At 46.1% G+C, this 71,661-nt stretch overlaps 1 protein-coding gene and 1 pseudogene across 3 annotated transcripts; both read right to left on the reverse strand.

Annotated features, from left to right (window-relative positions):
- Positions 1-3,311: 3,311 nt before the first annotated feature.
- On the reverse strand, positions 3,312-49,422 carry WT1 (WT1 transcription factor). 3 transcript variants are annotated; one of them, XM_040980304.1, is made up of 10 exons: positions 48,581-49,422; positions 43,322-43,444; positions 42,914-43,016; positions 33,274-33,351; positions 32,258-32,308; positions 13,739-13,835; positions 11,233-11,383; positions 7,574-7,663; positions 6,967-7,050; positions 3,312-4,695 (listed from the first exon to the last, which is right to left on the reverse strand). In XM_040980304.1, exons 1-10 carry the CDS (start codon positions 49,026-49,028, stop codon positions 4,574-4,576), a joined length of 1,347 nt encoding a protein of 448 aa, XP_040836238.1. In that variant the 5' UTR covers positions 49,029-49,422; the 3' UTR covers positions 3,312-4,573. The 3 variants fall into 3 exon arrangements, with proteins under 3 accessions (XP_040836238.1, XP_040836239.1, XP_040836240.1); XM_040980305.1 differs by lacking the exon at positions 48,581-49,422 and adding an exon at positions 45,128-45,137 and having other exon boundaries at positions 4,520-4,695; XM_040980306.1 differs by lacking the exons at positions 32,258-32,308; positions 48,581-49,422 and adding an exon at positions 45,128-45,137 and having other exon boundaries at positions 4,520-4,695; positions 6,958-7,050.
- Positions 49,423-69,414: 19,992 nt separating this feature from the next.
- On the reverse strand, positions 69,415-70,070 carry LOC121156491 (annotated as a pseudogene).
- Between the last annotated feature and the right edge of the window lie 1,591 nt (positions 70,071-71,661).

The following is a 71,661-nucleotide window of genomic DNA, read 5'->3' on the forward strand; positions in this document are numbered from 1 at the left end:
GCAAGAACAAGGCATGCACATGTGGCTGTCTGCCATACTTGCTCTTGCCAGGGAGACTATCACAGAGAATCAGCTGCCTGTGTTTGGAATCTAATCCCTTCTTGGGTGGATTCTGTTAGGCTTGTGCACACAGCTCTTCTGATCACACACATGCACGTCCAATCACAGAAGGATTCCGTGGGCCATCTTCACCAGCAACTGCAAAGGGCTCAAAAGATTCAGTGACAACACTATCAGATACAAATGTCATCATTTACCTTTCAAGCAAGTATTTATTGGTCCTATCCTGTGGGCCCATGCTACTTAAAGGTATTATTCTCAGTTGGCAGGATGGGCATTCCCTGGGAGAAGGTTAGACATATCACTCCTGAACTTCTGAATCTGAGTCTTCCCTATAGCAATGCCCCAGTTGATGTTTATGGGCACTAAGTTCTGATATTCATAACACAGGAAAAAGAGAAAACCCCTTCCTTAATGAGACCACATGATTGTTGAGAAGACAGGATTAATATAGATATGTACAATGGAGCAGCGTTCAGATCTACATCACCAAGCATATTCTTGTAGAAGAGATGGATACAGCCGTTCCACATTAAATCCTGCCATAACCACTTACTTCTCCAGAGTCTCAATTTCCTCATCTGTAGAGTAGGGTTAACTCTTGCCAAGTTCACCTTTCAGTATTGTCCTGAATATCAAGGAAGATGGGAGAGTATTACACCGATACACAGGCAGTAGCCCTCATGTGGAATGCTAGGTGTTGGAGATTGTGGATTTTTTTCAGATTTTGGAATATTTCCCATATATGTATTATTCTTTTGTACATGCTCACATTTATATGCATGAGATATTTTGAGGGGAAACAAATCTAAATGCAAAACTCATTTACATTTCACAGACACTTGAAGGTTATAGTTTTATTATTAGTGCACCTGCACTTTGATGCAACGTGTCAGAGGAAAGCAGGTGTGGAATCTTCCACAGGTAGTGCTGTGCCAATACTCAGCTTTCAGATTTTAGAGCACTTTGAATTTCGGGTGTGTGGCTCAATCTGTATACAGTACACCTCAATGCCATGGACTCTGAGTTCTGAAGAAATGCAGAGATGAGAGGGCTGGGAGTACTGAAATAGGATTACTGAAGGCCTACCAGAGGGGGTAGAAGGGCTGCAAGTCTGACCCATACACAAACCAGGCACTGGAGTGGAGGGGAAAATGCGTATTGTGAGCACTACCCAGAGCAACTTCTAGCTAGGGCCTCAGAGCCTCCATGGACAAACTTGCAACCCCTGTCTCCTGACAGCCAGGGGAAGGTCAACGCTGTGGGTCTCAAAAAGATGCAAAGCAAGCAGATATTGTCCTCTGCGGTGGGATTGGCAAATGCCCAACTGCTGCAGAAGTTAACTCTGGCATGGGGTACAGGCAAACAGCGTCATTTTGCTGAGCTGGTCTGAGAGGAGGTGGTGCTGGAGGGGTAAAGGAAATTAGCAGGTGTTTTCAGAAAGTAAACACATTTCTTGGGTAGCGCTTACAAGCATTTGTTTTCATACTTCCCATGCTCCCTCCCACCCCACTCAGTCCCAACTACCCTTCTGTAATGCTGGACTCTTGTCCCTAATAAACAAAGAAACTGGGAACTTTCAGGTTTGAACCTGTTTAGTTTGCTTCCCAAAGCCCACGACTGCAAGAAGCCCAGCCAGCAGAGAGCGGAAGAATCCTTCCTCTTCCTCATGCTGCTGAAACAATGTGGTCCCGATTTTGTTGTGAGACCTGGTGCTCTCAGACTTGCTTGCTGACGCTGCCCATGCTTGTCCTGAGCTTCTCCAGAGAAAGGCTGTCTCTGGCAGGAAAAGATAAAAACGGCCAATATAAATGAGTCACCACGCTCGCTATAATTAACAGTGATGCAAGAGCCAGATGCAAGAGCCGAGGGGCCTGCAGATTTGGCTTTTTAGGCTGGCTGAACTTGGAGCTGCACTACAGCACATAAGACATTAAGCATGGCTGAGCTTCCGGGACACATTTTGAATGCAGAAATGAAACCCAGAATGCACAGAAGCTCCAAGATAATGCAGATGAGAAGACAACACCAAATGGATCTCCTTATTTACATATATGAAAAACCATGCACCAACATCAGAAAGAGAGCCTATGGCTTCTCACTCAACTTTCCTGCAAATTCTTTTTTTTTTTAATTTTAAGAGTTATTTTTATTGGAAAGGCAGATTTACACATAGAAAAAGAGACAGACAGATCATCCATCTGCTGGTTCATTCCTTAAGTGGCAGCAACGGCTGGAGCAGAGCTGATCCAAAGCCAGGAGCCAGGAGCTTCTTCTGGGTCTCCCATACAGGTGCAGAGTCCCAAGGCCTTGAGCCATCCTCTACTGCTTTCCCAGGCCACAAGCAGGAAGCTGGATGGGGAATGGACCAGCTGGAACACAAACCAGCATCCATATGCGATCCTGGTACATGCAAGTTGAGGCTTTTAGCTTCTAGGCTGGGCCATTTCCTGCAAATTCTAAACGGTTTCCCACCTGCCAAACTGACTGACAGCAAGTACAGCTGTCAGTTTAGCTGTCCTGCGTGCAGTCCCTGCCCTCCTGATCCCAGTGATATACCTGTGAACTTCCAGAAAGACTTATCACTAGCAGCTTTCCATACTCTTACGTTGATCTGGAATAAGAAGTGTGGAAAAGTGGCCTGATTAAAATAAGCCCTAGAGGCAAGTTAGGACAACAATTAGACAAGCACATGCAGTGGTGGGTGTTCAGTGCAGTGATTAAGACACAGCTTGTGACGTTGACATATTGTATTAGCATGCCTGGGTGTGAGCCCCAGGCTCCACTCCTGGCTCCAGTTGCCCGCTAACTGCATATCCTGGAAAGCAGCAAGTGATGCTTCAAGGATTTAGATCCCTGCCATCCACAGAGGAGATCCAGATTAAGTTCCAGACTCCTGGCTTTGGCCTAGCTAACTCTAGCTGTGACAAGCATCTGGAGAGAGACCCAGGAAATGGGAGATGGGAACTTTTCTTTGCTTTTATTGGTTTGTCTCTTACATAATTTTTTTAAGAAATTATGAATCCTAAATACAATCCCACCATATCACAAGCGCAATCATTATGCTGCAAGGGAAGGCAGAACTCTGCTGCTTCTAGCATAGGTATTTCTCTCCTGTGGTTCGACAGACAGAAATGAATCCTGGCCATGACCCGAACAGGCCTCAGGCACAGCCATCATTGTTGGCAGCATCTTCTCCCCCATCTAAAATAGGCTGAACCAGTCTTGCAGTTTGAACAGAATCTCAGCACTTTCATTTTAAACAGACTTTAATTGAGAGCAAAGTGAAAATGCAGGTTACAGTTCTTAGTATTATCATCAATACATTATAAGATCAACACCCAAACAGTGATGCATCTAATAATTATACATTTCCTAATTTTAGTTGTCAAAGAGCAAATCATCAGATATATACATTTACACAAAATGATTTCAAGCAATAGTAAATAATAAACTCCCTCCCTTAACACACACACACACACACACACACACACACACACACACACACACTCAATCACCCTTAAACAATGGATTTCCTCACTACTAAGTCCCATTTTTTTCACATATTCTTGTAGATCCAAAGTGATTTAAGTTACTTAAGAACAGTCTTATCAGCAGAGATTCTGGTGTTTAACTTTTACAACTGGAAGCCATTTAACCAGTGCGCTCTGCACACTCAAGGGACATCACGGATAACGAAAATGAACTCCACTTCCTGTGTGTGAGCGGAGAGGTCACCATCGCTAAAGATGCACACGATTACAACTCAGCTAAGTCAATCACACAAACCCAAAATCTCCCATCTTCAAATCTAAATTTCTTAAGAGCATGATACGAAGGTTAACAACAGACTCACTGGATGGTAAGAGTCTTTCAGACTTCTGTACAGAGGTACTGGTTAGTGTGGAGCCTCTCTTCAACTGTTTGAAATATATGAGTCTTAAAAGTTGCCTGGTAGAACTATATCCTGGCCTCCAGGTTAGCAGCCTGTCTGACCCCTAGACTGCTGGGCGGAGACTCACCCCCAATGCCTTACTCTCTGATTTATTTCTTGCTGTTGCTGTTAGTAAATGGAAACCATGACAAAAGTTTACATTAGCAGAACACATATGCATGCCTTGGCCTATAAATATTCCATGATGGAAAATGGCACAATAACTCCATTCCTAGGGAAAACCAGCGTAAAAGGAGAAGGGGAGGGTGGAGTGACATGATCAACAATGGCTCTTCTTACATGGGAAAATCCAGACCGAATGGCGATGGATATTTGAACTATCAGATACCATTAGCTGCCTCTCCATGGCCTGCGAGTCAACCGAAAGCTAGCAGAGCAGAGACCAGCTCCTCCGAGCAAACCTGGCAGGGTCCAGTCGTGCAGGTATAACTTGTCTTGGAAGCTGAACGAAGCTCAACTGCCACATCTTTATTAGAGAGGTGAGGCGAGGAGGAATTTGAAAGTAGTTCCCACAGTGTGCCCTGTGTGGGACACACCACTGTCCCCGGGTTGGACCCTTCAAAGTGCCAGCTGCAGTTTAGTCATGTTTCTCTGATGCATGTTGTGATGGCGGACTAATTCGTCTGACCGGGCAAACTTTTTCTGACAGCTGGGCCACCGACAGCTGAAGGGTTTTTCACCTGTTGACACAATTGCCAGTCAGAGACACCTGCAGCAGAGAGACTGGGTGCAAGTTTAACTATCAAAGGCCCGAGTTCAAGCATCACAAGGCACCCACTCCACACCCCCCATAATTCTTTCCCTCAACTAACCAACTGAGCTCATTTCGTAGGAAACCTGGAAGGACTGCACCTCTGGGGGCTTTAAGGATGAAAATAGCATAAAAACTGTAAGGCACTCTGAACACCCATAGACCTGGGAAATGGAAGAGGAGGAACAAGTCCTTTTCAACTAAATGCCTTTAACTAAGGGGGCGATGGAGCAGAAGCATTTATTTCTGTCTCTGCTACTATGATAGTCTTGAAAACTGGGTAGTTTAAAGTAGAAGGCTGAGTTTCACTAGGCTACCATGACCTTGGGATCATCCTCTAATGATTAATATCGGCTGAGTGCTGTCCAGCAATAGAACTATGTCTAGCTTTGTCCTCTTTGCCTGTGCAGATATTCAGGCTGGGCTGAGCATTTCTGATCAAATCACTAAGAGGAGTATGTATGCTTACTGCATCTTTTAGTTTAAAGTGTTGCTCAGAGCAACACTTTTATGGAAAACTCTGAGATTCAGATTGCTAACGTTTGCCAGAAGATGGAGGCTTCTCTGTCAAAGAGGCTTTCTCAAGTTCATTCCCAGTCTCAATATTGTCAGTGGCAATAACTGGCAGTACTCAGGATTGAACATATACTGAGCCTCCCTTTGCAGGCACCATGCACACATACCCATATTACCTCCTGTGTCCCTTACAACATCCTAGCAAGGGAAGCTGTTTATTAGCCTCACTCCACAGATGAGATTGTACTCCTGAGCTGGAATGTCACATCCCACTCCCCCAGCCCTCACTGCAGCATCAACAGCTACAGCCATGGCTTTCTCATAAGGAAAAATACCACAGAGTTGGTCCCTCCACTCCACCTGCAGCATCTATTCCGAACACTGTTCATGCCACTTTGCTCTCTCTGGGAACTGCTGGTTGGGATGAACACTGAGAACTGTCTCAGGAGGGGTGTTGTCCCAGGCCCAGACTTAGGGCTGCTGGTGACACAGGCATTTCACCCACACCCAGGGCAATGGGGCAGTGATGCAAGGTAGGGTAACTTTGCCACCATATTCTAGTGAGCTCAGGATGAAGTCAGAAAAACAACATTGAAGCACTTGAGGCCCAGGCACCCCTAATCTGTCTTTATGGGGAACCTGTGTGGGTCAAAAAGCTGACACTTCCAACGGCTTATGGTGCCTTGATTTTCTTCACCTCTCACTCACTCACTACTCCTGGCTCTTCCTGATCTGGCTTTTGTCCCACCCCCACCAATGCTGTCCAAGATTGGCTCTTAAGGGACGGATCCCAACCCTTTCTCTTGCTGGTCTCTACTCTTCTTGGGCTGTCAGTGGTATTCATTTGGCCAAACCTAGTCCTTGTTTTGATCCTCCACCCTTCCTGAGGCTGTTGAAAGAACCCAATATCTCTCTCCAACAAATAAGGTGCAGGGATAAGGCGGGCTGAAGTAGGCAGGTTGGGTTTGTTGTTGATTAGCTTTGGATAAGCCACTTAATCACTCTGTGCCAGTCTCCTCACTTCCTAAGTGAGGATAAAACAACATGCCCGCCTGCTCTTCTTACCAGGATGCTGTAAAGATAGAAGATAACCTCCTTCCAGAAGCAGCAAACATACAACAAAGATGGCGCTGTTTTCAATTTGAATCACACCCTGGTGGAGAAGCCAATGTATCTATCGGCTAGTGTATGTGTGTGTATATATGTATATATATAGGTATACTAGTTCCAAAGAAATAATACCCTCCATGCGGATTATTAGTGTAGCAAAAATCAGTGACTGCTCTGAGGCATAAACTTTCCAGGACTTGGCTCTCAATACAGTGTTTTGCACCGTGAGCTTGGCAGAAAAAAGTGTGTGGCTTGCTAGAAATTCTGCTACTCTGTTTACCATATCAGAGTGAGAAGACTATGACACAACAAACTGGGGACAGTAAGGGCCTAGCTTATCTCTTCCTGTTTGTTTTTTCACATCTCTCTCCTGCTCTCTAATATCCACCTCCCCTTCTTTAAAAAATGTTTTTCTTATTGCAAGTCATGCACTGTCCTTTCTCCCATCTGAGTCTAAACAGTAGAATACTTATGCTAGCCCTTTCCAATCTCGCTCCTCACAATCTCAAAAAAACAGTAGTTTAAGAAAATAATGAAAAATAAATGTGAAGAAAAGTTTACGCACTTGTTTTACCTGTATGAGTCCTGGTGTGGGTCTTCAGGTGGTCAGACCGGGAGAACTTTCGCTGACAAGTTTTACACTGGAATGGTTTCACACCTAAATGGACAGAGAAGGTCTAGCCCCTGCCCTAACGAGGTGGGGCAAAGGAAGGCCCACCAGGCTGGCTTCCAGGTGGCTGGAGGAGCCTGGTGTATCCAGCCATACTTGCAACGTCCATGTTGCCCTCAGACTTCCCCCAAAGTTCCAGACCCTGCCAGAACCACCTGATTTACCCTCAAGCACCTCCTTCTGTCTTGGGAACAACTATTGCTTTAACCACAAACCTCCAGCACTACACCAGCTGGAAGGCCTCAGCGGTGTCAGAGACCGAGAAAGTGAATCACAGGCTACCGGCCGGATTCAGCACCCCGTCATCACGTCCTCAGCCCAGTGCTAGCAGGATCTTAGTGTGCTGGGGTTCATGAGAGAAGCATAGGATGATACTTTCTTTTCCTTTCTTCCTAAGAAAAATCTCCCGATTGTGCACAGCTGACCCTCTCTCTACCTCCCTGGTCAAGAGAATCAGTCAACCATAACCCAAGGAAACTTGACGCCAGCAGCGAGAAGTGAGCCCACAAACCTGTGTGTCTCCTTTGGTGTCTTTTGAGCTGGTCTGAACGAGAAAACCTTCTCTCACAGTCCTTGAAGTCACACTGGTATGGCTTCTCACCTTGGGGAAGACACATATTCTATTGGAAAATGATCCTGCATGTGGGGAAGGGTGTCTCACTAAGGGCAATCTCTCTTTGTGAGCCTAAAGGATCCCCAAAATGCCCAAGGTGCTTTGGTGGGTGCTGATCACACCTGTACTTGTGCTCAAGGACAACAGATGTAGAGGAGGAGGCTGCATGAATGAAGATGGTCCCAGGCCCAGTAGCCATCTGAAGCCCAGCAGGGAGGAGGAGAAGGGTTGGGGAGGAGGGGAGTGGGTGAGAAGGGCAGTTTCCTCACATGAAATGGGATCAGTGATCTGACAACCTTAAGGGACTTATGAAGAGACCAGATCCCGCCTATTTCATCCACGTTAGAGGCTCAGCCTGGTGCCTGGCACGGAGAAACTATTAAAAAAAAAAAAAAAAGACAACTAGAGGCTAACAGAATTTTAACTCCCAGGCCGAGTCTGAGATCAGATTCTAGTATGGATGCGCCTTGAGGCCAGCCGTGAAACACAGAATGTGGAACAAGCATTCTGTGTCCTGTGCTTCGAAGATGCAGTGTCCTCTGCTCCTGACTGTAAATGACTCCACGAATTATGAGACACTCAAGTTGTTCCAGCAGCCAAAGCATTGTGGGTGTTTCTGAGATTGCTTTATCCAAGACAAATCAGCAGTAGGATTGCACAGCCACCTGTCTCAGAGTGTAGAAAACCCCACTCCAAAGATCTCAGCCAGATTTTGCAAAGTGAGGCCTAAGAATGCACAGAGAAACTGCAGGCTTCCTCCCACCCTAGGGAGCAAGAGCCCGAGCTGCCAGTCCTGTGAGGCGGAGAGCAAATCACCAAAGGATCCCTCTGTCTTTCCTTTGCAGGTGGTTCCCGACTCCCTCTGCTACTGTCTGGACATGTATGTATTCTTGGGACAGTGGACCTCACCACTCAAACAGCTGGGCTCAGGTGGGTGTCACCCCAATCTCCACACTGCTATTCATCAAAGTCAACCCAAATGCCACTCCATGAGGAGGCCTGCTGAACTTGCTCAGAGTTAAGCCCTTCCTTCCCTCTTGACAATCCATAACATGAAGCTGAAAGGCAGGGAAGGCAAGAGCCTTGCCTTGTCTTATATTTACATCCAGCCCACTGCCTGAGGCTTTAGTTCTGCAAGTTCATGAGAAGCGCAGTCTTTCATTCCATTTTCCACAGAGCTTTTGGAAGTACCTCTTCAAGCTCAGAACAAAATGCTCTTCTCCCAGGCCAACCTCTTCTCCCTGCCTTTTTGCTTCTGCTCAGATCTTATTGCCTCTGCCCAACCTTGCTTGCCTTTGGTCGAGAGCCTGAGCTTCTTCTGCAGTGGGACATTTTCTGGGATCGTTCCAGCTTAGATCAATGTACTCCGAACTCCTCAGCTGCTCATTTCTGACTCAACATATCTTCACGTCCCTGCTCAGTTCCTTTTCATTCAGCTATATCCAGCTATAGCCTAGCTCCAAATTAGATCAGAAAGTCTTGAGGAAGGAAAATTAAGACCTGGGGAATTAAAATGCAGGAACTTGGGGCCCAGCGCAGTAGCCTAGTGACTAAATCCTTGCCTTATATATGCCAGAATTCCCATATGGGTGCTGGTTTGTGTCCCAGCAGCTCTACTTCCCATGCAGCTCCCTGCTTGTGGCCTGGGACAGCAGTCGAGGATGGCTCAAAGCCTTATGACCCTGCACCTGCATGGGAGACCTGGAAGAAGCTCCTGATTAGGACTTGCTTAGCTCTGACCATTGCAGCCACTTGGGGAATGAACCAGTGGATGGAAGTTCATTCTTATTTCCTTCTTTCTGTAGATCTGCCTTTCCAATAAAAATAGACAAACTTAAAAGAATAAAAGGCAGGAGTTTGGTATCTTCTTCCACTCTGCTAAATAGTTCTTTTGCTTCTTGTGTGAAGATTAAATCAAGTAAACCATGATGAGAGCCTGGTTCACAAAAACGTGCTAATTAGGGGGCTGGTGAAGTAGCTCAACAGGCTAATCCTCTGCCTGTAAGCACTGGCATTCCACATGGGTGTCAATTCGTACCTCCGATGCTCTACTTCTGATCCAGCGCCCTGCCTGTGTCCTGCAGAAAGCACTGGAGGACGGCCCAGATCTTTGGGACCCTGCATCCACATGGGAAACATGGACAAAGTTCCTGGCTTCTGATCAGCTCAGCTTTGGCTGCTGCAGTTGTTCAGGGAGTGAACCAGCAGACGAAAGGTCTTTCTCTGTCTCTCCTCTCTCTGTAAATCTGGCTTTCAAATACAATAAAAATCTTAAAAATTTTAATGCTAATTACTCTGGTCTGCAAGGTTATCATGAGTACATGGGAAAATACCACACTCCTTCAGGAACACAGGCTGTAATATTGTTGAAATACTGATTTTTTTTCCTGCAAGGAAGAGTTTCTTAAAGGCTCCAGCTAGTGTCTTCTCTGCCTTCCTGCCACATAATCGCCAATCCCTTACTGAGTGTTAAATGCCTCTCTCCTATTCTATAAACGTGTCACTTCCATATACTGCATCAGCAGCTTCCTGACTCTCTGTTTTAGTCTCAAGATCTAGGATTTACTGAGTACAAACCTGAACTGATGCAAGAACTGCATCCTCCAGTTCACACAATGAACAAGCCAAGCCTAATGGTCTAAAGAGACGTGAATGCAGTTCATGTTTCCCTCCAGCTTCCTAGCACCAAGGTTGGCATTTAAAGTGATCCTAGCAAACACACTGGTCTTACGTTGTGGGAAAACCTGGGCTTCACTGTACCTACAGGGAATCCCTGACCCCACAAGTCCACCTGTTGTCCAGCAGGTCAAGAGGATGTAGCTGTCCACTGGTTGTTCACATTCCAGGTAGCTAACACCAGGCAAGACTAGCCCTCTATTTCTCAGGAGAATCCAGTTTTCCTTGACATATTCATCATCAAAAAATCATCATTTTTCTTAAAGATTGATTAACAAAAATTAAACTACCATTAGTTTTCTGGTCGGCCATTACCAACCTAAGCAGCTAAATTCTTCTTTACATCATCTTTTCTGAAGTTGAGTGTTGACCTTGCCCATCAACCTCTCAAAGTGTTCTCCATATTCCCAGGCTGGCTTCTGTTTCTTTAGAGATGATAACACTCTTCTAGGAACACAATTACGTACTCAGACCTGATGATACAAAGTGCTATTCTAGGGACTTGACATCTACAAGTCCTTCAGTACAGTTTAATTTAACCCAGAATTTTCCACATGGAACAAATGGAGTTCAGAAGGAGGTACTTGCTCAAGGTCTCACCACTTGCTGGTAAACGCAGAAGTCAAATGCAAGTCTCTATAATTTTGTGCAGTTCTCTTTCTGCCACTCTGTTCTGCCCATGGTGAAGATGTGTGCTTATCACGTTACAAAAGATGGCCAATCAGCATGAAAAATGGCCCTTGGCCTCCTCCCATCACCCTGTTCAGACCTTTTCAGCAGTGCCTACTGCCCATCATGGAAGTCAACTGTGTCCTCAGAGGCCTAAGTACCCAACACAGGAATCACTGAACCCTACCCACGGCTGGGTGGCGGGCACTTACCAGTGTGCTTCCGGCTATGCATCTGTAAGTGAGAAAGCTTAAAGTATCTCTTATTGCAGCCCGGGTAAGCACACATGAAGGGGCGTTTCTCACTGGTCTCCGATGTTGACCGGACAAGAGTCGGGGCTACTCCAGGTACACGTCGCACATCCTGTAAGCAGAGGGTAAGAGGAATGGAGGCCTTCAGCCACACATGGACATTCATGTCCATCTGACTGGTTATTATTAATTTAAGCGGTCTGTCCCAAGGGCAAGTAAGCACCAAAATATACCCAAGAAGGAATGGCAGGCACAAGACCTAAAACACTCTACACCTACACTGCCCATGAGAGACATCACCAATGGATAACAGATCAAGGTTTCCAACATCATCGCTGCAGATCACCCAAAATTGGTGCTTGGAATGATGGCTAGGGGTTGTTGACCATCAACTTCTGGGAAAAAAAAAATGCTGGTGCCTGGAAGAATTCCTACTTTATTTTAGCTTCTCTATTTAAGGCAGTAATATCTAATTCCAAAATCTCAAAAGTCTACCATCTCCCACATCCATGCAGATACGACCAACCCCATGACATTTCCACAGGTCTCACATACTGCCTAAGGGCGAAGGTGGGCAGAGAAAGCATTGCCCACTTCTTCCACTCATCCCAGGTGCAACGCCCATGGAAGGGGATATAAAATTGAGCCATAAGTATCAGTCCAAGCTCTGATGAAGGATTTCCTTTGTTAGGGGTGGGATGAGGCAACATTCTGTGAACCGCCGTCTGATTTTTTGACTTCCCTATTTGCGCTCACCCTTGCCTTTACTTCTCACCAGTGGAAGGCCCAGGAAAAGGAGCACACTGCTCTGCCATCACACATCTCTGGGCACAGCCAGGAAAGCACCTCAGAGCTATGTGCCTCGCAGGCCATGTGGAGGTCTGGCCACCTGCTTTAAGATACTGACTGTTTGGGTCAAAGTGGCATGGCTTTCCTCTTGCTGCAGCCACCGAGTCATGTTGTGAAGTCCCAGGTTCAAACCCTGGGGATCTACATGAAGTTCTGCCTGCCCCAGAGGAGTGCTGCAGGGGTGGCTTTCCACCAGGTGGACTGAGTACTCACAAACTTACATCTTTCTAACTTTAAATTCCTCCCCTGCCTTGAAGACTGCTCCCTCCCCAAAACTGTTCAGGCCTCTCTTTTTTTTCCTAAGAAACAGCAGAATACTACAGTTCAAATAGGGGGTACTAATGCCTGACAAGACATGTGCCTGCACCACTAATTCATGCTATTCTGCCTAAGTCATACGTCTCCTATGGGCCTCAGCTTCCCTGTCTGTACACTGGACATAGTAACAGTTCCTACCATATCAGGGTGTACTAAGGATTAACTGAGGGAAGAAAGGCTACATATGGACATTCAGGAAATCTAAATGTATATATAGATATAATGAGTACAACTACCTGACATTCCACAGAAGGACTGGTAGTCTGGGGCGGAGGGGAAGGGAAGGGATGACAGACGAAGTAGGGGTATTTTTAGGGTAGTGAAACTATTCCATATGACATTAGAATATGGGTTGAGTACCTGTGATCCAAAAATCCAAAAGCTGAAATGCACCAAAATCTCACTGCTGAATGCCCGTAAGATGCTAAATGTGGAAAATTCTACCCTCAACTTCAGGTGTGAAAAATTGGTTCCATGCAAAGAATCATTAGAAATATTGGAGAAAATGCCATTCAAGTTGTGTGTGCAGATAAGTTGTATGTAAAACCTAAGAGAATGTTATGTTTAAAACTGGGGCCCATTTCCAAGATAGCTCATTATATATATACACAAATACTACACCAAAATCTGACATTAAAATAAATTAAATAAATCTGAAATACTTCTGATCTTAGACATTTCATATAAAAACTATTCAATGGCATTGTGCATGTATCAGACCGCACACAACTCACTGATAAACCCCAATGTAATCTGTAGGCTTTAGTTAATAACACTGTATCAACATGTACCACACCAACACAGACTTATTTATAATAGAAAGGGGGAAGAGGTGGGATTTTTCTATAAATCTAAATCTAAATCTTTTCTATAGCAGTTTCCATACGAAACTTCATATATTGCCTGGCATATGAGAAATGCCCAGCCATACAGGCAGTTCTGTTACGTAGATTATCAACCCTTGATAAGACAGACTGTGCCTCTGGGCATATTAATGCAGATCAAATTTTAGAGGCCAAAGGGCCAGGTCACAATAGCCCAAATCAGTGAGGCATGTGTGCAGCTGCCCTGGAAAAAGGGGTACTAAGCAACAGGGGATGGGATTATCAGGCAGCAATTCAGAGGAAGAGAAAGCACCTTATCCGACTGACCTAGTGGAAGAGGATGGGTCCCTAATGGCAAAGGAACTTCTGGTTAAGAACGGCCTTGCCAGGGTCCAATGGGCCACCCTAACGATTCCAAGGACAGATGAGTGGGGAGAAGGCGGCAAGGGCCACCTGCAGCTGCCGCACACACTCACCTGGATGCCTCTGAAGACGCCGTGGGTGTGTATTCTGTACTGGGCACCGCAGAGGATGGGGGTGGTGTGGTTGTCACTCTCATACCCTGTGCCGTGGCTGCAAACACAAAGAGGGGACACCAAAGCTCAGGGGCTTTGTGGTTGTAGTTTGGAAATGCTCTTCTATGGTGAGGAGCGAAGAATCTTCTTTAAAGCCCACAGTGTGGAAGTGGTTGGCTTGTTTCTCCCCCTCCAGGGGGCAGGCTTCTGACAAGGCTGAGGCTGCTCCATCCTTGCAAGGATAAAGCACCACCACCAAGAAGCCCTCCCTCTTCTCAGCCCAGGCTCAGTCTATGCCTGGCTCAGAAAAGCCAGCCAAAGCAAAGGTGGCAGGATTCCATCTGCAGCAAGTTGTTTACCATCGGCGGCTGGGCTGACAGCTGTGAATCTCTCAGGAATGAACAGAATGCCTCGAGTTTTCCCATTAAGTGCACTGAAGGTTTGTCAGCACCTCATGAGTCAGTTTTTGCCAGATACCACCAAGGAAGTGATGATACTTCTAAGAAGGTTTGTCACGTCCTCAGAAGTAGGGATTAGAGGTCTGCGGCCCCACTCAGCTTAACCTATACACAGGTCGGTTTTCCAGGTCAATTTAACTCCTTGTAGCCAACCCGGGTCACAGGTGAGTGGGCCCTAGAGGCTCTTCCAACCTACTCATCTCATCTCCTTGTCAGGAACTCAGATCAACCTCAGCTACAAGTGGCAACCTAGGGACGGAGAATGTTGGAAAGAACCAGTTGGTAGAAGGGGAAGACGCCCTTCTCTATGCAGTCTCTCTCCTCCAAGTACAATGCTGACATCTGCCCTGTGGTCATTTTGCTTCCAAATGAGACAGAATGAATGTTCTCATCCACACTGGCAGCACAGTAAGACCCATCCTGAGTCACCGGGAGCACTTATAAAATATCTGCAAAATAGTGCAGCTATTTTGGAAGTATCTGAACAGTCCTCAAAGGTGAGACTTCAAGTTGCCATATGACCCTTAAGTCTCACTCTTAGAGATAATCCCTGGAGAAAAACAGATGTATATGCACACACAAAATCACCTTGTGTACATTCTTCATTAGCAGCACCATTTATAAGAGCCCCAAAGTAAAATCCACCCAAATAACCTCAACTGGTGAACTGCTAAACAAAAACCGGTCAATTCACACACTGAGATATTACTTGGAGTTCTGACACACGCTCCAACACAGATGACACCTTGAAAACAGCATGTTAAGCAAAATGGTCACTTATTGTGTGACTTAGAATTTATGTGAAAATTTAAGAATAACCACATCTATAGGGATAGAAAGAAGACTCCCAGTTGGTTACATAGGGCAAAGGCATTAAGGGGACATAGAGCCCAACTACCAAAAACACCCTTAAGCTGTAATGGTCATCTAACTTAGAATGTCCAGAAGATTGTGACATTTTGTGTTCCACGTGGGCTGTCTGAATATGAACCGTATAAAGCTGCTTCAACAAATCCCCTTTTGCAATGAGTCCCTTGCATTCCCTCCAGGTTTTGGAGCCACAACAGTTGTAACTTAATTCTGGCTGCAAGCATTTGAAGGAGGAACTGCCTTTGTGCTTGAGTCTCTTTGTCCTATACACACGGTGACTCAAATAAGGCCTCTGACAGGATAGGAGAAGTCATCACAGCACCCTGAACCTCTCTGTCTGTATCTTTAGCCTCCTCTACCAAACCCATCAGCTCTCTTCCCTACCTGGAACCACAGGCACCAGTCTATAGCCTCTGCCTTCAAGACAGGACAGTGAAAGTGAAGCAATAAACTGTAATGTCATTCTGATTCTGCAGTGTTCTCCAGTGTGGTAACAAAATAAAAATGTAGATGGGCCTGATCCTTTAGAAAGTGGGTATCAGAAACCCACAGAACCTTTCCAAACTTGACATGATGCTTTTCTTACACAGCCAGAATGGCCTGTGCTATAACACACCAAAAGCTACATATTTTTGTATACAGGTGTCAATAGGTTGGTGCACTTGGGAGTAAGTTCATTTTAAGGTTCTAGACAGAAAGTTCTGTTTGCTGCACTATCAGTTCAACTCTATTGATTTTCTTTATTGTAATAGATTATCACAAATTTTGTGGCTTAAAATATCAGATTTACTATCTTATTGATTCTGGAGATGAGAAGCTTATAATTTCCCAAGCTGAAGTCAAGGCATCAAAAAAGGCATGGTCTCCTGGAGGCTCTAACTGCTCTAACTGGACCGTTTCTGCTCTAACTGGACAGTTTCTTTCCTTGCCATTTTTGTTTCTAGACCTTGCCTGAATTCTTTGGTTCCATCATCACTCCAGCTTCCTCTGCTTTCTTATGACAAGGACATTTGTTATTATATTTAGAGTCTACCAGATAATTCAAGATAACTCCCTCTTATCTTATTATTTTTATTTGAGAGAGGGAAAGAGAGAGACAGCAAGATCTCCTACCTGCTGATTCACTCCCCAAATATCCACAACAGCTGGGGTTTGGATGACACTGAAGGCAGGAGCCAGGAACTCAATCCAGGTCTCACAAGGGTCACAGGAACTCAACCAGCCTGACATCACCTGCTGCCTTTCAGAATTTAGATTAACGAGAAGGTGGGAGTCAAGAGCCAGGGCTAGGTATTAAACCCAGATATCCCAGAAGTGACCTGGGTACCTCCACCACCAGACCAAATGCCTGTCCCCTTAATTTCACATTTTTAATCCACTTTGCTACATAAGGTGGCAATCCATATTCCAGGAGCTAGCATCCAGATACCTCTGAAGGTCGCTATTCAGTCTTTCACATCAAGGGAACAAGATGGATCCCATTTCTTATAAATACACTTCATACAGCTGAATTAGTCCAGATCCTTGGTCTCTAGATTAGTCAGACATCACACAGACTTCGCATCTGGAAACTTCTATTTCAGTTCACTGCTACTACTATTTTCTCTGAGGTCAAGGACAAGACATCCAGTCTCCATCCAAGATTCATCACTTGTACAATGAAGCTGATCATCAATTTTCCAGCTTTGACTGAAAAATCAAAGAGAAAACTACGGGAGGAGCCAATTAAGTGTTACCCAGTAACCTTATCCCAACGAAATGCTCAAGAGGCTGATGATTGTCACTGGTGACCAACCACCACTGACATTAGGCACACTGTATGCTTCTTATTGTGTGCTGATGAATGAGGTCAAGAAAATGTGCATCTCCTACCCTCAGCACAACCACAGGACTCATTAAGATGTATCATTTTAGGCCAATGACTTCACTTTCCGCTCCAACGTCTTGTAAAATTAAATAATAATGCTTCTACCACATCTTAGATCAAATGACATCAGGCAAGCCAAGTCGAATGTTTGAGTTCACAAGACACTTAATCAGTGTTACTTGTTGTTTATATAATAGTGTCCTATCTTAAAGAAAAAGAATTGGGGCTTGGCACGGAGGCCTAGTGGCTTAAGTTCTCACCTTGAACAGGCCAGGATCCCATACGGATGCCGGTTCTAATCCCGGCAGCTCCACTTCCTATCCAACTCCCTGCTTGTGGCCTGGGAAAGCAGTTAAGGACGGCCCAAAGCCTTGGGACCCTGCACCCATGTGGGAGACCTGGAGGAAGTTCCTGGTTCCTGGCTTTGGATCGGCACAGCTCTGGCAGTTGCACTCATTTGGGGAGTGAATCAGCTGATGGAAGATCTTCCTCTCTGTCTCTCCTCCTCTCTGTATATCTCACTTTGTCAAAAATAAGTAAATCTTAAAGAAAAAGAAAAAGAATATTGATGATTAAGGAAAGACTGACTTATTTGCTCAACAGAGGCAGAACCAAGGTTGGGGCGGGGGGGTAGTTTCTCTTTGTAAGTACAACTCTTCTTCCCTTAAAGCTAACTGGGCAATTCTGGTGGTGCAGCTTGATCTGCATGGATGCAAAGCTATCAATTCCCAGCTCTTTTCTCCAGGATATGAAAAAAAGTTAGGCATGCTTGGAAAACACAGTGTGGGTGAGAGGGGAAGGATAGGACAGTAGGGACAATCAGGAGGGACACATTCGAAATATTTTCTCTTCAGTATACCTTAGCTTCTGCTGTGAGGTGCAAACTTTATTTTGGAATAAAAACAGCACAAGTCTAACAAAGGGAATGTACCACTTATGTGTGATAGGACAGTGCAAATCATGCAGTTTTCATTTTGACAAAATTCTTTCTACCTAACTGGGAGGACACAGTAAGCAGAAGCAGTTATCAGCAGGCGCACACCTCGTGACTTCATTTTTGGCATTGACCTGGACTGCACATTTTCCTAAGCAGCTTGAAAAAGCATAAAAATGTATCCTGACAAAGTTTGCTTTTCCTAGAAGGCTTTAAAATGCATAAACACTTGTCCTTAGAAAGTTTGTGAAAAAGAGAAAAATGTCCCTCATATAACACAAATGATGAATCCTCTTCATCTCCAAAGCGTGCACACAGAGATTCGACACAGGAAAAACAAATGTAGCGTTTGAAGAGTGGCTTCTTTAGAAATGATTAATTTTGATATTCCACAGACACCAGAAGATTAATAAAAAGAATTGAGCTTTTACAGATGAGGCAAACCAGAGCTTCCTTGAAATCCCTTATCAACACAGGAGTTAGAAAGCAGAGAGAGAGAAGAAAAAGAAACTTGTAAAGATGATTAGCATTTAATTTGAATATTCCAAAAGAGACCATTTGGCCTGAGATGTTCCTCTCCCATGTCTATTTCCTGACCAGGTGGTGCATCCCCTCATGTCTTCTCATCACTAGAGAGCTCAAGGAAAGAACCTAAGGAAATTTCCAACTCTGATGTATCCAGAATATGAAATTCACCTGTCTCCCATCCAAGTACTAACCAGGCCCAACCCTGCTTAGCTTCCGAGATCAGACGAGATCGGGCGCGTTCAGGGTTTGCCTTGATTTAACCTGTAATTTTTTTTTTCTTTTTTTTTTTTTTTGTTTGGTTGTTTGTTATTTTTTGAACCTGTCATTGATACTGTCTCAACCCAGATGTTTCGAAGAATGGAACTTGCATTATTTTTACATATTGTTTACCCAATACTATGTCAATCAATTAATTCCATAATGTTGTATATTGATACTGAGGTTTTGTTGGGGCTTTTAACTGACCGGATCTTTACTCTGTTAGCCCTACCTTCAGACCAGAGAAGGTCTCCCCAAGAGGCCACTGAACTTATCTGGACAATAAGACGCTGAACTTTATGCTAGGCATGTGTTTGCAAGCAATGAATCTCAACTGAACTTGAACTATGGTTATGCAACAAGGTGGAGGAATCCACCATGGGGGGAGGGGTATGGGAGGGGTGGGGGGAATCCCCAGCGCCTATAAAACTGCACCACATAATACAATGTAAACAACAATAAAATTAAAAAAAAAAAAAAGAAATTCACCTGTCAACCTTTCTCTCTCCCCGTCCTGACACTCAGGGCTCACAATTGCCTAATTCCTTTAGGGTTCAAAAGAAACTGCTTTGAGCCTGAGTTCTATTCCCTTTTGTCTAATGTGTCACTTTCTGGGGGCAAAGAAGGAACGATCCGTGTTTAAAACAAGGTAACAACAAAAACCCAAGCCTGTACTTCCTTGAAGTGTAAACACAAAAGATAAGGCTGAGCATATAGCTCTATTCGTTAATTACTCAAAAATGTAAAAAATTTAAGACCCCATATCTAATAACCTATCTAGAGAAAACAGAGGGGATGCAGCCAAAAGTTAAGACTGTACACTAAAGGAAGCCATCTGTCAAATCCAGATCATAAGATACTCTACTGCATAACAGAACTACTATCCACAAGCAATCATATCTAACATGAGAAAAAAAAAAAAAACAAAAACAGTAGGATCGACTACAGTACAGAAGGGAATTAAGGGAGGACTACCAACAAAACCACTAATCCCAGCCCAAATGCTTACAACACAGCAGGATGAGTCAGAGATAACTGGATCTAACTGCTCATCCCCGGAGGCCTTCAGGCCAAAGCATCCAGCAACATGGCTAGGAAGTGTCAATGGCCACACCTGGAAGCTCCGGTAAAGCTTTTCTGCATGAAAGCCCAAGTTCCAACAGCCAGAGTAATTCCAAAACTCACTTTCATTTATGCTTGTATGTTTTTACTTGGAGAATTAGTAGTTTATCCACAAGCAGATCTGACAGCCACCTGGCACAGGTTACTTCTATAACACAAATTCTCTTTTCCTCTTTGCCCAAGTGTGACAAAGTAAGGGTGGTATCTAAACAAAACCCACTCTTTTTCATCGATATCATTAGCCATGTCATCTGACCACCCTCTTTCCCTTGTGTAACTCAGCACAGCTTTTATGGTGGTTTTGTAATAATTGATGAGTATGTTAAAAAACAAAAGGAGGATTCCACACTGGGCGTCTATGGGGACAGGGAGGGAAGAGCTTCTTTCACTAACCCAGCACAGAAGGTAAAAACCTAAACATAAAATAGCCAAGTTAAATCCCACCAAGTTTGAACATAAACATGTAATGCCTGTTATCTGATAACTGAAGTTATAAAATTTCCTCAAAAATAGTCTGCAGAAAAGAACCATTTTTTTTTAACTTGGACAATTTACTTTCCTCTTGTTCCCAGGTGTTTCGTTTCAGTTTAGACTTTAAAGAAAACATGGAGCTTTTACTTTTACCATAACGAGACAGCTTTTTCATTAAAAATGAATACTATGATGGTACTTCTATCACACTTTTTTAGCATTTTCTCTGTGAATCTTAGAAAAGAGTTTCTCTCTTCTCACCTGCCTCCTTCACCTCCACTTACTTTCTGTGTGTGTCTCCGACAAGCCTACCACCTCCAGCAGTGTCTCCTATCTGGACTCACGCCACTTCCACAAACTGTTTATCCCTATGGAGTACTCTGTCCCACATCCATCCCCCTGTCTTCCGGGAACAGAATCTTCTTCCCCTTTCAGGGAACATCATCCTTACTACCCATTCCATTCGCATGCTCCAGAGATGAATGAGCATCAAAAACTAACCAATCAAATCACTGGAGCCACCAGCCACATGACCCAATCCAGGCCTATCAAATCCTTCCTTGAGTCTTCTGAGTAAAAAAGAAGAAGAAGAAGAAGAAGAAGAAGAAGAAGAAGAAAGATGCATACTTAAAGGCAACAGATATCAAAATCCTAAGCTATTTTTGCCACAAATGGAGTCTACCTGAGAAGGCAGTTAGCACAGAGGAAAGCTATCCAGAGACAATACAATTGTATTCTGTTCACACTTGAATTCTTGCTTCTAGATTCAGGATTTAAAAACATAGTTCAGGGGCTGGCACAATGGCTCAACAAGCTTACCTCCAAACACCAGCAGCCCATATGGGTGCCAGTTCCTATCCTGGCTACTCCATTTTCCATCCAGCTCCCTGCTTGCAGCCTGGGAAAGTTGTAGAGGATGGTCTTAGGACCCTGTACCCATGTGGCAAACCAGAAGAAGTTTCTGGCTCCTGGCTTTGGATTGGCTCATTTATTATGGCTATTCGGGAAATGAACCAGTAGATGGAAGATCTTGGCTCTGTCTCTCCTCTCTGTAAATCTGCCTTTCCAATAAGCGTAAATAAATCTTTTTCAAAGAAATAAAATACAGTTCAATAACTTGCTGAATTCCTTCCATTTGCTTGCATCAATCTTAACTGGAGTTCCACTACCTGTTAAGACAAAGTGATCTGATACATTCACAATCTAACAGTTGTCTAGAGGTAACTATTTTCTTTCAACATATATCAGAATATGGCACCTGTAAGTTAGTACAGGCCCTTTGAAGCATCACTGGCTGAAGGGAAGCCCATATATTCCAAACATCCTATTATAACCAGAACTTTGCTTATATTCCTCTTTTAGAAGCTTCTTTATCCATACGACTCCAACGTCTTCCCTCCCCATGATCCTAGTTCCCGGCTACTTCTTAACAAGGGGTCACAGACTGGGTGGTTAACAGCCTGCCAACAATGCTTGTATAAACCAGCATTTACGAAGCATCAAGCTTTCCTTGTCTCTTGAAATGATCTACAAAATTTCCCCAATTGACCACTTTTCCTCTTTTCATACTCAGAGCAAAGCTGAGAGGTACACTTAAATCCAATTTTCTTTTTTTTTTTTAAGATTTATTTTTATTATTTTTCATTGGAAAGGCGGATATACAGAGAGGAGAGACAGAGAGGAAGATCTTCCGTCCGATGATTCACTCCCCAAGTGAGCGCAACGGGTCGATACTATGCCGATCCGAAGCCAGGAGCCTCTTCCGGGTCTCCCACGCGGGTGCAGGGTCCCAAAGCTTTTGGGCCATCCTCGACTGCTTTCCCAGGCCACAGGCAGGGAGCTGGAAGGGAAGCGGGGCTGCCGGGATTAGAACCGGCGCCCATATGGGATCCCGGGCGTGCTAGGCGAGGACTTAGCCACTTGCGCCACCGCGCCGGGCCCAAATCCAATTTTCTACAATAATATGGAGAGAGCACAGTCACCAAGCCACAGCTTGTAACACCTACTGCTGGGGATGACAGTCTGAGGCATGATACTCCTTCCTGCCTCAGCACACAGCAATCAACCACACCAACAGACCTGATAGGAAAGATTGGCTTTCCTCCTACCTCTGCTTGACATTGGGGTTTAGGAGAGCCCCAACCTCTTAGACCTCATTTGGTTCATTTTTCTTAGAAATTTTAAAAAGATGTATTCATTTTTATTATTAAGTCAGCTATACAGAGAGAATGACACAGAGGAAGATCTGACGTCTGCTTATTCACTCCCTAGGTGGCTGCAATGGCCAGAGAAGCACCAATCCAAAGTTAGGAGCTTCCTCCAGGTCTCCCATGTGGATGCAGCATCCCAAGGCTTTGGGCCATCCCAGACTGCCCTCCCAGGCCACAAGCAAGAAGCTGGATGGGAAGTGGGGCCACCAGGATTACAACAGCACCCATATAGGATCCTGGCGTATTCAAGATGAGGACTTTCGCCACCAGGCTACCTTGCCGGGCCCAACTCATTTGGTTCTACATCCTCAAACGCTCTGGCTCTGTGGCTAGGGATTGCTGTCAGCTTCACACTAAGAGCACGTGTCCAGCTCCAGGTGTCAGACAAACCCTGCCTCACACAATGCAAAGATGGAACCTTGCCTTCTCAGGCTGAATGTCAGGGGCTGCCACCTAGAACTCTCACATTCTCAGAGCTGAGGTTTACTCAATATATTCGACTGTCTTAAGAGAAAAAAATACGCCACCACCTACAACTCCGAGACCACGCTTGGGGCTCTGGATTAAGATCTCTTACCTGCCTCTCCACTTGAAATGGAGGCTGCAGGCAGGAGCAATCTGTGCACTTGCACACCACCTCCCCAAGCTCCTCCCCATAAGGCACTTTTACCAGTAAGTCATTGAGAGGGAGAATCAAAGAGAACGCCTCGTTCTCAGGTCAAAGGAGGAGACACAAAGGGAGTCCCAGACCGGCAGCGAGTTCAAGTCTGGCATAGAACATTCTAAAGAGAGACATCTGACGTAGCACGAGACTTTCAAAAACGTTGGGAAACATCACACTTCTGAGGATAGGATTTAAAAGGCTTCAAAAGCCAATCTCCAGCAAAATTAATGCTTAAACTTAATGCAATCCATTTAAAATTTAAAAATGAACATTTTAGAATTACTTTAGATTTATAGAAAATGTTCTAATGCAGGAAGTTCCCATGTAGAACACACAGGTTTATTCCATGAATAACTTCAAATTAGTAAGGAACATGTGCTATGATACATGAGCCAATTCTGAGAAGGAATGTCTTTGAAACTGACAAAGTTTAAATACCTTGAAGAATAAGAGACCATTCATTCGAGTATTTTGAAAAACAAGTATAATGCAAGGGGAAATATTCCCATTGAATATTTCAACAGGCTGTACAGTTACAGCAGAGATATCAGCCTGACAGTTGGCAGAAAAAGCACAGTTGATCAAAAGAAGAGAATAAAGAACTGAGAAATGGATCCAAGGAACTTGGTGTTTGATAATGATAATATTTAAAAGCAAGGAATGTTAGAATAATTTAGGATACTGGCTAGTCATCTGGAAATAAATTGAGGTCCACTTGCGAAATAAATTCAGGATAAATTAGATGCTTAAATTTTAGGGAGTATTTTTAATGCTAGAAATAAAAAAGCAAAATTTTCAAAAGAATATGTAGGGTGGGAAAATTCATTGTTTCTAAGTATGCTAAAACCAAAACCTTTAAACTACAATTACAAAACAAGACTTGTAATCTTCAGTGTAACAAAAATGGTGATAGAAAAAATACTAACATAGCTAAAAATATACACAATTTTCTGTAGCGCATGACAAGCAAAAAACTCCTATAAACAAAGAAACCTTAGAGGCCAGCATTGTGGCACTGTGGATTAAACCACTGCCTACAATGCCAAATCCCAACATGAGTACTTGTTTGAGTCCTGGCTCCACTTCTGAATCAGTTCCCTGCTAAAGTACCTGGAAAATCAGAGAAAGACAACCCAAGTGCCCACGCCACCCAAGTGGGAAACCCACAGAGTCTGAGGCTCCTGACTTCCACATGGCTAAGCTTTGGATATTGTAGCCATTTGAGGGGTGAACTGGTGGATGGAAGACCTATCTCTCTTTTTATTTTTTTTAAGACTGCTTATAAATCAGTATTGTTACTAGATGAACTAATCCAATTTGTAACTAAAATCACCCACCTACTATAGAATCTCTTCTCTCTCATTTCCCTTAGGGAGTGATTATTCCAGCAATTCAACTCTTCAACTTTTCCCTCTTCTTGATCACTACTGTCAGCAAACACACACACACAAAGACTTATTTTTCAATATAAACAGGATTCAATATAAACAGATGGACAAAGCAAAGCAAAGCAAAATATAGCCAGCTGGAACCCTATTTTGGAGCTCCATTTCGCAATGGATATCCAGAAGAGTCTCCCACTATCTTTCCAAAAACGTACTAGTTTAATTATCTATGGGAAAGGAAGGACATGCATAGGAAGAGGGAGAAGGAAGAGAAGATAAACAGTGCTTCCCCCATCTGCTTGTTCTGCCTCCAAATGGCCAGGGCTGCCCCCAGCCAAAGGCTCACCAAGAACATGGGTGGAAGGAACCAACCACTGGAGCCAGCACAAATGCCTCCAGGGACCAAACTGATAGAAAACTGAAGTGTAGGAACCAGATACCGGTCCCAGGCTCTCCAATATGGGACTCGGGCATCTTAACTGGTCAGCTAAATGTTGACCCTCATTCATTTTTTTAAGATTTTATTATTATTATTATTTTTTATCACAAAGCCAGATATGCAGAGAGGAGGAGAGAGAGAGAGGAAGATATTCCATCTGATAATTCACTCCCCAAGTGACTGCAACAGCCAGTGCTGCGCCGATCCAAAGCCAGGATTCAGTAACTTCTTCCAAGTCTCCCACATGGGTGCAGGGTTCCAAGGACCCGCAACTGCTTTCCCAGGCCACAAACAGGGAGCTGGATGGGAAGTGGAGCTGCTGGGATTAGAACCGGTGCCCATATGGGATCCCGGTGCATGCAAGACAAGAATTTTAGCTGCTTGGCCACTGTGCCAGGCCCATCCCTCCCATTATCTTTTAAGCCCACCACACTTAGGCTTCTGTCCTGGTTCTCTCCTCTATCCAGAGGTAACTACTGCTAATACGTTAGATAACTGTTTCCAGATAGCTCTCCCTGCAGTTATAAATATATCCCAAAATGTATTCTTTTTTAATCCTTTGGGTGGTGAGAAAACAAATGACTTTCTTTCTTTATAATGTTTTGGCACTGTCTGCATTTTTTAAATTGAAAAATCTGCATTACTTTTATAGTGAGGACAAAAGGAAAAGCTATCTTAATTTCAGAAAAAAAATCATAACCTGAGCTTTACAGAGCACTACATTGGCCTTTTTAAAATATAGTTAGAAATAAAGTTATAACAAATCAGCTCAATCACTTTTATTGGAAAAACAATTGACTGAAGTGGGAACTAGTCCCTCATTTCAGTGAAACATTTGTCCGGATGACTTTTTCTCAATGTAGCTCCTACATCAATTTTTTTTTCTCGATGGAGATTACAATCTTTTCTTGGGCAGATGAAAGAGGGAAGGATAAATGCTGAGTAGCAGGACTCAGGAGGGCACAGGAACAGGACAGCAGACGTACGAGATCCAACACACTAAATACTTTAGGTCATTAACACCTCCTCCCCTCGTTCCACATGCTGCCCCCACTCCTTCACACACACACCTTCATCCACTCGTGGAAATCCTTACTAACCCTTCAACTCCCTATGCCAAGCCAAGCACGTTCCCAATCTGCAAGCTGGGCCCCTTCACAGCCACCTTCCCCTCTACAGCTTTTATGAATTTCTCCCTTTCGTTTCCAGATTTAAACAAAACTGTCACTTTCCCCCACCTTTACAGAATAAAAATAATACATGGGCTTTAAAATAAAAGTTAGACATACTGTAAAGTGACCGACCAGCTTACAGACGACAAAATATTTCAGTATCGTTTTAAGAGGCTGAGAATATTCTCAAAGAAATCAACACCACACTACATGGGAGTTGAAACACAGAAGTTTGCCAGTCAATCCACATGCATTTGCTGAATTTGATCTAATATAAGGTCAATTTTTCAAAACTAACTTATTTTTATTGCAAAAATTTAGAGAGAAGGACAGACACAAAGAGAAAGATCTTCCATTTGCCAATTCACTCCCAAAATGGTTGCAACATCCAGAGCTGAGCTAATCCAAAGGCAGGAGCCAGGAGTTTTCTCTGGGTCTCCTACATGGGTGCAGGGTCCCCAAGGCTTTGGGCTGTCCTCTGCTGCTTTCCCAGGCCACAAGTAGCAAGCTAGATGGAAAGTAGAGCAGCCAAGACATGAGTTGTTGTCCATATGGAATGCCAATGCTTGCAGGCCGAGGATTAACCAGTTAAGCCATTATGCCAGCCTCACCAAACTATTTTTTTTTTGTAAGAAACAAAGTAACACAAATGTGTGTGCATACACAGAAAAGGTCGTAAAGTGTGCACAATATTAATAAACCCTGGGGAGGATTTTAATGCCTTTCCTTGTATAGTTGGTTGTATTATCTAGATGTTTTTTGGTTTATACACTTCACAGCCATGAGTTAGGGATCTGATGTAGCAGCTAAGATGCTGGCTTCCTGGGACATCTCCTATCAGAGTGCCTGGGTTCATGTTCTACCTCTCTTTCTAATTCTAGCATCTTGCTAATACATGCTCTGGGACGCAGCAGAGGGTGGCTTAAGTAGTTGGATCTCTGCCTCCCACATGGGAGACCCAGGTTGGGTTCAGGGTTCCTAGCTTTAGCACGCGCCAGCCCTGGCTGTTGTGGGCATTTGGAGGGTGATCAGAGGCTAGAAGGTATCTGTCTCTATGTTTCAAGTAAAATGGAAAATCAACAAATTAAATGTTAATTGAATGCATGCCCAATGAGACAAGTGAGGAAGGCCAGCAGATATGGAGGGAAATGAAGCAGCAGAAGGCCAGGTGTAAAGGCAAAAAAAGCCTCCAAATGAGTCCACTTGGAAGCGAGAGGAACACTGGTACAGCCTGAAGTCCAGAGTTTTCCATCTCCATCAAACCCAGGAGTTCCATTCTTTATTCTAGTGGCTAGAGCTAAATGCTGGCCAAGTCCAGAGGGAAGCCATAATAACGCAAGAACTGTTTAAACAACACACATGTGCAACTATTTCAAAGAAGGAAATTAACAGCTTTTTGCTGGGGGGTGCACATGGGGGAGTGCCTCGGGAATGCTGATATCACAGAACTGCACATCTTCACACAACCGGGGCCCTTCACCTTCGCCTCTGGGCTCAGGCTCCAGGAGCCACTTAAAAGCAGGCTATCTATTTTCCAGAAGTAAACCTCCTGGACGGATACCTTATGTTCGCCGCTGCAAGTGAAGGTGCTGGGCCGTGGGCTGGAGCTCCCGGCCAGGGAAGACAGCTATCTCTTTTGGCACAGGCTCTCTGGGATGAGACCACGTCTAGCGCGGATCTTCTCCAGATTCGACAGCTCTGGCCCTACCCAAACGCACAGCTTGGTTTTCACGGCGCATCACTCATCCTGAGTCTTTTCGTTTTTCCTTTCAAGCATTTGCAGGTCAAACACTGTGCATTCCCAACAGTCCATGAACTTCTTGGACCAGCAAAGGGACATTTATTTCACTCAGCACTCTTTTAACATTGCTATTGTGTTCCATTTCCCACTCCCCCTACCCCAGGTCCCCAGAGAGTAACTTCTTCCTTGTTTTAATAACTTGGACTACGGTCAAGGTTGATGTGTTCCTCCATTTTGCAGGATATTTTCTTCAGAAGAGACAAAACAGGGGCCAACAGGGTAGCCTAGCTTTGTTTAGCAGCTTTAGGAAATCCAGCAGCCATTAAGAACACACACAGAAGATGTTTCTAAACAACAAAAAAGCAGACAACGCAGAGCCTCCTAAAGAAAAAGATTCACCCTCCTGCTTGGGAAGATGCTCCAGCATTTTTTTCCCCCTCCAGGAGCCCACTTTATAAAGCCAACTTCATTGATGCAAGGTCAAGGAAAGTGTTTTTATCAAGTGCCTTCTGCCCAATTTACATTACAGGACAACCCACGCTCTCATTTGAGGCCATACAGGTAGCTCTTATCCTAACGAAGACACAGAGGTTAGAAAACGACTTATGAGAAAAGGAAGAGAAAGGAGTAAGTCAGCGTCTCCTGCTCAAACCCTGCCATCCTATCAAATTTGCACTCCAGCTTATCTATGTTCTACTTAAAATCTTCCCACTCGTTCTAACACTGTTCCCTGGCATCTAATGAAGACGCCTGCAAGGACTTGCTTTGGACAAAAGAAAACAGGCCTAATTTTTTTAGCCGTTGTGTTAAAAATGTCTATCTTCAATGAAAGAAATCATGATTGAGTATTTAGTGAGAATTAATTTGAGATATCCAATCTCAATTAATTATGGGACCCAGCGTGGTGGCCTAGCAGCTAAAGTCCTCGCTTTGCATGCACGCCGGTTCTAATCCCAGCAGCTCCACTTCCCATCCAGCTCCCTGCTTGTGGCCTGGGAAAGCAATAGAGGACGGCCCAAAGCCTTGGGACCCTGCACCCACATGGGAGACCAAGAAGAGACTCCTGGCTTCAGATATGTGAAGCACCGGCCGTTGCAGTTACTTGGGGAATGAATCATCAGACAGAAGATCTTCCTCTGTCTCTCCTCCTCTCTGTAAATCTGACTTTGCAATAAAAATAAATATTTTTAAGTGATTATGCCTCATATTTAAGAATGATGTGAAAAGCATAGTTTTTTCTCTCAAATATCCATGACTCAGATCACCAATTTTCTTGTTCTACATGTACCACAATTTTCTTTTCTTGTTTTAAAGACTTTTTTTTAATTAGAAAGTCAAAAGTCAGATATACAGAGAGGAGGAGAGACAGAGAGGAAGATCTTCATCCGTCTGGTGATTCATTCCCTAAGGGCTGTAGCAGCTGGAGCTGAGCCGATCCGAAGCCAGGAGCTTCCTCTGGGTCTCCCACACGGATGCAGGGTCCCAAGGCTTTGGGCCGTCCTTGACTGCCTTCCCAGGCCACAAGCAGGGAGGTGGATGGGAAGCAAGGCTGCCGACACATGAAGTGGTACCCATATAGGATCCTGACGCACACACAAGGTGAAGACTTTAGCTGCTAGGCAGCCACACAGGGCCTGGGCACCATGATTTTCTCGATGTAAAGCCCCTAGTTATAGATAGAAGAAAAAAAACCCATTTGATCTTCTCTCCTAAATTTATTTTCTAGGCCAACAATATTTTTGTATCTTAGGAATAGGGAAATAAACTTAGTGTCATAGAGAATAATGACCACAACCCACACAGTTTCCTCAGAGGAACAGTCACACTTTCTATTGTTATTAGAGTCCACTGAATCCGTTTCTTGACCATTTATGAACTTTATGAACTAAAGAAAGACAAACTGTTGATCAAGATGCGTCATTGGGTTGTAGAAACAATGTAGTACATACAATCAGCATTTAAAAGTTGATATGAATGGGAAATAGCAAAACTCACAACATAAGGGTATTATTTAGTGAAAACCTTTGTTTTGTGTGTGTGCCTATGTGTTTATGCTAGATCTCAGTAGAAGGATACTTCTAACTGATCATAATATAACACATTTAAGAAATTCTAATCAGAGGCCAGTTCCTGGAGTCAGAGCCCCTGACACTCATTATGTGAACTTAGATGACATGACCTCATGTGAAAGATAGACCTGATGATAATATCTCAGCTGGTGTAGTAAAGGCAGACGAAAGGGACTCAACATTTTTAAATTACATTCTAAGGCAAATGTTTAATTAACATGGAAGCAGAAACTAGTATATTTCCAGTATGCTGGAAAGGGATGGAGCCACAGTATGTGAGGTGTCAATAACTTAGACAAATGTGTTTGCTTTCTTTTGTGGAACGATCTATCGGGGCCACTCAGTCCCTTTGGTACAGCTCCCTGAATAAACTTAATACACAAAAAACACTTTGTATTAGACACCCTATCCCAAGACTTGTTTAAAAAAAAGATTTATTTATTTCTATTGGAAAGGCAGATATACAGAGAGGAAGATCTTCCATCCGTTGATTCACTCCCCAAGCGGCCGCAACACCAGGAGCCAGGGGCTTCTTCCAGGTCTGTCACATGGGCTTAGGGTCCCAAGGCTTTGGCCCATCCTTGATTGCTTTCCCAGGCCACAGGCAGGGAGCTGGATGGGAAACGGGGCTGCTAGGATAAGAACCAGCATCCATGTGGGATCCCAGCACGTGCAAGGTGAGGACTTTAGCTGCTAGGTTATCACACTGGGCCCCCAAGATTTAACAGACAAATAAAAACTCTAGTCATTCTTACGCAACATTGAATAAAAACCAGTTATTCATACATCATGTTTCATCCTTACCATATAGTTTGTAACTCTCCAGTAAGTGACACTTTCGTAAGATTAAAGACCTTTTGAAGCATCACAATTATCTTAACTATGGAAACACTCAAACTCAAGCACATGCCAAAGTTCCTCATCTGTAATTGTTGTGATTATACGAAGAAAAATAACCTTGTTCTCCAGCATGAAAACATTTAAAAAGTGAAACTATTCTTTAGTTTACACTTGTATTCTGCCTCTTCTTGGCACTGAATTTGTGCCCAGGCCCCAAATTCTCAGTAGAGGGGAGAGAAGAAAAGGAAGGGACCCTGCAATAAAGACTGGGTCCAAGAAGCTATGGAAGAGTAGCTAGTTGTTGGTACCTGAATAGAAGGCTGAAATTGTCAGCAGCCCCTAGAATTGAAGCCAGGAAGAAAGCTATTTAAAGCAACAGAAAGGTTTTGACTTTAGGTGCAGAGATGAAGTAGAGATCTGGATAAAACAGCAGGAAATGGAAGGAAGAAAGGAAGGAAGGAGGGAGGGAGGGAGCGAGAGAAGAAAGGAAGGGAGGAAGGGAGGGAGGCAAGGAGTGAGGGAAGGAGGGAGAAAGAAAGAAGGTAAATGGAGATGGGAATGGAGGAGAGATCTGACGGTATTATCTAAAAGATGAAAAACAACTTAGTCATTGTCACTGAAGGATGATCCAGCACTTACTGATGAAAGCACAAGACAGAAGAAAGCCACAGTCTCGGCCAAAGAAATAGCTCTAAAAGGCAGGGCTGTGGTGCGCCCAGCTAACCTGCCCCCTGCTGTCCCAGCATCCTTTCTGGGAGCACTAGCTTACATCCCAGCTGCTCTGTCTCCTGAACCAGCTCCCTAGATAGAGACATGAAAACACAGTGAAAGATAGCCCAAGTGCTTAGGTCTCTTCTGTCTACATTGCTGGAAACCTGGCTTTGGCAAAGACCAGCCCCAGCCATGGTGGCTACGTGGGCAGTGAATCAGTAGACTGAAGATCTCTTCCCATCATACCATATCTGCCTTTCAAACAAACAAAACAAATATTAAGAAATAAATAAGCAGCTCCAGACATGTCTCAGGGTACAGGCTACCAATTGGGGAAGGCAGAAATATATGGGAACGAAAAAGAAAAAATATTACAACGTTTTGCAAAGCCCCATTATGGAGTTGGGATACAAATTAAGTTCTCCCTGAGAAGGTTAAAGGTAGACAGGGCATAGCACATTCAGTAAATTAGGACTTGATCTGTGACACCACAAATGTATTTTGTGGAACATTCACAGAGAAATGAATAAGGTTCCTACCACATTATCATTACAATTGTTTTTCATGATATATTGATGACAAAGGGCACCACTTCCATTCTGCCCACAGTGCATCGCTGGCGAACAAGAAAAGCCAAAGAAAGGAAGACAACAATCAACTGCTACCCTGTTTACCCAGGACAGCTCTAACTCCTGCATTGTCCCAAGTCATTGCTTTGACATTCCCGCATTGTCCACTCACTTGCTCTGCCCTTCTGTCCATTTCATTGAGCTGGAGCTTCCAGCAGCAACTCTAGAAGAGAAGAAGAGGTGGAGGAATGGGGAATGGAGCATGCATGGCTCTGGCAAGCCCCCACCCCAGATCCCAGAATCCAAGGAGAAACCACTACAGAGGCAGAAGACATCATGCTGGCTGTTGAGTTAAGAGTGCTGAGCCAAATCCACGCCCTATGAGGCCCAGTGGTGAGGTGCAGGGCACTACAAAGAGACTGGAAAGCTCTCGGACTTTGGAATCAGATCTGGGCTTGGAATCCCAGCTCTACCAGCGAGCAGGAATAAACTCGGTAAATTACCTTGTGTGCTTGATTTATGTACTCAACTGTAACAAAACTAACAGTACCCAGACCTCATGGTTAGGAAAATAAGATGAGGTGACCTAGAAGAACACCCAATACCTCACAGGCACTTCCTGCATTCTATTTTCCATCTTCTCAGACTTGTTAGAAAACCCAGAACAAGTTCTGTCGCTGCTGAGAGCAAGCTCTGCCTAGATTTCATAGCTGTAGTCTCCCTATTATTATAACTGTATCACATAAATAGGGAAAAAATGTGCTGGTGCAATGAGGCATGAAAATATCTGCCTTTGGATTGTCCAAATCATCATCACACAGATATACGTAAACTTGACCCTGGACTTTGCATATTCAAAACATTTCTTGATTAGCTAATACAGTAGTCATCTACAATAGCACTAGGAAAACAAACATTAAATGTGTTTGAAATGGACACCTCTATAAAAAACATTCCATGAAACCACATAAAGTGTTCTCAATCTTCTCAACAAAAGTATTTGTATTTTTGAAAATTTGATCCCAAACACAAGCCACAAACTGGAGGAAGGAAGACAGCATCTTAATACAACCAAAAGCTGAGCCCGTTTTGCTAAAATTGCCCTCTTTATAAACTATCAGCATCTTAATAATGATTCAAATAGATCTAAGTTACTAGTAAAAGACCACAGAGTAAAGAAAACCTTACCCTTTTAAAGTGGCTCCCAAATTCATCTGATTCCAGGTCATGCACTCAAGCTGGGAGGTCATTTGATATAAATTGTCGCTGTTAGGAAAAACATCCAGAGTTAGAAACATAACCACAAAAAGCCAAGTGCTTGTGCAGTTTTTAATTGTTCTTCTGAGTCCAGACCTCCAGGGTCCTCCAGGGTCCTCCAGAATGATAGACTACATGGGTCTGAAATGGTTTTCCTTTCATCCCTCTGATTTCTGCAGTTATTCACCTCACACCAGCAGAAATGACGTGAGAGTAATTTGGAAGGTTTTTTTAAAAAAAAAAAAAAACCAGTATAGCAAACATAGAAGTTTCTAAAGAGGTATTAAACTTTGGAGGGGAAGGAGCTAAAGGGAGTGAAACTTCGAAAGGCAACACAGGCTGGATAACTCAACATTAAAGTTAAAAGCTTGGAGCTGAGAGTAAAAAGACAGCAGATTAATTATTCGTGAAAATACCATTAAGTTGTTTTAATCCAAAGGATAAGTATCATGTGGATTATGAGGGTCTGAAAAGTCAGAGTGATGGGTGATGGATGACCTAATAGGCAAGGATGTGACAAGCAAAAGAAAGGGAATGATAAACCCTACCCAGCACCGAAGGAATCATTCTCCATATGTTTTATGATCCTCACACAACTCAGATGGAGGCAACCAGGGGGGTGAGGAGGTTGGGAGGCCAAACTCAGCTCTAAAAGGCGAAACAAGCCTCCACCACTTAGATCTAGATCTCACAGAGGAAAATACTTCCCATGTAAGCCAACCAAAAGTGATTCTCGACCCCTTCATATTTAATCTCATTCCTAGAAAAACGGTACATAAACCAATGGCCAGACATGTCCTAAACTGTCAAGAGTTACTAGGAATAAACTTGGGCCTGAACTGAAATGGTTAATTATGCAATTCGAGACCAAGGAGATTAATGGCCTGTCTGAGACCCCTTGGTCTAAACACATTACAGAAGCAAGGTTGTACTCCACCTTCACCGCAGAAGTGAAAGGAGATAAGAAGGATTCAATATTGAACATGCCATTGCAGACTGCAAATTCTGAACAACCTCTGTCTTATCCCAGCATTCCTTTGGGTTGCTTCATCCAGACAGAGGCAACTCCAACTTCTTAACTCAGAGAGGGTTTTCTGAGGCCAACTAAATGGAGAACCTGGGGAAGCTGTGATGGAAATTACAGCACTGTGGAATAAATGAATACTGTGTGTTCTTTCTACACAGCTTGATAAATCATGGTAGGGTCCATCTGACTCTGGTATCATCACTCTGAAAATGATTTGGAACTCCTTAGTGCTGGGTATACAGGAGAAGGAGGAAGTCAGATTCCAGGGGTGGGGGGTGATCCTGCATATGAAAAGTGAAGTGGCTTGAAACTCAAAAAGTATGTGTAGTTTCATTAGTCAGGCTATATCTGGACCCCATTATTCATCCCCATGTCTGACTGGCTATTATGCTACTACAATATCCTTCATATCAATGAAAAAAAAAATGATTAGTTTCCCCTGCAGCTTCCCCAGTTGCTGCAGCAGCCCGTGCTGGTCTGTGCCACTACATTTCGCAATTCCATGAATTCTTGCTGTAAGGCTGGTATAATTAATTCCTGAAGGACCCCAACTTTTATTAGAAGTGCCAGCCTGCAGCATTGACCACGGGAGAGTTTCTTGAACTTTCTTTGAGCTGACAGTTCATTAATAAGCAGCCTCCTCCACAACCTCTCTACTGGTGTTTGTTCTCCTGTGCCTTTTCATCAAGCAATCCATTTATTAATCTTGCCATTAATCTCGCCCAACAGGCATTGTATTCCCCAGGCAGCTCTATATTTTTGTCACTAATTTTTAAAAAATTGTTTGCCAGCTAAAATCATTCAGCCCCAGTTGACAATTTTCCTAGGCCCTGTTGGGATGTGGGATCTTTCTGAATTATTTCATCCTTGCATTAAAACTAAGGAAATGTTCAAGAGGTCAGGAAGTAAGGTGAGTGACGTAAGTTTATGCATAAGAGTGAATGAATTTCAAATATATAACTTTATGATTTAGGATTCTTACATTATCTAAAGAATACTTTGATTCCTAAAGATCCCTGTAAGGGGTTATCACAAAAAAGAAAAATATTTTCAGAGCCTTTCCGTGGCTCCTGGGACACAAACTTTTTTTCTCAAATATGGGGTCTATGTCTTACATGTGAAAAAAAAATATATATATATTCTCTTAATGTTTAATAAATCCTCTGTATTACACTGTCTAATGAGGTAGCCATTGGTCACAGGTGACACTGGAGCACTTGAAATATGACTAGCATCACACAAAGAAATGATTACACTTTGGGTCTGGCACTGTGGAGTTAACAGATAAAAGCTGCCACCTGCAGCCATCCTATACAGGCACCAATCTGAGTCCTGGTTGATCCATTTCCAATTCACTAGTCTTGGAACCCCGCATTCAGGTGATAGAACTGGATGATGCTTCTGGCTCTGGCCTGGCCCAGTCCAGGTAGTTGCGACCCTTTTGGGAGTGAGCTATTGGCTGTAAGATCTCTCTTTTTCTCCCTACCCCTCCTCTCTTTTTATGTAACTCTGCCTTTCAAAAATACATCTTTTTTTTTAACGAGTTGAGTTAAATACAAAGTTCTAAAAATAATTTGAGGTGGGCATTATGGTTCAGTAGTAAACCACCACTAGGGACATATGCATTCCATAAAGAAAGTGCCTCAGTCAAGTCCTAGTTACTCAGCTTCTGATCCAGCTTCTTGCTAATGCACCTTGAGGTTAGCAGATGATGGTTCGACCACTTGAATTCCTGTCACCCACATAGGAGAAGAGGATGGAGTAATTAGCTCTGGCCTCTCCCTGACTACTGGGAACTACTGAACCAACAGATGGAAGATCTCTCTTTCTCCCCCTCAATCCTACTTATTCTTTTCAAATTATAATATATAGCATCTATGATGCTTCCATTGGACAGTGCTAATCTCTGAGCTATGGGATATGAAGCAAACCAGTTCAACCCCTGCACCTCAGTTTCATCATCTGTCAAGAAGAATACTAATCTCAAATTTTACAGCAATATAAATGAGGCTCAAAGAAGGTAACACCTCTCTGAAGATAATATTAAAACTGCACTTCATTTTTCTTCTTACCTATCCAGTTTCATATAGCACTTTCACACATGCTCAACCTTGATCATCACAACTTTGTGAAGTATGTGTAACTGGGATCCCCAGATGTGGACTAGGGCTCAGAGAGCTGCCTAACGTTGGCAACCACACCCTGTCCCACTCATCTGAAGGCATCCTGGCATTCGTTGGCCTGTGAGCTTTATCCTGGCACTATACAATAGCAACAGTAAGAGACAAGTGTCTGGAAGCGAAAGAGAACAAAACAGCATGATGACATACTCTGTCTCTCGGAAGTCACAATGGTAGGCGATGCCCAAAGCTTCAGCTAACTAAGGTCACTACTTATTTTCTGATTGTTGTCCTGATGGCTCCGTCTGCAAAACCTTAGTTGGGGAAAAGGGAGAGAACAGCTTGCAGAAAATCCTCTAGCTGCTAGCAGGTTTCCTAAGGCCAGAGATAGGATCCGAGTACAGTTTTAACCACATCCTGTCTTCTGTTGATTGAGGTTATGTAAAAACCCAATCAGTTCATCTGACTGCACAACTTTTCAACTAGGAATCAGTGACAACAGTGATAGTAACTGCTGCTGGAGGAATGACAGAATGTGGACTCAAGCTAAAAATACTGGCCTCCAGCAATGCATACTCAGGCCACGATCCATTTGGGCAGTCAGTCAATACCCAGCAATCATTAGGGAAGACCACAACATGAGGCAGATGTTTGAGGAACATGTTCCATCTCTGGCAAGTGAAGCATCCAGTTGTTGAACAGCCACAGTAGGTGTCGGCCACCTCATTCCCAGAGGAGATCAGATAAGTAGCGGTCACGTAGGCATTTCAGCTGCAGCCGCCAACTCTGCCTGTTCGGAAGTGAATTCTCAAACTGCAGGCTGCAAGTTACATTCCCAAAGTCACGATGTTCTTTATATACTTTTAAGTAGAGCCTTTTTTTTTTAAAAAAAAAAAAAAAAAGGCACTTGTTTCCTATGTAAGAAATGTTTGAAGTTGGAGGCAAGAGAGAGAGAAAGAGGAAAAGAAACTTCTATAACTGGGATTAATGCAAGTTGGAGTAAAATAAAAGGAAGTCAGTCCTAGCAAAAAGGGGAACTTGAAAGGAAATCAGTAGTAGATCATATAGCGTTTGTTTTGGCCTGGACTGTGGTATTACCGAGTTCTCGACCTCTGCACAAAAAGAAAGGAAGAAAAAAAAAAATCCTCTGCTATTATCTAGCCCAGAACTCCCCCACTTTCCAAGTGAGTGTGTGATTCAAGCCCATTTTCATCATGAAGCATGTTTACTATATTCAGCAGAACAAGGAAGAAAAGTTCGTGTCACCCCTGGAACAGATCCATGTAATCTGGTTGAGATTAAGGTTCTCTCTGCACGTGGTTGCTGGCTGGCAAAGTAACATTTGGTTGTAGAAGAGATCAAATCAAACATCTAAAAATTATCAAAGATAAAATTTATACAAAGGGGCAAGGGTGAGAAGAGAAGGAAGAAGACAGAAAAAGAAAGCAGACCAAACAAGAAAAAATACGCAAAGAAGCCAGCATCCGTGATCAGAGATCTCTACGTTTCCAGCTCCCGCGCTGCTGGAGGCCCCTGGGGGATTAGCTGTACCTGATAACCCAGACTCCTGCACAGGGGCTGCAGCCAGACATCCACGCAGCCCTTTCCTGTGCTCTTCCCCCCTAGGCGCCTTGGAGGCTGTCTGCCCTGAAATTTCTGCCCAGCAGGCTACAGCAAATAATTATTTCACAGCCACCCTCTCCATATTGTCATTTCTTGTAGGCTCACCAGCTAACCAAAGCCAAACCCACTGGGATTCGATCTTTATGGATAAACACTTGGTTGGCATGAAAGTTATGGGGATTATTTGGAGCTAGATTTTTTTTTCCCCTTCCCTGGAGACAAATTCAATTCAAGCTTATGGCTTTGATGACACTGCCTATCACCCCTGAAGTCATTTCCAACTTCTATCTTCTACCTACCTAAATGGCAAACAAATACCAAAACTGCACTGTGTAAGGCATGCATAGATACACAAGCAAAGAGGTATCATTAAGTCTGACTCTATCGTCCTGGGCTCAGGCTGCCACTCAGTGTATATCAATGAAGAAACGCAATCCCAATGGACTGTTGATCCTAAGACTCCCAGGAAATGCTGTGGCCACTCACTCAGTTTTGTGTTTCTTGTTTCATTTTTTTTTTTTTTACAGGAATGACAACCTGCTGGAAACAGGTTCCCCTTTCAACATCACTGTTTGTGAGTCGTCAGAGTTCAGAATTCAATTTATTCAGCCCAATAATTACTGCTCCCAGAGTTGGAGCAGTTGTAGCTGCTCAAGGCCGAGGTGCAACAAAAGGAACCATTCTCATCTAGGTTGGCTGCACAACTGCTAAAGAGGGATATGCAAATTACTATAAACGAGAAGAAAGGAAAATGACTAAAATGTCAAAACAAAACAAAAATCAGTGTGCAGGAGATAACTTTTAAATGCAATATAAAGGCTAACTCTTCAAAGTAGCTGTGAAATTCACATCATGAATTTGCTGGTCAGGGACCAGGAACTCCATGAAGGCCAGCAAGCAAAAGTTGCAGCAGGAACTTGGGGAAGAAGAGTCAAGGGAAGGAAGTCTAGAAGTCCCAGGCAGCTGCCTCTCTTAGACAGAAAAGTTGGGGGTGGTGCAGCCTGAGCTTGGAAGCCTACCTGGACTTGGGAAGGAGAGCTCATGGAGGGAGGGGAGACTCTGCTCAAAGAAACACAAACCAACATGACCTGGAACAGTCATTCCTCCTGAGTGTGGATGAACGGAAAAAGGGTCGCTGGCCTCACACTCTTTAGGTACCTGGACAGAACTTCACCCTGACATTCCTGACCACTGGGAAAGACGCAGCCGGAGGATATGGAGTGGAAGACAGCTGCTTTGTGGGTCGAGGCTTCAGCAGAAAGCTCAAGTCTGCTTCTGACAACACTCGCCTGGGGAAAATAATGCCCTTAAGCCACCAAATTCTTTCCATGAGGTGCTATGGATAAAACTAATGGATGGATAATAGGAATTTACAACTGTGGTAGAGGAAAATTTGCTGTAGCAAGACTGTGGACAGGTGCCATCCTCAGAAAGAGAATGGCAATTCTCTATCCAGAGAGGGAATGGCACGCAAAGGGGAACAGGATAGGTTCCGGAGCCTCACTACCTGAAGATGGCCACCAGTTCTGCCCCTCATCCTGTCACACTGGGGAAATCCACCTCTCAGTGCCTGTGCCGCCTTCTTTGTAAAATGGGGTAGGCAATCTATCACCCACTTGAGTCATGATGTGGATTAGAGAGGTTCACAGTGGTGCCTAGCACTACGGAGTCTATGACTGTGTTATAGAATGTTACTCATCAGCAGAAACGCTGCCATGGACTATGGAAGGGGAACAGCCCAGGTAGGCAGCACTGAATGTTCCGGAGTGCCTCAGTCGTTCAGCACCTCGATGGGCTTTGAACCCAGAGGGACTGAGAACTGAATCCTACTACCGATTCACTTGCAGTACAACCGGCAGTAAGTTACTCCAAGTCTCTGAACTTATTTCCTCATCAGTAAAATGGAGATTATTATACCTGCCTCACAGACAAGTCAGAAGGAGGAAATGAGAGCACTGAGTACACAACATGCAATAGAGCCAAGTTAGTATGTTACATCAGCTCACGCATGCATCCCGCTATCGTCACTGGTTCCAGAGAGGTCAGCGCCTGGTTGCAAAGGTCTTGGGGACCTGTAAAAAAAACCTTATCCTTCTTCAATATCTGGGAGTTGGGGCTATAAAGGATGACAAAAGTCACATCCCTACTACTTCCTATAAGATAACTGAGGCATTTCTCACTCACACAAATGTGTGTAGCTATCACTTCTCGAATCTGAGACGGGAGAGAACTGGGCAGACTGGGAGAGAACTGGAAAGAACTGGAAGAACTTTGAGAACGTCCTCAAAGCAAACTCACAGGCACACTGCCCATTTTCTGTGAGATGGCTAACCACTGCCTCTATGTCAGATCAAACAGGGAAACCAGATCCTGAGACAAAATAGGCAAATACTACACAGACGGAGGGCAGGGGCAAAGCAGCTGCAAGGTTGGCCTCAGGAGGTCAAATCAACAAAACAAACCAAGAAAACACACAGATACCTTTCTGAAAAATGCTGCTACTTCAGCCAGCAGGTAATTTAAATTTGGTTCTATTTTCTATGCTCCAATAGTGCATTCACAGAAGCACATGAATACGTTTTAAGAATGTGGAAATGATGGAAATTGATACTGCTGCAGTAATGTTGCCGTACAGACCCCGACTTTAAAACATTCTCATGTTTCCCTACTCATCATTACCACAGAAATACTACTTGGAAAGTGATTTGAAATCACTGTGCACTTATGATAGGTGAAGCATTCAAGACTCTACCCACAAGAGTCAGAAAGTTGGTTTTTGTTATTTGTTTGTTTTTAAGGTGTTACACTTTGGAAATCATTCAAAACGAATGTTGAAACTCACGTAAAAATGAGACCAAAGAAAATTCCAGAATCAGAAATATTTCTGAAAGATGAATCTGACAAAATTGCTTTACAGTGGTCAACTGGAAGCTGGATTAGAAGACACAAAACCCAATCTAACTTTGCCTGCTTCTATAGCAACCACAAACTCAACCCTAAGTCAAACTCATCTCAGAGATGGATTAGAGAATTGGTATTAAACAGCTGGGGGTGAGGGGCAGCGCAGGCTGATCACTGCACCCTGAGCTCCTCTCCACAGTCCCACACGGTGCGTGAAGACTAGCAGGCTGCAGGGTAATACCGCCAAGAAGGTGCCCTGGGCCATCCCAACAGGACCCATCCAGCTCAATCCACAAGGATCCAAGGCCAAGGAACTGGGCTGCCTTCATCCAATGGGGAGTGGTCAGCACTGGTGGCTTCTAGAACAATCCTCACAGCAGTAACACCCTGCCATGGACAGGAACAAAGAATGGTAATGGCTTGGTTGCCACTGCTCTTTCCCCACCAGGAAAGTGGGTGCACATTAGAGAATGGGTGTGAATTCTGCACCCATGTCAGGGACTTTGTCCGCCCAAGGAAGGCACTGAGGTGGTGGGCTTGGGATAGAGCCACGGACCACCTATGTAAAAAGATAACTGGTTTCTTGCTCAGGAAAGGGGGGAAGATTTGGAGGAGGCATAATCATTCTACCCCTACCTGCCCATTCCGTGGGCATCTTTGCTGTGTCCTAAAAAGCAAACAAAAAGCCGGTGACTTGCCATCCTAAATCCAATTATTATGTAGTATTTTTCAAGTGTCCCTAGTCCCAAGTCTCAGGTGGCAGAAATGAAAGACCCTGCTCCTTTCCAGAAACTTCACAGAACCAGGGCTCCCCCTCGGTGCAGGGAGAAGTGGGATGCACTGCCGCCACCCCTCCTCCACCTGTGCGATCACAGGCTCCCCAGGCTCAGTCGTGCCCCCACCCAATCTCCCAGGGCAGGCGCCTTTCCTTCCTTCATTACCTCACTACCTCCTTCCCTTGACGTCAGCCCCGGGACCCCGCGCGGGCTCGGAGGGCGGGAGGATGGGGATGGGCTTGGGGCCGTCCGTGTCAGGATCCCCGCAGCACCCTGGAGGTGGGGGTGGCTATGAGGTAATGCGCGCCCAATCCCCTGCCGCGTCCCCACCCCCGCCTCGCGCTCGCCGGGGTGTGCGCCACAGTTACTAGGCAACCCTATCGGAGACGCGGGATGCCGGCCAAGTTCACCCAAAGTTGAAGAATAAATTTGGAGGAGAGAAGGTGGAAGGTGGAGCGAGAGACGGGAAAGAAGCTATGGGGACGCGGGGTGGAGACGCTTGGAGGGGAAACACGCTGGGGCTTCCGTCTCCTGCCAACAAGGAGGGGAGCGTGGGCCAGAGCCGTCCCAGCGCTGGGTCCCGCTGCGCCCAAGGCCAAGTCTGCACAGAGGCCAGGGTCCCGCCCCAGCACACAGCCGAGCCTCTGGAAACCAAGTTCACAAAGCGCCATCGCAGGCCCCGATCTCTAGAGGGTGGTGGTGGAGAGAAGACTGTGGTCCAGGCTACACGCCCTCGAAGCAGTCTGGCCGTTGTGGCCAGCAAACCTGGGCGCACAAGGAGGGCTTGGGGAATAAGAAACGAGGAGGGGAGCTAACTCCTGGCGGCTCACCTTTTGTTGTAAAGACCCTGAAAAAAAATAATAATAACTTCTCTGGGAACTCTTGAGCTCCAGCAACAGTCATTACTCCCGTTTACGCACCAAATGAGAGCCAAAGGGGGAACGAGGAGTGGAGCTTTGTGCTTTCATTCCCTTGGCGAGGCCGGGCGGGATGAAGGCGGCCGGTGCGCTCAAGGTTTCCGCAGGCCTGGATGTCCCGAGTCGGAGGTTTCCTCACCCGTTGGTTCGCGCCCTCCCCACAACCCCATTTCTAGAGTCCCAGGCGCGACCCCCGGCGCTTCCTACCTGCTGTAAGGCGTCCGCAGCAGCAGGGCCTGGCTGCCCGTGCAGCTGTCGGTGGGCGTGTGGCAGCCGTAGACTGGAGGCGGCACGGAGTACTGCTGATCACCTGCCCAGAGAAGTGAGGACAAGGGTGAGCGCCCCCACAACTGGGAACCCTGGGGCGGGGTGCCGGGCATGCAAGGAGAGATCCCGAAAAACGGGACGCTCCCGGAGAACCCTCAGGAATTGGTTGAGTGGCGCTTTTCCAAACGTAGTTGGAGATTGAAGAAGGCGAAAAAAAAATTTTTTTTTAAGGAATGAGAGTGAAACTGTGCTAATTATTCCCAAGGTTCCTTTACATGTCTTCCCCAATTTAGCTGGCAGAGGCGTTACATGGAGAGGGGGAGGGTGGCGTGGTGCCAGCGCGCTTACCCAGCGATCCCTGCTGGCCCATTGGGTCCTCGTGCTTGAAAGAGTGGTTGGGGAACTGCGCCGCGTGGTGCGAGGGCGTGTGACCGTAGCTGGGCGTCCCGTCGAAGGTGACCGTGCTGTATCCTGCAGGAGCGGCAGAGAGGGGCACAGGGTCGAAGGGGGCCCTTGGATCGCATAGGGTACCGCCAGACCCGCCCCCCCCCGCCGCCTTTAGATCTCACGCCACCCGTTCCCGCAACTTTCGGTGGGCAGCCGGGTCTCCAAGCCTCAGGACATGACCTCAAGAGGGGTTCCCCCATGGTCTCCCGACCCAAATGCTGGTCACCAGGCCTTTCCCAAAATTATGTTCGCCTAGCTCTTCCTTGGTGTCTGCCTCTTCTGCTCCGAGAGCCTCTCGGCAAGTTAAGTGTAAAAGCTGTCGCCTGCGCGGCGGAGAAAGTTGATTCTCCCACCAAAACAAACACCGCGGCTCTGGCGCAGGGCAGCGCGGGGCGAGCGAAATGAATCTGTTCCGCTGACCCCGCGCTGACTCGGAGCTGTAAATCAGGGGCCCGCGCACCAACTTTCATTAATTACTCCAAGCCAGTGAAACGGCCTGCGTTGTAAATAGAGAGAGTAATTACCGAGTAATGTTATCTGTCTGGGGCCGCACCACCCGACACCACTACGCGCGAGGCCCTTGGCAAAGGATGGAGGGGGCGTCCCTTCGCCCCCTCCCCCACCGCCTCCGACCACCTGGGGCTCACTGCGGTGGTCAACTTCCTTGCTTTACGGAACAGAAAAAAAAAAAGTCTTATACGGTGTTTGAGATTGTGTCTTGTTTCTCAGTTTCCCTGCCTGCCCAGAAACCCAAGACAAGAGCCTCCAAAGGTGAGAAAAGGAAGACGTTTTTTTCGCTGGAGAACATTCGTTCTTGATTATTGTTGTACAATCGTTTTAAACCTCCCCACCCCTTCTTGGTAGCTGTTGCCACCTCTGCGAAAAATGCATCCTCTGGCTAAAAACCAGGTCTGATCCCAAGGAGGCGGAGGGAGGCTCTTTCAACGCGCGGGATTCCCGTAGCTGTGACCAGAGATCCAGCCGAGCCATGGCAAGCGAATACAGCAGGCAGACGCTGACATCCGCTCTCACACCTCCACCACCAGCTCCATGTCCACTGCAGGGTCTCCAAAATCCACAGAACGCCCTCCCCCAGCCCAGGGGGTGAGGTGCAGGGAAAGGCGCCCCTTCCCCCCATTTTTGCATGAGTCTGACCACAGTTCTGCATCGTGCGTGTGTGTGTGTGTGTGTGTGTGTGTGTGTGTACAAACGAGCGAATTGGAGAACAGGGGCCATTAGTTACAAACACCTTCGCAACACACGCAGCCACCCGCCCCAAGAAGAGTGACAGGCCAGAGGGTTTGGGGTGGGAGTGGGAATACTCCATGCGGGAGCGGTCCATATTTAACTGGGCTGTTAGAGGCCAGGGCGTTGAGTCTCACGCATCAGCAGGGAGCCACAGGAGTGTGTCTGACCAAAGAAAGAGGGCCTCCACTTCTGCCCTATTAATAGGCGGAGATAATCTGTGCCCGTGTAGCCATTAGGTTGGGTGCGCAAGCTGGGGCTCCCAGGGAATTCCCTTCTGAGCTCAGAAACCTGGTTGTATTTCAGACTCAAAGATAAGCTGTTTATAAAGGAAAACTGGCTTCCAGCACTTGACATTACCCACAGCGAAAATCGAATTTCTATAATACTCAAAAGAGAGAGAGAGAGAGAGAGAGAGAGAGAGAAACAGAAGTGAGGGGGGAAAGCGTATTCTAGACGAACCCTTCTCCATTCTTGAACCGCTGAGCAGACAAGGACCCAGGGGTACCGCACGGTTTGGAGAGGTCGGCTCCGCAACAGTCCATGCGCAGCGAGCCAGTGAGGGCTGCGGTTCCAGCGGTAGCTCCCGCGCTGGCGGCGTTGGCTCTGCGCCCCAGAATTCAAGCCCAAGGATGCCGGTGCCTACTGTCTCCCCCCGACCCTCGCCCCAAACACGCGGGTCTCGCGAGGTAGGGGCTATGCTGGAACCCTCCCTTGGATTTCCCTAGACAGGTGGTGACGAAAGCGCATGCTGGACAGACAGAGTAAGGGTTCTTTTAATTAGAAGCTTATCAGACCCAGGACTGATTAGAACGCGCTGTCCCCGGGAGGCGTTAGGCCCAGAGCAGAGGGGGCGGGGGCGGAGGCCGGGGAAGGACCAGCTGCCGGTGGGAAGGCGCAGCATGTTCAAAGGTTCCTTGCACAGGCCTTTGGAGCGAGAGGCTCTAGCTGCCAAGGTAGCGCCTTTCCCACGGTTTGTCCTGGCCCTCGAAGGGGGCGCAACCTTGAACGCGCAGAGAGGCGAGGGAGGAGGCCTTCCCCCGCCCGCGCCTGCGGAGGAACCCGGGAAATGGCCTAGGCCTGGCATGGGGTGCGGGGGTGCGAGGGAGGGGAGATGGGGGAAGCAAAAAATGGGATGGATAGCAAACTCAGCTCAGCCAGGAAGACTCTGAGCCATCTGAAATGCAATCCAAAAAAAGAAAATCTGTTCTCCGACCATGCGGCCTGAGGGGGGCGCCTTTGGAACTCTGACGAAGTGGTCTTGCCAACAAACCTGATGATCTCAAGGTTTGGTCTTGCTAGGGCCCTGCCTACCATCGGGCTTAGGGGAGCAGCAGCTGCCTGGGAAGCAACCTTTAGCCCCTTGCAAAACTCTGCCTTTAGTCCTAAATTCTCACCCCACCTGTGTCTTAACAAACCTCACAACTAGTCTGGTGCCTGGCCAGGCAGGCATAGGAAACCCATTTCAATAGTGAGGCCAAGATCCTTGGAAAAGAGTGCAGTCTGGGTGGAAGCCCCTAGCTCTGCCCCAGACGGAGTCCTTCTGCACCCATCTCATACAGCCTCTATTTCCTCATCAAGAAACAAGGAGCTCTGACAGGCTGAGAGCTTTGAGACTGCGAATCACCTTTAACATTCAGTCTCCGGTATCTGGAGATCAGGATACCAGCTCTATTGAAGCAACGTGGTATAGGGAAAATGAACAGGTTTATGAAGCTGTGGTGGGAGGGTGGAGACTAGGAAGTGGCCCACCAGCACTGGCCCCTGTCTGTGCGCCATGCCCAGGCACACTGCCTGAGGCCAGGCATCCAGACACAGCCTCCTTTGCTTCTCCTGGTGTTTGGCCTTCATCAGGGAGACTGCTTCCACTAGCCCCAAACCATGAGACCAGGTCCTGCCTTCTGAGGGAGCTTCAGGAACCTGAGACATAAAAGTCTAATAACGAACATGGACTCTTGAGGCAGAAGGGCCTTCCTTCCCTTTCTGTCCACTCTGGGTTGGGGACACATCCTCTACAGCTGCCAAGGGGGCTCCGCCGACTGGGCCTGCTCAGCCCATTTCTGCCGCGTTGTTGAATGAAAACCCAACTGGGAGTTGGAAAGCGGTGGCTTGCAGATCAGGATCCCAGTCTGGGGCTGGCTCCCCACCTGCTCCCCTTCCGCACCCCCAGGTCCTGTTCTCACCACTGGCTGATCCTATCCACCTGAGAGGTCTAGGAACTGTCCCCACAAGTGTGTCACCTGCTGGCTGCGAACCCTCAGCTCTGCTCCGAAGGCAAATGGACAGAACCTGAGCACCAAACCTGCTTGCTGACAGAAGAGTGGCTACGCCACAAGTGATGGAGCCCCGATTTCACAGCTCCCTGTTGAATTTGGGTGCACTCAAAACAGGGATGATGGTGCAGCAGAATATGGTGTCCCAGGGGTTTGGACATGAAGCTTCTCAGGTCTTTTCCAACACACAAACGTGTGCACACAACGGGTCACACACCTTCGCTTCTGCGATGTGTTTCTAACCCTAGGGGTGGTAAGCCAAGCTGCTGTGTCCCCGGTGGGGTAACCCATGCTACGGGGACTTCTATATTCCCCCAATTCTTTCAGGGCTGACCCAACCTCCATGCTGCCCATCCACGCTCTCCTTGGACCAGAGACGGTAACTGGAGATTGAGCCAAACGTAACACCAGCCCACGGAACAGGAATCTCGGATCCAGTAAGCGCACACATTAATTTCACCTTCTGAGAGATATATAGAGGAGAGGACCCTGGGTTTCCCTCACATTCCATGGCAGACAGATTGTTCTGGATGAAAAGGACGGTTTTGGTTTCAGTGGAGCTTCTGATGGACCAGGTGCTGCTGGTGGCCTTGAAGGCCCTGGTTTAGAAGACACAGTTGAGAACAGACAGCCAAGCTCTTCTCCGTGCCTCCGGAGTCTGATACCTTCCAGGACACAATGTGAACTCTGCCCCTGCCATCCCCACTCATTCGGGAAACATTGAAGCCTCTGCATGATTTGCTCCAGGAAAATACATCTGCCATGGGGTTTCCTGCATCAACCCGAACCGGCTTAGGTTCTCCACAGTAGAGGAGTGCAAAGAGGGAATGAATTAACGAAGGGGACCAGATCACACAGGGTGGGTCTGCGACGGTCGCGAGCGGGAGTGTGCCCATAAACCTGCCCGGCTCTCACCCCCTGGGTCTTGGAAAACTCCCCCTGGCAGAGCCTCTCGTTTACAATAAAGAAAACCTACACTCCCTTTACACCAGGGTCCCACACAGCTGGAGTCGGATAAAACGGGTTTTCCTCTGTTGCTAGATGTCTGCGAAACAGCCATCCTAGGAGCTCTCCACGGCTCGGTAAAGCCACCTAGACACTCTGCCCTGAGGGGCCCACGAGGGGCCAGCGTGTGCTGACACCATCGGCATGGCCGGGGAGCTCTAGGGCCTTTGGGAGCTCTAGGGCCTTTGGGCCTTGGTGCTGGCCTTTGGACAGCACCAGATGCTCCATTTAGTTTTGGTCCCGCTCCGACCTCGCGCTGTCCACACGTCTAAAATGTGCCCATGCTTTGGCATCAACCGGGTGGTGCCTCAAAGCACCAAAACCTTGCCCGGAGGCAAAGCTGCACAGACGGCACCGGTTCCCTTTCCACTCCGTCGGCACGCGCGGGCCCACAGTCTCGGGTTGCGAGGGGTCCGCGGCGACCTCCCGGCTCCCGCGAACAGAAGGGTTGGCTCCCGGCTCTGCGGAGCGGCAGAGGATGCCGCAAGCCTCTCCCCGGCCGTTGCTTCCTCTATCCCCCGACAGTACCTCCGGGGAGGCAGCCGTGCGAGAGCTGGGATCCGGGGAAGAGGAGGAGAGAGGTCGCGCGTGTCGCCAGCGCCCCGCGAGCAGGGGGGCGCTTCCCCAGCCTACTCACCCTGGTTACGAATAGCGGGCTGGCTCTCGAGGCAGCTGGGCAGGTAGGGCGCATTGGGGAACATCCTGGCCTGGCCCGAGGAGGCCTGGCTGGGCGGAGGAGGACCGAAGGGTCCGTAGCGGCAGGCTCCAGCGGTGCCGGTGAACTGGCCCGAGAAGTGGACGGTGAAGGCGCTCAGGCACTGCTCCTCGTGCGGCTCCGCGCCGCCCCAGCTCGGCTCCTGTTTGATGAAGGAGTGAGGTGGCGGCGGCGGCGGCGGGGGTGGCGGCGGAGCCGGCGGCGGCGCGGGGCCGCCCAGCGAACCGTAAGCCGAAGCGCCCGGGGGCGCAAAGTCCAGCACGGGCGCCCACTGCGCCGCGCCGCTCACGGGCAGGGCGCAGCCGCCGCCGCCGCCCAGCGAGGGCACGGCGGGCAGCAGCGCGTTCAGGTCCCGCACGTCGGAGCCCATCGGCGGCAGCTCAGCCCCGGCCGGCCCGCGGCTTCTCCGGCCCTGCGGATGTTCGGAGCTAGCTTCTGCAGCTCCGAACTTGAGCCAAACGCCGCTCGGGCCCCGGACTCCCGGCTGTTCGGACTCCGCCAAGCAGACAGCGTGCTGAGACGCGGGCTCCGGAGCACACGTGGAAGCCGGCTCCGGCGGCGGGAGGAAGTCCAGGTTCGTGGCGAGGCGGCGGCGGCGGCGGGGCCCGGCTGGACCCCGGGCAGCGGTCCCGACACTGGGTGGCTGGGTAGGTGGGTGAGTGGGTGGGTGCGTGAGTGGGAGGGAGGGCGGGAAGGGGGGGAGCCGACAGACGGTCGGGTTGTGGAGAGCCCCCGGGTGTGGGCGCTGCCTTGAACTCCTTACCCCAGCTGCCTGGCTGCCCCCTGCTTCCCAAAGCTCAAATAAGAGGGGCCGGCGGCGGCGGGGGAGGAGGAGGAGCCAGGAGGCTCGGCAGCTCCATTCACCGCCAGCCCTAGTCGGGCCTGGCGGCGCGTACTGCTGCCGGGGGCGCCCTGGCGGAGGGTGGGGGTGGGGGGCGGGCCCGAGGGGGCGTCCGTCCCCGAGACCCCCTCCTCTCCCACCCGCCACGCGCGCTCTTAGCCGGCCTTTGCGTCGCAGCCCTCCCCCCACTTCCCCATCTTGGCCTTCGGGAAGAGTGTGGGCGCCTCACCGCCCCGGGGCGAGTCCCTCCAGGTGAGCAGTGCGTCCCCCTCAGTTTCCGGACGCGTCGGGGAGTCAGATGGGGGGTTGTTCAAAGAGTGCAGAGGGCGGGTTGGAGGGAGGGGCAGGTGGGCTCCCAGAGGGCGGGAACTTTGAGGGAAACGCCGAACGAGGCGGATTCCCTCAGACTGCGCGCCCGGCGACTTGGCTCTTGCTTTTCCAGCCTTCGGGCCCTAACGGTGTCCGTCACCTTGGGGTCACTGTGGTGGAGAGGGGTGGAGGGGGCGGCCCCTGGAGGGGTTCTGGGGCTGAGGACCCAAGTGCCCCAGCTGGGCATCAGTTCTGCTATGTGGGGGCGTGTTCGCTGCTCCGGGAGTTGGTTACTTGGCGAGGCTGGAGTCTGGAGGGCGGTTGCCGCCTACCTCTAGTCGCTGTCAGCGACCTGTAGATCTTCTTTCTCGTGAGGAGTTCTGCTAAACTGGGAAATGGAAGCTAGATTTGCGAGGAAGGGGAGTGGGGAGAGTTTGGAAGCGTTGCTGGAGGAGCGAGGTTGGCTCCTTGAGAGCACCAGGGCCAGCGCGGTGATAGAAAACTCAGAAGTGGGGCAGGGAGAGCAGTCCCGGGCTCTGGGTCCCAGGCAGCGTTCACGCCGTGGCGGGTTGGGGAGAGGCTGTAAGTTGACTTAGCCAAATCAGACTCTTCGGTCCACCTAGTCACTCTTGGAGAGCCCCGCACCCTAAAGAAGGTGTTTGTGGGTTAGTTTTTGTTCTGTTACTTCTTCTCCAGGACAAGCTTCCATCGGGCAAGGATCAGGGCCGGGAGCCCGAAGTGCGGGGAGCGTTTCAGGGGGGCGCGTGGGAACTCCCGGGAGCGCCCGGAGGCAGCGGCGATGGCGCAGCCTGGGACTGCCAGGCGCACGGAGCAGGAAGCGGCCGGCTGCAGGGAGGCCCCGCACACCAGGCCAGGGCGGGGACCCACCACTCTCCAGCCCAAACTGAGCGGCCGGTAGTTGCAGTTGGGCCAAGAAGCGCAGTGCTTCAGTAGCCTTGATCTATTCCAGCTTTGATTGCTTTGAGTTGAACTTGCATTGTGTGAATGCAGTCACGGTCAGTTCCACCTGTGGACCCCAAGCGGATGCGTGCTAAGACACACTACTGCGCACAGTTCCCTTCTGTTGGGGTCGTGTGTGCGTGGAGAAGGCGCGGGAGGCGCAGTGGGTAGGGGTCGAGTGCGTGAGTTCGTTCCTCACGAACACTTCCATGTATTGCATTTCCGTTGGACTTCATCTCTACTCTGCCGCTTTTAAACAATGAAAATGCAAAATAAAAGACTCCAGGGGACGGCTACTTCTTCCCGCTACTCTTTCCTCCCACTCTTCTAAACCGTCCCCCATCTCTAAACCTGTGCAGGGCTGCGCAGAAGACACATGTTTCATCTTTGTGGCGGAGAAAGGCCTCAGGAGACCAAACTCCCCGCCGCCGAGTTGCCCCTACAAGGCCGGCAACTTCTTTTCCTCAGTCTCCTCCGCATTTTGTGTGTCTACCTTGAAGTCGTTTACCTTACCTTTAGGATTCACTCAACTAACGGAAGGGGAACTCCTTAGGAGACACCAGAGTTCCATTCCAAACGAAAACACCGTGAAGCTCTCTTGTACCCTAGCGTGCCAGTGTTCTAGAGGGCGGGTTATCTGGAGGGAGATGGGTTTTAATGAACGGTTATTTTTAGTGTTAAATCCGAGGTAGTGTGCTTGTGTAGTTACTGTTTTAAATTATCGTTCTGCCCAAACGTGGAGTGGAGCGGGGTTGCAGAGGTGGCTGGGTTGGGGGGACAGAAACCCAGCAAATTTCGCCGTCTGCTGCTCCACCGCTTTTCTCAGAATCTTTGGTGGGGGCGGCAGAAGAGCAATGGTGCAACCCCTTTCATTCAGCCTTGAGGTTCCTCCAGCCCTGGGTGCTGCGTGTCAAGAACCGCACGCAGTCAGCGGGGTGGTGGGGCGCATGTTCAAGACCCGCCTGGGTTCCTAGGACGCTCCTCATCATCCAATGCCAAGCGCGGCAACTCCGGGTTGGGTTTCGAGCTTCCTCTCCCTTCCCTGTATAACAGGCTCACGCCCGTTCGTTCGTTCGGTCAAGCTGGCCTCAGCGTCCTAAGCTGGGCGTTGGGACAGACACCCTGGAGGCCTAGAAAGTCGCATCTTATGCCTGCCACCGCAGACGGGCTCGTTCCCACGCTTCCTTCAATAGGAGGCCGCCAGTGGTCCTGGTAGAAGGCAGAGAACTGAATGCTTCCTTGCTTTATCACCTCCAGCGCGAGGATGCGCGACCAAAAGGGACCCGGGCCTGAATGGCACAACTCGTTTTTCAGAAAAGGACCCGGGGATCGAGGAAGGAAAGGCGGGTGCTAGAGCCCAGCGGTGAAGAGTAAGAATTGGCGTGAAATCTCAGCTCCATCAGGCAGCCGGGCTCTGTGACCCAGGATGAGTTCTGTGGCCTCTCTGAGCCTCAGTTTCCTTCCTGGCCAAGCGCCTACCTCAAGAGGTCGGGAGGGGAATGTCAGCCGAAGCCCTGAACAAACTTTGCAGCTTGTACTGCTCTTGTTGCTCAAGAACGCTGAACTAGTTGGTGGCCGAGCCAAGCCGGAATTCGCGCGCTCCAAGTCCATTTCGTCCAGAGGAGCCTTGAACCAGCACCCCTCTGCCTCTCTAGAGATGGAGAGGGAAAGAGGGACACCAGCTGGCTTTACTACCTTTATAGACTCTCCCACAATCCAGCAGGGAAGGTGCGTGACTGCGCGACTAAGGGAACAACAAAAACTGCGGCCGGGTAGCAACAGGCAGTAAGCATTTCTGAACCCTTGCTTCAGCCTGGTGCTGTCAGCTCCTTCCGACGGAGGAAGGAGCCACAGCTCGGGCCCCAGGGACCTGAGCGCACGCCCCGGCTGCGCTTCAGGCTTCACCCGGCGGCAGGCAACAACTGAATAAACACGCCGAAGTTCTGAAGGTTCCCTCGGCCGCAGTCGTCTAGGGAGGGTGGCTCGACCCCTTCTACCGCCCAAACGAGCACTGAATTGGCGCCTCTCCCCCAGGGACGCGCGCCCTAACGCTCAGCAAGATCGCGGCTCCTCCCTTCCCCACCGACCCCAATCCTGCCATCTGCCCCCCTCCGCCCTGCCCTCGGGACTGCTGCGTAGGCTCAGAATAGTTGCCTAAGCCAGAGCAGGAGGTAGAAATTTGTTTCATTTATTTGAATAGTAATAATAATAAGCAAAAGAGGGAAGGGACTTTTGTCATCGTCCACTCCCAGGTTTCTTTTGCTCATTCGAAAATTAGCTCCATCTTTTTGACGAATCTCACCTAGAAGCAAGCTGTCCTGGTTCCAAACCGTTGAGTACTGACTGCCCGGTACGTGGTGCAAAAATTTCCCGGGTGCAAAAATTTCCCGGGTCTCCCAGCTCGCAGTACCTGGAGCTTACCGGGGGTTACTGGTCTGTTCCAGTGCCAACCTGAGATGGTCCCTGAGAGTCCCCAGCGACAGGATTCCGCAGCACTGCTTCTATTATGATATCGTAAATCTTTTTAAATTCTGGAACTAATTATATAGAGGATATGTCTCAATTTGTTCTGCATTAATGCCACAGTGGGGATGGCGGCCAGGCCGTGGCCAGAGCAGATACGGAGGCCCATGAAATTGATGAACTGAGAGACTTGCTCCCAGTCCTGAGCGCACCATCTGGAATTCCAGTCTGAGGTTACAATTAGAACTCCTGACCCCAGATTCAACTTTGCAAACAACAGGGGAAAAACGGGAGTGGTGGTGGTGGTGGTGGGGGAACCAGAGAGAGGGAAAAAGTTATTTTGCACCTGTAAAATAAAAAAAAAATTCCCACAAAATCTTAGCATCTTTCCCCCTTAGAAAATTCTTTCCAACTATTTTTGTTTTTTAATCTTTGAAAGTTAATGGAATATGTTTTATATACTGGCATTTATCTCATCCCCTCTACCTCTCATAAAAGCGTTCAGCTTGATAACTGCCTGCTCTTTCTCAGTGTTGGATTTAATTAATAGGACTGAAATCTTTCACAGTGAATTCATGGGCTAAATATTCTGTCATCTTCATAATTCCGCTCTCTGAGGAAAAAAAAAAGTCCTCTTTACAGAAATCTACCTGGTTCAAGAATCTCACCCTCCCACAACACACACACACACACACACACACACACACACAGCATTTTTTTTCACTGCAATTTTAGCTATAATCGAAATGTTGTTCGCATTGTAATTTTGTGAGCCAATTTCTTCCTTCTTTCTTTAGTAACACTCTGCTTTATTTTTTTCTCGCTTTGACCCCCTGGAGAAATCGAAGAGCCAGGCAGTACTGGGGAATCTGTTAAATTTATTAGCATAAATGCTTAGACAAAATGAGGTATAAATCACTCAGATGTATTAAGCCATAAAGTATCCCAATGAAGTCAGTTCCTTGCCCGCATCCTGGTGTATAAATGTTCATATAAAACAAGGTATCAGTATTATCCTTCGGACTGAATATATGTTGTAAAAATATTCCAGTGTTGAGTTAGGAAGATGTGAGAAAGCAACAAGGCAGAAAGGGTGGGGGTGGTGATGTTCTTGGGAGTAGCCTGTTGACATAACCACGGTTCAAAACGACAGAAAACGAGAAAAATCCCGACAGTTCGCATTTGAAGTCTCTTATAGGACTTTTTTTTTTGGGGGGGGGGAGGATAATGATAGCGGCTATATTTGATGGGGAGCAAAAGACGAAAGAAAAAAAGATTAGCAGAAGGCTGAAGGTGTTGCTTTGTGTAGAATGCATTTGTCTTTTCCAAAGATCAATGTAACTTCAGAAAAATCAAACTAGAAGAGACACTGACTCACCATGTAGATAACAGATAGGCCGTTCATGAAGAGCCACCTGGGCCCCCTGTCTGGGAACCGGGATGTGCAGCTGGCCAGTGGGAGACCGATTCACGTTAACTGGCAGGGGATGGGAGGAGAGAGCTGGGGGAGTGAGGAAGAGGCTTAACAAAATTCCAGCATAAGTTTACCAAGACAGAAATCAGACAAAACATTGAAAGAACAAGCACTCCTAATCCTTATGGTCGTGACACTCAGTGAGGCTTAGGAAATCAGCAGGTGTGTGCCTTTTAGAATGTTTGTCCTCATTTATATGATTGAATCCACTTATATATGATTCTGAGATGAAGTTGTCACAAGAAAAAAGGGAATAGCCTTCTCTGAGCCTCACCCCACCTCCAGGACAGACCTGCTCATGATTTCAGTACCACTCATTCACCTGATGTGCAGCACTCCTGTTGTGGCCCTTCCTAGGTGCCAGGCACTGCAGCAGTAGCAGCGGCTGCAGCAGTAACATGCCAGGCTCTGCCCTGCTTGCAAGGAGGTGACATTCTTGCAGAATGACTTAGACACAGCTTCACAGAAACAGATTTGATCCCTTCAGAGAGTACCCACAGCTCTAATGGAGCCAAGGGTGTTGCCAGACCACTGACTGGCTGGCTGGCTGGCTGAGCTGGGGAAGGGCAGGTGGCCCTCCCTTCTTTGCACCTTCTACCCCAACTGCCCTGTTTCAGTCCATTGAATATGCTGCCCAACTGTTTAGGGGCAGCAAGGGTTTGAAGGGCTTGGAATGCTTGGTGTGCCGAATTTTCTGTCTCCAAGACTGGTTTATACAGAATCCCCCTGGCAGCTGTTTACGTAGCACTAAGATCATTGCTACAGGGAGACTCTGAAAGGAAACCGATGGATGAAAAATACAATTTGTTCCACTTAAAGGAAGCAATCAAAACCAATACCCATAACACCTATTCCTGTGAGAATAGCTTAGGTAAAGCAACCACTCAACACGTGATGACTATAGGCAACAGTTCTGTGTTTTTGCCATGCTCATAGTTGACTGATAGCTTCTAGATACAGCATTGCTACTAAAGATTTTTCAGAAGGTCTGTGGAAAAGGTATATTATGCAATAACATTGCCTAGTTTTTTTTTTTTAATTGTACCAAAAGAAATTTTACCTTTAACTTCATTTTCCGTAAACTTTAAAAGGTACTTACCAGGGCCATGAAGTAATCATCTTTGTTCTTGTTGAATCAATGGGAACGGCAGGAAAAGAAGTGTTTGCCCACCAAGCTGATCTTAAATGGGTCTGATGCCCTGTTAAAGGAAACTGAAGTCATTTCACCCTATACCCAGACCCTAAGACGGGAAATACGTAACTTTTGCTTGAAACTCAGGTTTAGATTCTTTCTTTTCAGTACAGAAAGCTATAGGTTAGCATGGGTTTGAGAAACTTAAGGTTCCTTTTTTTTTAAGCAGTTGCATCTTAATACAGTGAGCCTGGTCCAGAATAAAGAATCTCAGGTATACATATAAAAACACTCACTTTCAGGACCTGCCTCTCTGCCCAGGACCTAGGAGAAATAAAGCTCTCAGTTTTTTATTGCCTTCATTTTTAAAATGAGTAGAATGCTAAAAAAAAAAAAAAATAGAGAAAGAAAGCATTTGAAAGTGATTTGTAAACCTGTGCAGTGCTAGGCAATGCTGAGTCCCATCAGGCCCCTGCGACATGTGAGCCTGTGGAAGAAAAAATACCTACCGAGAGCCTGGGGCACAGGGCTTGCTCACACAGCTGCTCACTGCTAAGGAGGCGTAATACCTTTCTTGTGGGGAGGAGACTGTATATGCAAACTTTGAGAACGATATTTAAGAGAGAGTCTGTGCTGTGGTTACTGTGCTCTGGCCAAATTCGTGGGCCTGGAGCCAAGCCTTAGGGTTTAAAAACCTAAGGCTTCTTACAGTGGAAGGGCAAAATCTGATGAAGTGCAGAGTTGGAGATCAAGATGGCTAAGGCTTAAGTTCTCCTCTGCTGTGTACCTTCTGTAAGACTTTGGGTGACTTATTCCTTCTGAGCCTTAACGTTCATGTCTGTGAAATGGAGCTATGATACCATGACCCAACTGAGCTGCTCTGAGGATGAATGAAACAACAGAGAATACGTGCTTACATGGTATGTGACATGTGTTAGTAAGTCCATAACTGGTGGTTATGAAGCTTCCATTTGGTCTAATCAAGGGCAGCCTTAACTCTAACTTCAAAAAAAAAAAAAACCAAAAAAAAAAAAAAACCACATCAGGCATCAGGGACTAGTGTTGTGGCATAGTACCTTAAGCCACCGCTTAGGACAACCTTGTTCCACATCAGAGTGGTTGACTACACACCATTCACTTCTGATCCAGTTTCCTAGGAAGCAGCAAATGATGGCTCAAGTACTTGGGCTCCTTCCACACACATGGAAGATCCAGATGGAGTGTCTGGCTCCCAACGTGTGCTCTGGTCTGCTGCAGGTATTGGGAAAGTTGACCAGCAGATAAAAGATCTCTCTTTTTCTCTTTCTTTCTGGCTCTCTTTGTCTCACTTTACTATTTTGCCTTTAAATCTAAGAAACAAGAAAAAGTGAAAAGCAGATGAGACCTAAAGAGTTGGAATTATAACTCAATGCTAATCATTCACAACCATGAATTTCCTTCTTCTTTTAAATTCACCTGTATCACACTGAAATCTCATTCTTGCATGTATGAAGCTATTTGTTTTCTGCAACAGGTGCACTGCCAATACCATTACAGGCCAAAACAAACATACAAAAACAAAAACAGAAATAGTCTGGATGCTCAAGATCTAGGTGGTGCGACTTGCCTTCTCGGGCCATTAAAATGTTCCGATTCTGCTGAGAAGGTCTGTGTGTAGTGTCTGGAAAGGTTGGAGATGTCATCAGGACAGAAAAGGGACAGTCCCTAATCTCAGTTTTGAAAAATTCAGGGTTATTTGCAAGGATATGTGAAATCAATATTCATTTACATGGAATTGCTTAAAGTCTTGAGATATTTTGTAAATCTGCTTTGATACATGTGCTATTATTTTGTGAACTCTTCCTTTTGGGATGGCAGAAATAAATAGTCCTTAAGTTAAAAAAAAATCTATTTGTTTTCTGAATTTTTCTGCCAAATATCCAGAAGGTATCATTTGGGTAATCTCATGTTTTTCACAATAAGCAGGAAATTGTTTTCAGCCAATGAAGAGAAAAAGCGGTTTGATCCTCTTCCTGGAGTTACCACATAGCACTTATAAATAGCTCGGTAAACAAGCTTGAACATAGTATCAGCTTGCTGTTCAAGATATTACAAAAGTTTATGAGAAGCTGCTTAGGAAAAACAAGATAGAGTCATTAGAAATCTGATACTAGTCAATAGTGCATTCATTCCAAGCCCCCATAAATCACAAACAAATGAAACTTCCATTGTGATCACTGTTCCAGATCTAAAGAGCACCCCCTACCCTCTGCAGAAATTAAAGACATTTCAGAAGGCTTCATAACTTTTCCTCTCCCAATACAGAGGCTAATTATAACATTTCCCAAGAGATAATAAATAGTAAATTCAAATCAGGGCATGTGACACAAGATAAATACATGTTACCTGTTATGTATTTGTTTTTATCTAGAGTGACACTACATTTTGATTTGCCCAGGGCAATCTCAGTTTATTTTCCCAAACTTTCTTAGTTGTTCTTGTACTCTGAAAAGTTTCCTGGCTTTGATAAGAATTCTACCTGCTTAAAACGTTTATGAATCTGTTGTTTAAACTATACATGAAAAAGACATTTGGAGCAAGAGCTGTGGCACAGAGGGTTAAGCCATCACCTGGAATACCTTATTTCAGATAGGAAAGCTTGGAATGGCCTCTACTCTACTTCCAGCTTCTGAAAATGGGTATCCTGGCAGGTCCGTGATGGCTCATACATTGGTCCATGCAGTCAGTGCAATGGGTATCCTGGCAGGTCCATGATAGCTCATACTATTGGTCCATGCAGTCAGTGTGATGGGTATCCTGGCATGTCCATGATGGCTCATACATTGGTCCATGCAGTCAGTGCGATGGGTATCCTGGCAGGTCCATGATGGCTCATACTATTGGTCCGTGCAGTCAGTGCGATGGGTATCCTGGCAGGTCCATGATGGCTCATACTATTGGTCCGTGCAGTCAGTGCGAGGAAGACCCAGATGGAGTTACTAGATTCTGGCTTCTGCCTGGCCTAACCTTAGGTATCCTAGGTGCTTGGAAAGTGAACCAGCAGATGAAAGAGCTGTCTCTCCTTCTATTACTCTATATTCCAAATACATAAAAGAAATAAACTTTTATACATTTAAGAAGATCTAAGAAGATTTAAGAAACCCATTCGGGAAAGCCATGAGTTCAGTGGGTTAGTAAGAAGAAAAGATTGAATTAATATTAGGAGCCAAAGGATGAGGATAGTGACTGTAACTGGGCATGACATTTAGTTCTGAGCTTCCTGCCAGCCAAATAAAAAGGGGAAAATAACACTAGCCCCTGTCACTCACTCATGTGGCAAGAACAAACAGGTTTTCAAAAAGGATAAAGTTCAAAGCTGAGAGGCTCAGACAGAACAGTGGACAGCATATCCAAGTGCACATGGAAGAAATGGCGGTCCATCAGAGCCTGCAGAGGATACCTGGTACTACAACAGAGGATGGAGGACAGAAGAACAATCGATCATCTGCCCCAGCCATGTGTTGGCAGTGAAGATCTGGGCAAATGGAGACTCTAAGGTGGACCGTGTGAGCCAGTGGATTCTGGAGAGATTTCATCGTGCTTGGGATGGCAAGACTGGCAGCAATTCAGAACTGTTGCACTGTCGAAACCATTTCAGCAGGACCCACAGAACATGCCCCACTTCGGGGACCCTGGGATGGGGTGAGAGGTTGGGTGGAGCTTCCCCCTTTATCTTCCTCCTTATCGCAGATACACATACAAAAAATGTGGAAACCATGGTCTTACCCCCTCCCCAGACACATACACAAAATGGACAAAGTTTTCTTCTAGTAAAAACTCTGAGGGGAACCAAGTGCTTCTAAGTTGAAGGCCTTTCAATAAGGATCATCAGACAATGTTTGGTCACTGGCGGTTTCTCATTTCTGCTCAGTGACCACTGTAGTTCTGTAAACTCAGAGAGAGACAGTTTTACCATTTTTATTGTTTTCTGAGGAGCCTGCCTGATTATAATTAGCCTGGTTTGCTAATTTTCAGATATATATCTTCGGTCCCAAGGATAATGCAGAGTTGGGTCAGGAGTGTGGACTTAAGCCAGATGTTCAAATATGGGATACAAGTATCCCAAGCAGTGGTTTAACCTGCTGCTCCAGAGGCCCACCTAAGTAGGTTTTTTTTTTTTAAAGATTTATTTATTTAGATGTACAGAGATGAGAGGAAGAGAGGAAGATCTTCCGTCCGATGTTTCACTCCCCAAGTGAGCACAACGGCTGGTACTGTGCCAGTCCGAAGCCAGGAGCCAGGAACTTCCTCCAGGTCTCCCATGTGGGTGCAGGGTCCCAAGTCTTTGGGCTGTCCTTGACTGCTTTCCCAGGCCACAAGTGGGGAGCTGGATGGGAAGCAGGGCTGCTGGGATTAGAACCAGCACCTATATGGGATCCCAGCGTGTTCAAGGTGAGGACTTTAGCAGCTAGGCCACGCTGCCCGGTCCCTAAGGTTTTTAAATGCATCTTCTATTCCTTAAATCATCAGATGACTTTTATTGTGAACCAAAATACTACTCAGAACGTGACCATTGCTCTCTGAGTCTGAAGGATCTGGGCAGAGTTCTAGGGCACTGATTCTTAATGAATGTGATTTGCTTCCTAGGGCACATCTTGTATTAACTTTGGGAATGGTACGTAACTGGGAGCTGGTGGACAGAGACTGGGCATGCTGCTAAACATCCTAGAATGTACAGGGTCCCCCAGAGCAAAGGATTATCCAATCTCACTTGTCAGTAGTGCTGACATGGAGAAACCCTGGCCTAGGGGAGCGTTAGAAGAAGGGATGGAGACATCATTTCTAGCTGACATAAGAAGAAAAGGGGGAAGGAGACTCAATGCTAGACTCCCCTGCCCCAGACCAGAGGACCTGGAGGATGTCTCGCCCCAGGTTCAGGTTGGGAAAAGAAATAGGGAGGTGATGAAAGGCGAGGCCTGTTGTGGGGGAGGGAAAAGAGTGGGGAGAGGGGGAAGTTCCACAAAAGGAGTTGTGGAAAAACTAGTTTGACCTTTCCCCCTCCCCCCAAAAAAGAGCGAGCATCCATGTGGAGCAAAGCCACAGAGTCTGTGCAAATTTAGGGCAAAGGGCTTCAGTTCTGAAGTTCTGCTCCAAGACCCCTAAATACTGTTCATATTCTTTAAAACCGCACAAATCAAGGGCCACATAAACTTTTATGTTCACAGAGACCATCTTTCGAATCCCAGCTCACAGTGTATATATGGATATGCACGTATTGTGCTTCTTCTCCCCCACATCATCGTTTTATATCACTTATATAATAGGGAATCCTTGAAAATCCGTTTTATATCACATTCCCTTTAAAAATGGATGCCTACTTAAAAATACAAGCTCTCAGCACACACACAAAAAAAATCTGAACCAGTGCTGCAATTAATTCAACATTGTAGGACTCTCCATTAAGAAATATGATTCTGACCCAGTTCTCTGTGTCACGCTGCATATTCTGTTGAATCATGGAATGCTTTGTGAGAAAGAACTGCAAAACCGGGTCCCTCGATATTAGCCATCTCACTGCTCAAAGTTCAGCCAGGAGTGGGACAAAACCCTTGTCACCCTGTCGACATGTTTACTTCTGGCATTGGAGAAGATTGCGGTTGCCCAATGCAGCCCCCCAGTCCACTCACTTGCCTGTAGAAATGTATTTTATACTTCCCTTTGATGATTTACAAATAAATTAGCACGATCCACTAAGGTCTGCCAGCATGTATGCGTTCCTGGGGAAATCTGAGATGTTGAAAAATGATTGCAATTTATCACACCGTGTTTCTTTCTTCTTAAAAACCAAATAAATATCATCAGCTAGTTTTTACACCTGACATGTTTATTGCAGTATTCCCACTGAGCACTTCCCATCGTCATGTGTTCTCACACATTGTTTTCACAAATCGTGTTGTGAAAGAAGTTGAAGGCAATCCAGGCCAGAAACCAAGATGTTATCTTTTGGAAAGGATGAGTCCGCTCTAATGGAAAAGGATAATCCATTCAGAGGCTTGTAAAGCCAGTGTAGTCCAGTGGGTATGATAAATCCACAGGATCTGAATCCAGGGTTTCACACTGGGACCTTGAAGTCAGCATGAACAATCCAGTCTGGTTCCAAATAGTGTATCATTACTGTTAGTGCATAAACATGAACATCTGTTGCATCAAGTTTGCCCTGTTTCCTTAAAGGCGACTGGATTCACTGAACACAGTTCTAACTGCGTAAGTAGGAAATGGTTCTGGGAGGGGTGTGTGCTGCCAAGCTGTTCCTCAATCATCCCTACTTTTGAAAGCCAGGTTTTCTTACAAAAACAACTCACCTGCGTCTTTCAGGCGGGTTCCTCACACAGTGAGCCTCAGAGAGACCACAGTTGCCTTCTGAGCTCCATCAGTGCAGTCAGGATTTCTCTGCAGCCATTCAGAGAGACTAAAAGGCAGTTTCTTTTAAGTGTTACACGGGATCTCTGGTGGGTTTGTAAACAATTAGATCATCACATAATTATTACAATTAGGATAGCACCATTGCACGTCTTGACTAGGACCCAACACACCCAGACACCTAATATGCTGACCTCATTCTTGTGCTTGTATTAGTCAATGATGCCTTGTAAAGGGTTAGCAACCAGGATGCCAGAAGGGGGAGCTCTTCTGGTTTGGAACTGAGATGAAGTGTTTGCCTTTAGGAAATCAGAAGCACTAGTCCTTTACAGCTGCCTCAGCGCCTTCGAAGGAAGAGAACCAGAAAGCCACGGAGAGGTCGTTAATCCTCTCTACGCTCTATTTTTGCTGACTGTTTGATGCTGATGGAATCCCGACAGTGTTTTGGACAGGGGGATAGAGTGTTGCATATATGAACACACCACAGACATCCACCAAAATATCACATTTCAAGATACAGAGCTAAGTAGGAGGGGGAAAAAAAAAAGGAATTTCTCTCAATTGCACTCCCGAAAGACCCAAGAAGCATTTCAAATGTGTCCAGTAAGGTATTAAAAATATTCATCTCTGAGAGGACTCACTCCCTTGGTTATTTTAATGTATTTTTGTCTACATATGAGAGAAGTTTTTCTAAACCACTGTCTTGGCTGCCTTTGAAAGGTCTCTAGAACAAAAGTACTCTGGGTGACCCCAGGATTACTGGGCAACTGCAAGCAAGTATGTGGATGAGGCTGAAAGAGATAAAAACAGATGAAGCACTTTTTGATGTCAGACCTAAAATATTGTATAATTAAAACAGAATAAACTGCTGAAGTTTAGAAACAAAGCAATAATTCTATCAGGAAAATTAGCACGCTTATTTAAGAGAATGTTAAGTAAGGGTTGTTGGTGGTGATTTTTTTTTTTAAACATACTATAAAACCAGTCGTATGCTGCCCAGATGGCTCTGTGGGGGTGACTTATTCATGTAATTAGAATTTGCTCTCCTCCTTCTCTGTTCTCCCTTCTTCCTCCTCTGTCCTCCCTTCTTCCTCCTCCCTCTCTTCTTCACATAATAAGTTATTATTATTAGCTATCATTTATTGAGTACCTAGGCTGTCTCATCCATTCATTCTACTTTCCACTGCAACTGCTTTTCTCAGTAACCATTAGATATTGTCATCACCATTTCTTAAACAAGAAAATAAATGCTGGGCAGTCTGGGTTGGCCACCATTAGCCATGTAGAATATGCTGTAGCCAGAACAGCAGTCATTAGTTCAGATGGTGCAGCATCAGAGTTTTGGATGAGGATGGAGTGGTGGCTACTAAATGTTAGGGATCTCTTGGGCCCCCATCATAGGCATAATTTGCTCCTAGAATTGAATCTGCTATATTGCCCAGTCATGTCAAGCTCATAGCTTTGCTATAGAATCGGTTTCCTTGAAACCAAGTTAATCAACATCTAACTCTCCCATTTCCTATTTGTATCAAATTCTATCATACCTGCTTCCTACCATGCTGTGTTCTGTCCCTAAAATTGATTTTTTTTTTGGTTAATTGTTGTGAAAAACAGTACTCTGTGGGGGAGTTAAAAATAATTTTTTATTTCATGTAATCCCAGGGTGATTTCCCCCCCTCTTTCTGAATGATGCTCTCTCCCAACTCGGATTTCATCCTGGCAGGACTGAATAGGGAGGAACGGGATGCAAAAGTCCCATGTTGTCCCTGCATCCAGAAGACACTCCACTGGAGCATCCACTTGGGGCTTGAACCAGTTGGTCTTGCGATCACAGAAAAAGAAAATGCACCTTTACAAACCCAGGGGCTCGTAAGTGATTTTAGACAATTGCGTATGTTCATGGATGTGAATGATGGGGCTATGTTGCCAAAATCTCCACCTGTTCCTTCTCCACATGAATCCAGTGTCTGCTCTTCCTTTGTACAGTGATCTCACTCTCTTCCCACTCTCACTTCTCTTTACTATGGCCCCTCATTGCACAAACAATCCTGAAGTTCTGAACTAATGGACTATTTCAAATAAAGAAAAGGTTAATGGCTTCTAAGAGCCAGTTGGCACCTCAAACCTGCACTGAAGGCAGGATTCCATCAAGGTTGACTTTCTGAGCCTCACACAGTTGATGGGCACACACATTAGGTAGGAGGCTAGCACCTAAAAGCTGCAACAGCCTTACCTCTGAGACTGCCTGAGAGAGGTAGAGATCCCTAGGCAGGTGTTTGAGATTACAGCTTCTCCCTCATGTCTGGCACAAAGCACTAGGATCATGAAGAGAGCGTGGAGCCAGCTACAGAGGGTGCTCCACTTTGCCTGACTAGGTTCCAAACCAGAAAGCAACAGCTCTGCTCTGGCATCAGGCCACACTTCTACACCCATCAGGATGTACGAAAGAATACTTGAGCCCTCATCTTGTCCCTTTGCGGAGCAGGCAGTCTTCAGCAGGCTGGCAACAGCACAAGAATAATAGCAGTAAATAATAACTACTTTTTATGGAGTGCTTGTTAAATGACTGGCACAGCACTATGTGTTTTCTTAGATTCTTCCATTTGATCTTTACAGAAACCCTGGGTAAAAAAGTTGTAAAAACATCCCAATTTTATATATAGCACGTGGAGAGCCGGTCATTTGTCCCATTCCCCACCCCTAGAAAATGACAGAGCTAAGGTCCATGTGATAATCTAAAGCCTTTGATCCCATGTGAAGGAAGCCATGGGCTGGCCATTGCAGGCATGTGTGTTGGTCAGGGGCATAGAGAGACAGAAACATGCTGAAAACGGTCATCAAGGGATACTCATTGCAGGGTTTACTTAAAATAAGGTGTGGGCAGGGTGCATGTTGCCAATTCCTCTGGCTAGGGGAAAAAGGGGACAAGAGGAAGGAGTGGCTCCCAGACCTCAGAGAAAGTGAAATTGCTGGAGAGAAGCAGGCAGGGCCTGCATTATGGAAAGGCCAGCCTTCTGTAAGCAACATGGTAAACTTGGGCTATCACAGCAGACAAGAGCCAGCCTGAAGGAGATAGGCTGATCTCATTCTTTCTTCCCTTCAAGCCCGACCAATATTTCCCAGTGGCCAACCTCTTTAGAAAGTGAGAAGGAAGGGAGCCCACCTGTGCAATCCATATAGGTCAGCCTTCTGGGACCCGAGTGATGGGAAGAGAAGCAGATAAGAACTTGGAGGGACCTTATATGTCTAAAGATGACTTCATTCCAGACTTTTCTTGGCTAGTATTTAGCTGGCTATAAAATTATAAATTAGAAATAATTTACACTCAAATGTTAAAGACATTTTCCTTTAGTTTCCCTTTAATTTCTAGGGTTGCTTTTGAGAAACCCCCTTTCTTAATCTTGAGTGTGTATTAGGAAACTGGAAGTCCTCTGGAGAGGATCTTCTAGTCAGGAGTTTCCCTGAGCTGCCTAAATGAATTCTTCTTCTTCTTCTTCTTTTTTTTTTTAAGAATAATTCATTTTTCTGGGAAAGTCAGACTTACAGAGAGAAGGAGAGACAGAGATCCTTCATTTGCTAGTTTACTCCTTGTTTATTTGTTTTTAAGAAATTGACCTACTTAATAAATGTCCCTAAGATATTGTAAAATGACAAGTTACATGAACAGAAATATTCACTTTTTCTTAAGTTGCATTTAGAACCCAACATAATGCAAGCTTCCAATTTCAAATTCTGCTGTACAATTCATTTTTGGTGGCCAAGTAACATTAGAGATGGAGAGAAAAGAATTTATAACTGTGGAAGCATCCAGAATTATAGTGTTTCTGCTCAGCATCTAGGTGTCACAGTTGTCCTAGATGCCCACGAAAATTGCACAAACTCAGACTCCTGAATAGCACAGGTCCAGATTGGCATTCAACAGTGGGTGTCTTTTTGGTAACAACAAGAGGCCACAGACCCTCAAAACGCAGAGTCACCAGGTGGGTCTGTTAGCCCATGTGTGTATTTTACAGCCGGGAAGCAGGATGTCCTATTGGAGGAACAGCTACCCACTATCTCATGGTACTGGCACCAAATAGCAAAGCACAGAACCTCTTGTGAATTGTAATCTTCCGATAGAGCCCACACCAGTTGGCAGGAGGTGACTTCCATGGTCTGCTGAACACCAAGGATAAGACTGGCCATGGCCACAGGCTTGACTGCCCAGTTACTGACACCTGCTTCCATCAAGCCAAGGCTGTCTCAACTTTGGATTATTTTTAATAGAAATGAAACTGCCACAGGGAAGAGAGAGAACAATGATGTTTTGACGAATGGAACAGACATGGAGTTTGACTGACAGTTCAGGTCAGAAAGAAAATTAAGACATGGGAAGATGAATACTGGCCTGCCTGCTTGCCCAGGAGTGCACACTCCGTGGGAGGTTTGCAGTGATGTGGCCAATTGGTGGTCACCTGGATTTTGCCATTTTGCTGAATGGTTATTTTGTAAAAAGAACTTTACAAAAAGTAAAGTTAGGGCTACAAAACATAGAGTACAATAGGCATGACTGACCCAGGTGGCCATGGCCTGCAGAGGAAGAACTGAGAGAGTTCATGTGGGCCTCCATGAAGCAAGGTCTTTATTCGTAGGGGACCTGCAGGAAGTTTCAGCTGAGAGTTCTGGCAGGTCAAAGGGGCTAGGCTGGGAAACTCTAGTTACCCTTTCTATAGTTGTAATCCTGGAAAAATGGAAGTTTGGAAGCATTTGCTCATGACCTTGAAAAAATCGTTTACAAAAGTGTATTATAATGTATCAGTAAAATGAGCTGGGAAGAGGGTTTATGTGAAAGTTCATGTGAGAACCATAGCTATTAGCACACATGCCATTCCCCACCTTGACCCCAGCAGGAATGTGTAAATTGCAGCATATGGAATGTAAGCATCGGTTGAGATGTTTCATAAATCTGCCTGGCAATGAGCATCCCAAGACCCTGCATGAGAACAGACCCTGGAAGGGGAGACAGTGATGTTGCATCTAACAACCTCTCACTTTCCACTATTAATCAGCCTAGAACCCAGCAATCAAAAATTTCTACATAAGGTTCTTTAATCACATTGATTGTTTCCTGCAAGGGGACACTTTTTCAAGGGATACAGACCAGGAAAAGCAGCACTTTCATTCAGTATCCATCCGTCTGCTCAAGAACTGTCTAATGGAGGGCCTGTGCCATGGCAAGCAGTGTGCTAGGCACTGCAAACATGGTGTAGAACGAGAAAGAAGCTGCATTCACTCTGTAGGATTTACTACTAAATGTGGGAAAACAGGTATCAAATAATAACAGAACTAGCTTTGTAATGACAGTTTTAATGACTGCTATAAAAGAAGCTAATACCAAGTATAGGTACTCTGCCACACTGTGTGTGGATGGTCTTCAGTCTTCATAACAACCTTCTGCAGTGGCTGTTATCACTACCCTGTCTTACATAGGAAGTGACAGAGGCACAGATCTTACCTGAGGCCAAATAGCTAATGAAAGCTGAAGTTCTGAGTCAAGGATTTGGAGTCCAGGCTTCAAGTTCCTGACATTGCACCATTTTGTGTGACGTGGGGGAAAGAAGAGTTATTTATATTTGAAGGGTATGATTGCAAGCTGGGCCTCAAGGGTAAGTTGGTAAATTGAACCAAAAAAAAAAAAAAAAAGCAGTGGGAATATTGTAGAATTAGGCAACAGAATGTAAAAGGATGCTGAGGCAGGAAGGTATTTGGCCTTGGAGGGTCCCAAGGAGGCCAGTGTGACTGGGCAGGAGAAAGAGGGAAGGTTGGGGAGTGGGGATAGGGCCAGAGCAGGCAGTACCTGGAAGATCCTAAGATCCTACAAGGAATCTGGAACCAAATCTTGAGCAGAATGGGAGCTCCTGAAGGGCTGACTGCATGTGGGCTGAGTGTGGCTGCTGCAGGCACGCTGCTACGTTCAGGAGCAGGGAGGGTTTGCCCCGTGAAAGACTAAGCCTGTTGTAGAGCTGGTAACCAAGCCCTTCTTCCCATCATCTTCTCTCAGAGTAAGTGGATGCTATACCCGTCTGCTTCAACAGACCTCTTTTCTCTGCACAATTAAAAGACAATGACATCAAGGAAAGACTGGCGAGACCAAAAGTTCATTGTCACTTTAATCTTCAGTTTTAATTGGGACCTCAGTTACCATGATTGATTTTGACATTGCCCAAACTATGAGACCTCATTATGATTCAGGAAGTTGAGTGAGGTATTTGGTACTACAGTTAAAATGCAGTTGGGACACAGTCCTATAGCATAGTGTCTGGGTTGGTTTGAGTCCTGGCTCCACTCCTGATTTTAGCTTCTTGCTAATGTGCACCCTGGGAGGCAGCAGGTGGCAGTGGCTTCAGTACTCTCCCTGTCACCTGTGTAGGAGATGTGGATTGAATTCTGGGCTCCTGGCTTCATCCTGATCCAGGTTTAGCTTTTGCAAGAGTTTAGTAGAGTGTGTGTATGCCTGGCTTTCAAATAAAGTCTTTAAAATGGGAGGCTTCCAAGTGATAAAACTTTTTTAAAGAAAAAAAAAGTCCCTAAATGATGATAAAAACTCCTAAGATATTTAGTTTTATGTCTATAACAAGACAGTTTCTATGCTTTTAATGTTTAAAACTGAATATCATCTTTTTCAGTGAAAAGAAAAAATTTTTTAAATAAACAGGAATGATGTTACCATAGAGAATGACAATCCCAAACAAGACCCTCTAGGTTCTGCTGATTCTGCCATTGAGGAGCAGGGCTGGAATCGTGGGTAAGAGAGAATTTGCTTGTGAAAAGCGTCACCTTAAACTGCAAGGATGGCTGATGCACATCACAATCAAACTTGCCAAAGGAGAAGCTGTGTGGTCTAAAGGCCCATGTAACCCACCCAAACATCTCAAACCCACTCGTGACTGATCTTTGGTAATCTCATGCTTGAACTTTTTTTTTCTTTTTTTAAATGGTAGGAAGTAGACAGATGCGTATTCGTAAATGCTAATTGTCCACATAGAGATACGGTGCGACATCTGAGCCCAGTACACAGAAAGGAAGGAAAAGGCTGGAATTCTGTACTACACAGGGAGGGACCTAGCATCCCCAGCTTCCAGCAAAGCAAAGGGAGCAGAAGTCCCATAAGCAGTGTGGCGTCAATTCCACAGTTTTTGTCAAGACAAGAAGGGATAAAATTTTTGGAATGACGAGGATAAGGGATTCTTTCCCTGTTGTGTTTTCAAGGCATTCTGCTCTTCTTCCCTATCCTCTTTGCACTCTGTTCCCCCTTCCTCATCCTCCATTAGGAACCAAGTGGTGATCTGATAGATCCAGTCAAATGCTGTCTTTCAGAACCATTCCTGACGCACATGCACCTGCATCAGAATGGTCAGAAAACCAGTTAAAGCAATTCTCTGGTTCCTCATGCAGGCAGCTTCTTCCTGCTGGCTTCTTCTGCAATTGACTTGAATAGGTCCTCAGATCTTTCCAGATTTCCATATGATTCCTGTAGATTTTGAATGGATCACCACTCTCATCCAGATGAAATACTTTAGGGAGAAGCTTATTTTTGAAGTAAGGATTTCCATTAAAATAAAAATCAATTCTGTAATCTGATTTAATATTGTCAAATTCTGTCACTTCAACTCTGGGTCAGATAATGTGGTGCCTCCTCATCCTGTTCCTTCAGCAGTTAACTTGTGGATGGTTGAGAGATCTTGTCACAACAAAATTTGGGATTTTGGGTGTCGATCCTGACGTCTTCAGAACAAATGATTGGCAGAGTTTGTTGTATTTGTTCTAATTTCAAAATTTCACTGTCTTTGCTCATTATGCTGATTGCTTTGTTCTTGTGTCAGTATTTTCAGTTGCAGTTGCTTAATGCTGCTTCTCCCACTTGAGCAAACCCTTAGACATGGGAGTGTCTGCTGGGTGGTGGGCAAGGGCAGGAACTAGCCTAGACATCCTCATTTGTGCCTGGGTAAAGAAGGCATTCGGAGGTCATGCCTCAAGGAAAGCCCATCACTTAGCACCAACCAGGAAGAAGCTCAGAGAACTCTATTTTTTTTTAAATATCCACTCCAAATCTCTACATTAAAAATGGTAACATTGGGATCAGTGCGATAGCTTAGTGGCTAAAAGTCCTCGCCTTGCACACCCGGGATCCCATATGGGCACTCCTGGCTCCTGGGTTCGGATTGGTTCAACTCCAGCTGTTGTAGTCACTTGGTGAGTGAATCAGTGGACAGAAGATCTTTCTCTTTGTCTCTCCTCCTTTCTGTACATCTCATTTTCCAAGAAAAATAAATAAATCTTTTTAAAGGCAGCATTTTCTTTTATTCAAGACAGATATCCCAATTTCCTGTGCATTAAATAGTGTTTTCATTTATTTATCGATTCAGTGAATATTTGCATTCCCTGTGTGGCTCATGTCAAGAAGCAAAGTAAATCAGACCTAAAGCCCTGCACCCCCAAGGCTTGGGGTCTGGTCCCGGGGCAGTGTTGTTATCACACATGGCCATTCTCCTCTATTGGAATGTGTTCCCTTATACAGCAGAACAGAGACTGCTGATGGGATAAAGTTAAGGATTTTAAGATCCGGCATTACCTCAGATTATCTGAGTGGGCACACTGTAATTCTGAGTTCTTACTGTAATGGAGAAAAAAAAAATAAAGGAAAAGAAGAAAGAAAACAAACCATGCTTGGTTTTCAATATTGTTTGCATTACCATAAATCCCATTCCTTTAATCCCCATTTTCCATGAACTTTTCTAAAGCACCCTTATGAAGCTGATGGGAGGTAAGAAGGTGTGAGTAGAGAGAGAGGTGGGAGAACAGAGCAGAGTGAGGTGACCACTGCTGGAAAGGAGACCATCTGCCAAGGAAAGTGGACAGCCCCAGGGACTGGCAGAGACTAGGAGCAGATTCTCCTCCACAAGGGCCTCTAGAGAGGAATACAGAATGGCCAGCACCTTAATTTCCTCCTGAGGAAGTCCGCTGATGACTCTGATCACCATAGCCATAAGATGCTTTTGTGTCATTATAAAGAGATCTATGGATTTATTTGAAAGTCAGAGTAAGTTGTTGAATTATTATTATTTTGAATAATAGTTTGAATATAAAAGAGAGCTCTTTCATCTGCTGAATATGACTGTAATGGGCTAGACTGGGTCAGGTTGAAGCTGGAGGCAGAAACACCATCCAGGTCTCCCAGGTGGATGGCAGGAGCCCAAACACCTGCACCAACTTCTGCTGCTTAGTTCAGGCCATTAGCAGGGAGCTGGATTGGAAGTGAAGCAGGGGGATTCAAACTGATGCCCCTATGTGTTGCCATTGTTACAGGCAGCAACTTTACCTACTGTTCCACAGCACCAGTCCCTACTTCTGTCAATTTAAGCCCATAAATTTAGAAGAATTTGTTA

Source organism: Ochotona curzoniae, unplaced genomic scaffold (genome assembly GCF_017591425.1).
Source record: "Ochotona curzoniae isolate NIBS_2020 unplaced genomic scaffold, NIBS_Ocur_1.0 contig_3432, whole genome shotgun sequence".
Classification (NCBI taxonomy): domain Eukaryota; kingdom Metazoa; phylum Chordata; class Mammalia; order Lagomorpha; family Ochotonidae; genus Ochotona; species Ochotona curzoniae.

Bases quoted from the DNA above. Each gene is read 5' to 3' on its own strand.
- WT1 (XM_040980304.1), bottom strand. From the start codon at position 49,028: ATGGGCTCCGACGTGCGGGACCTGAACGCGCTGCTGCCCGCCGTGCCC. The intron at 33,352-42,913 runs GTAGGAAGCGCC...TTTTCCTAACAG, and splicing joins CTGCGGACGCCTTACAGCAG to CGACAATTTATATCAAATGA. The intron at 32,309-33,273 runs GTAAGGTTTTCT...CTTCTCTTCTAG, and splicing joins TTGGGAGCCACTTTAAAAGG to AGTTGCTGCTGGAAGCTCCA.